At 40.0% G+C, this 60,948-nt stretch overlaps 2 protein-coding genes and 2 long non-coding RNA genes across 4 annotated transcripts in view; 1 reads left to right on the forward strand and 3 right to left on the reverse strand.

The window, feature by feature from the left end:
• The window catches only part of LOC109250811 (uncharacterized), a 19,129-nt gene extending 18,188 nt beyond the window's left edge, over nucleotides 1-941 (reverse strand). Inside the window, exon 1 of the long non-coding RNA XR_002073197.2 lies at nucleotides 837-941. This is a non-coding gene — a long non-coding RNA (uncharacterized LOC109250811). The remainder of the gene's footprint in view (nucleotides 1-836) is intronic.
• Nucleotides 942-32,402: 31,461 nt separating this feature from the next.
• Nucleotides 32,403-43,485, forward strand: LECT2 (leukocyte cell derived chemotaxin 2). The gene is made up of 4 exons (XM_019421936.2): nucleotides 32,403-32,660; nucleotides 34,185-34,281; nucleotides 36,182-36,327; nucleotides 43,182-43,485. The coding sequence occupies exons 1-4, from the start codon at nucleotides 32,615-32,617 to the stop codon at nucleotides 43,346-43,348; spliced, it is 456 nt and encodes a 151-aa protein (XP_019277481.1). The 5' UTR covers nucleotides 32,403-32,614; the 3' UTR covers nucleotides 43,349-43,485.
• Nucleotides 43,486-47,723: 4,238 nt separating this feature from the next.
• Nucleotides 47,724-55,912, reverse strand: FBXL21P (Putative F-box/LRR-repeat protein 21). Its single transcript, XM_019421937.2, has 5 exons — nucleotides 55,666-55,912; nucleotides 53,067-53,433; nucleotides 52,496-52,618; nucleotides 49,212-49,383; nucleotides 47,724-48,834 (listed from the first exon to the last, which is right to left on the reverse strand). Exons 1-5 carry the CDS (start codon nucleotides 55,746-55,748, stop codon nucleotides 48,191-48,193), a joined length of 1,389 nt encoding a protein of 462 aa, XP_019277482.2. The 5' UTR covers nucleotides 55,749-55,912; the 3' UTR covers nucleotides 47,724-48,190.
• Nucleotides 55,913-56,882: 970 nt separating this feature from the next.
• LOC128778319 (uncharacterized) lies at nucleotides 56,883-59,592 on the reverse strand. Its single transcript, XR_008423888.1, has 3 exons — nucleotides 59,513-59,592; nucleotides 59,115-59,169; nucleotides 56,883-57,112 (listed from the first exon to the last, which is right to left on the reverse strand). It is a non-coding gene; the product is annotated as an uncharacterized LOC128778319 (long non-coding RNA).
• Between the last annotated feature and the right edge of the window lie 1,356 nt (nucleotides 59,593-60,948).

Raw genomic sequence — 60,948 nt, forward strand, 5'->3', positions numbered from 1 at the left:
CTGACTTAAAAAGAAAAAATCTTTGTATATTCGTAATCAACTAAGACTTTGTTGGCAACGTCATAGGCCATACCGTTCTGAAATGGAGATGTGCACGTGATTTGTAAAGGGTGAGCCCGGGAAAATGCCTGGGGACTCATGTTGGAGGCAGCCAGCCCCTAGAACGCTGATAACGCCGTCTCTCCCAGACAGATGAGCTCCTAGGCTGAGACCAAAATGTGGCTTATAAGGTGAACTAACCGACTTAAAACAGTGTCCACTCAGCAACAAAAGCCCAGAAAAAGGAGAGAGAGGAAAACAGAGAGGGGCCAGGTGTTCTGAAAGAGAAGCCTGGATTTGGAGGTTCAAAGATGGTCTGGCCACCCCCAAGCTTACCCCATGCCATGCAGCAGGTAAGCCATGCAGAGGTCTCACCATGGCTCAGAGGGAAGAGCTTTCAGGACATACCATGTTGCTCTGAATCCACACGTCCCGGCCACCAGCCTGATTACAGTCTGAACAGGGGGCATGGGGTTTCCCACCAATGAAAGGCATCCTCACCAGGATCAAGGGTCAGAGGGCCATTGCCCAGGTCCTGCTGCCTGGTGCGGCCTGTGGCTAGCCAGCCACTACCCCACTTCCCACTGTCACTCAGGATACTGCCCACGAGATGAGGTTCAGCAAAGGCATTGGCTGGAAAGCAAGGAGACGGCAGCAGGATTCTAGACATGGAGAGAACCAGGTAAAAAGAAAACATCCCCATCTTTGGAAGCAAAGAGCTCACACCTGAGCAACTAGCACCCCTAACTGTAAAGAGGCAGAAACCAAGTCCTGGGGTTAAAACAGAGAGCGCTTACACATGGGCTGGTGGCTTGTGAGAAGTGGAGAGTCTCAGGAGGTCGTGGGCACTGGGAAGAGGAAGAAGGCCGTGAGCTGAGCAGTGGTTAGTGGCAGCAGCGGAGACTAAAAGAGGAAGAGTGGGTGATGATGAGGAAAGACAAGTGCAAAGCGGCTTTAGGGTCTAGTAGGATCACGGGGCCTGTTTATACAAATGGCTATCAGATGGCCCCTCTACCTGACCAAACTCCAAATGCTCCTCTTCTCCCCCTGAACACGATCAACAGCACCACCTTGTATCAGGGCCCCCAACCTCACACTCATCGGCGTGGCCCTGACCCACTTAACCCAGCAGTCTGGACTCTGCCCACCCCTCCCTGGGGAGACTGCTAGAATCACCTCCGGCCACCCCACTTGCTGAATTGTGCCAATAGGTGCTTAGTCACAGACAAGAGAACCAACACATATTAAGTATTTCTTATCCTAGACATTTTAATTACAATTCTCATAACAACCCTGGGAGGAAGGAAGTCCTAGGTCCACTTTGCTGACGAAGAACCTGGGGCCCAGAGGGTTTGACTAATTTGCCCAAACCTAAACAGCTGGTGAGGGCCCCCTGCCATGATTCAAACCTCTTCCCTCTCCTCTCTCCTGATCTAAGGCAGGCGCAAACACAATTCCATTCAATGCATTTCCCTGATTGAAATCCTTCAGTGACTCCCCAATGCCTACAGCTGGTGTTTCTAAAAGTATTTTCCATGGTTATAGACTATTTTCTCCAAAACCCATTGACACAGAACACTAACCTATCACACAGATGGGAGCAGGTGTGAGGGGGGTGAGGCCCGCATGCCCGGTCTGCTTTCCCAGTGACCTCTCCGCTCCAAGCCTCAATCTCCTGTCAGTCTGTTAAAGACAAAACTCTTTGATTGGACCCCTGGCCTCTTCCTGAACTTCCTATTTTAATGAATGGTCAGACCATCCATGCAGGAACCTGAGTGCCACTCTTCTTTCCGTCTTCTCATTCCCTCACCTTCCATACGTGATCAGAAAGCCCACTTGGTTGGCCTTCCACATCTCCCTTGAACTAGCCTCCTGCTCTTCATTCACAGCGCAAACACCCCATCACCCAAGCCCAAGCTATTACCGTCTCTCACCCAGAACAGTGGCACAGCCTCCCCACCCCTACCTGTGTACCCTGAGGGTGTAGTCTACTCCCCACACAGCAGCCAAAGTAAGTTAACACAAAATTCCCAGCCAAAGAAGAGGGCCACTCTGACACAGGAACTTGCAGACCTTTGAGTGGCATTGCCCTTCCCCTCAATCAAATGTGGCCATACATTTCTCCTTATTTTTATTTAAAATACTTATGAGGTGCCTGGCTGGCTCAGTCGGTTAAGCATCTGACTTGGGCTCAGGTCATGATCTCACAGTTCGTGAGTTTTGAGCCCCGCATTGGGTTCTGTGCTGACAGTTCAGAGCCTGGAGCCTGCTTCTGATTCTGTGTCTCCCTCTCTCTCTGCCCCTCCCCTACTCACGCTCTGTCTCTCAAAAATGAATAAACATTTTTAAAAAAATTTAAAAATATACTTTTACGACTTTGAGCAGAGACTATCAACCAAAAAAGTAAGCTGAGAGCCAAAAGGGTAGGGTGCTGGTTACTTGATTTGTGGTGTGACCACTGAGTTCCATCAGACATAGAACAGAGTTAATGGAATCTGTTCCTTCTCTCTTGCCTGCAGTTTTCATAGAAATAAATTATGTAAAATATTCAGAATTACAAGGAACATATATATCTACAGCACTCTTGTGATTCAATGATGTGAGATAATAAACGTGGTTGACAATATGAGGTTCTAAGATTTAAAACAAGTTTGATGATGTAATTAAGTACCTATCTTTCCCCTTTTACTCATGTTTAGAATGAGATCCCTCTCGGACTCTATCTGTGTTTATACATGGAGTTGGCCACAAATCATATAAATCATGTGAAGATTTGGAGATGTTACTGGGTAGCTGGAATTCTGTTAGGACTACATTTTAATGGAAAAATGACACGGAGCAGACTTCCTACATGCTTCAGAGATAGAGTAATATAGCTACTTGAATATTTATATTCCAGATAGGCTGATTTGTAATCAATGAACCTGATTGCTTACTGTCTGCTCTTGGATGAGTCAGACAGCCGAGGGGGTAGGCATTTCTGGGCAGGAGGGGAGTGAGCCACTGGAGAGAAAGTTTCCAGTATCTTCTCTGTCGGGGTGGTCTTGCGCCCTTTCTCCTTTTGCCGGCTGACAGAGTGCATCTCCCATGGGCTTTCAGCCTCAGAAACTTTTGCTTGCAAGGAGGTGGTAAATGTGAGCTAAACCTGAAACCCCACCAATGACAGAAAAGAGATCTGTGGCTGTGTACATTTCAAAGGTTTTTGAAATCATCTGTTTTGTTGGTGTTGACTTCTTAGAGCCTGTTTCATCTGAAGTCTTTGTTTTGGACAATTTTCTAGAAATGATTTTCTAGGGAGGCAGAATGTCCTTCTGAAGATGCCTATGCTTCTGAGACAAAGTAGGTGACGTTCTGCTTCATGTAGATTCTGGCTCCCGTGTTTTTATCTTTCCCTTTCAAGTTACCAAGTGGAGCAAGCATCACAGAACCATCGTCCAGATAGTCTCCTTCTTCTTCTCTGCCTTCCCCGCCTCCTCCTCCTCCTCTTCTCCACCTTCCCGTCTTCCTCCTCCTCCTTGTCTTCCTCCTTCTCCCCTTCCTCCTCCTCTCCTCCCCACCCCTCCTCCTCCTTCCCCCCCCTCCTCTTCTTCTCTTCCTTCTCCTTTTTCTTTCTCATAACTTAAAAAATGAAGAAGTAAAGCTACAACATTCAATGTGGGAGGTCTGGTGGATAAATGGATTGGAAAAGGACTTAACCCAAACGATGACTCAGTTAGATTTTCTGAGACAGAATAAGGTTGTTGATCTCACCTTAGGTTAGGTGTTCTGAATAACTTAACACACCATTTTCAGCTGGGTGGCTCTCTGTGACTTCAGGGGAGAGGTGGGGTGGGTAGGCAGAAGTGGAACTGTAACAAGTGCTCCCGGAGTACATGCTGGGGTTTGGGATGGGGAGACACTGACATGCTTCCCTCCCCCTGCCGAGCACCTGGGCACAGAGGCCTTGCTGTTAGCGTTCTTCCATGGAAAGACTCTGGGCTTGGAAAGGCAGCCACGGACCCAGCACGTGGCCTGTGTCATGTCAGAGTAGCCTGGGTTCAGTCTGGCAGAACGAATGACAGACAAGAATGACAAGAATGCCATAAATCCAAAAATCACTTTTCTGGCTGAGGTAATTACAAGGATCACCGAAAACAGAGTAGATGTTATCAATGTGTTTTATAGAGGGGCTTGGGCATGCCTATTAAGATTCGGTACCAAAGCTAGACTAAACTGCCCTTATCACTTTGCTGTTTCAAAAATTCATTGGATAATTACTGTGTACTAAGCCCTGTGAGAAGTTCAGTGGTCACGTGACAACCCAACGAAACAGATTTCCAGGTTGTTTGCATCAGCATAGGGTAGTTTGCATCACACAGAGATACACAGACCCTAAGAACATACAACAAAATATTATCTATGGCCCTTAGGATAATTGGATAATGGGCAATTTTTATGTTTATACAGCATTTAATAATATATACATACCACTACCTAGGTTATGTCTAACTTAGCCTACCAGGAAAATGTCCTCTCGACAGTGAATCATCAACACTTAGCAAGGACAGCACGTCATTTGCTGCTGTAACTAAACAAATTGTTACCGACTGGTCACATACTGCGTTTGCCATTGGAAGCTGGTTGATTTCAATGTCCACTTCTTAGAAGCCCCCAGACTTAGGTCCTTTTGGATTTTCGCAGAGCTTTGCATAGTTCCTTGTTGGACGAATTTGATTCAATTCCCAGAGGACCCACAGGCCAACGCCTAATTTGTTCTGACGTACTTTACGTGCAAGAAAATGGAACGTATGCCAATTTCAAAGCCATCCCCAAAACCAGACCTTCCATTTTCCTCCAGAAAACTGTGACACGCTGCTGCTTTTAATCTTTTTTCTTGGGCCAAGTTTAGACAAGACATAAACTCTAGGCAATTCAGAATGCACCAAGGCATGCAGGGACACCTGCTGCGTGAACAAGGAGGACTTGAATGAGTAGCAGTGAGGGCACACTCAGTGGTGAGTGATGGCCAATGACTCAACTCCTTATAAATGCTGATTGCACTGAGTAAGCATTTTTGGTATTTCATGTACATTTTTCTCTTTCCACATACTTACAGAATCTGTAAGAAAACAACAATAAAAATTATTTGGTGAAACAGGCATGACCAGAGGTCATCTCACTGCAGAGGGTGGGGGGAGAGGTGTGTGGAGTTGTCTTACATGAAATTTGATACTGTTGTGAGATCCGGATACACCCCAAAGTCACAGGACACTTTGATCATTATCCATAGTGACAGAAAGCCCACCTCACCACTGCTACAACGTTCAGGGCACACACTGTATGAAAATTATTTCTGCTTTGTAGCCAAGTAGTGGAAAATCCCAGTTTTGAATGTGGACCTGCCAAAGGGTACCTCTAAGTTATGCTTTGATTATCTCAGCACAAATTTTCTTAATATGTTTGCTAAACAGGGTAACATTGCCATGGATACTTTCCACTGCCCCACAACTTCCCTTACCCATTCTGGCACTTTCCTCTGCAAGCGACCACATATGATACCAATTGAACACATTAGCATGTCATTTGTTCTCCCCACGGATGGGAAATCCAGAGGAAAAAGCTGCATAGGAATATGACGAAGAGAGAGGAAACATAAAATGGAAGAAAAGGAGCGGGGGGGGGGGGGGGGGGGCGGGGGGAGAAGGGCAACTTGACTCAGAAAATGTACTTGGCTGACTTAACCCTTTCCTGGCTCATGCAGCCTCCATGTCTGGGTGAATCAGAAGTTCCCTCTTCCGTGTGAGGGAACACATGGAGCTAGCTGACAACAGGGGACACAGAGGAAGGGCAGCTGGAGCACACAGAGAAGACAGGAGGCAGCTTTTCCTCTACTCATCGGTGTGGGTGCTAAGAACCAGCAGCTCCTTGTTACCCCAGAGTGGGCCACGTGCAGAGGGCCTGGGTTCACCTGCCAGCTTCTTCACACACCTGAGCTGCATCGAATGGAAACGTCTTCCCTGCAGTCACTCTGGAAGGCCTGTCTGGGAACCGACCCCTCTGAATGACGTACTGGGCTAATCTGAAGGGCTGATGGCACTACTGGTAATCACCCAGGTACTTTGTGCTGGGCAGTGACAGACTGCAGTGAGCACAGCACAGCACATGAGTGTTCCTGTTATCGTGCTGCTTGTATTCCCTCCGAAATGTCTCCAAACTTTGTCCACTTCTCTCCACTTCCACTGCCAGCGAAGACCCAGCCACTGATACTGCGATGTCCTCCCTGCTACCCTTTCTCAGTCCCTCTTTGTCATTCTCAGTTTCCCTCCCTGCAGCCAGAGTCCTCTTCCCAAACACAAATTCGATCATGGCTCTTATTCTGCTTATAAACACCTTCAGTGGTTTCCCATTTTATTCTGAGATAGACACAGAAGTCTCTCATGTGGTCCATGAAGTTTGTGCGCTGGACTTCTGCACACCTGCCCCAAGCCCCACCTGTGGGCTCCTCTCACCCCACATTCCCTTCTCGTGCCCCTGCAGGACACACAGGTCATCTCTGTGCAGGGCACTGGCGCAAGCTATGCCTGCACCTGGGGTGCCCTCCTCTTCTCTCCCCCTTGGCATTGCCCCAGCACCAGCCCCCTCTGATCCCCTGCCCTTCTTGCAGATCTTGGCTCAGGCCATTACTTCCTCAAGGAATCCTTCCCTGACTCGCAGGCTAGGCCAGACTCCCTTGTTATTCACTATAAGAGAAGCACACACTTGTCCTCAATGGCACTTACTAAAGTTTGGAATGAGACATTAAGCAAGAGGGGGAAACGCACACATCCCAAAGGATCCTTCTCTGTGGCTGCCCCGGACTTTGCTGCCTGAGGGTCAGCAGAAGATCGTGCCTTCTCTGCTTCCCCAGCTGGGTCACAGCATTTTCCAGACTGTCCCGTATTCGTCTGTGTGGCTGTGTCTCCATCAGTCTGCACGCCATGTCCACTTCTCACCTCAGACGCAGCCTATGCAGAGCGCATGCTCAGTGCTCAGCAGCGACTGCTTACACCGAATAAATAGGTCAGCTCAAGACTTCGCTAAAGAGCAGAGAGAACAGCATTCCCCAGAAGGCACCCACACGGCCTGCGTGTGTTCGGTTTCTGTAGTTGATAAATATTTACTGAGCATCTACTCTATGCCAGGTATTCTTTTAGATACTGAGGATACAGCAGTGAACAGGACGAGGAAGATTCCTACCCGCAAGGAGTTCGAATTTAATGAGGGGACAGATAACAACCAACCAACAAATCAAATGGCAGCAGTTGTTAAAGGAATGAAAATGAATAGAGAGTGATAAGGATCAGGGAAGACCTGTGTCCTTTAAAGCGAGTTCTGAGGACAAAAGAAGGGAGACAGAGGGAAGAGCCTTCCAGATGGAGGAGACAGCTAGTGCAAAGGCCCCGAGGCAGAACTAAACGTGGCATGCTAGAGAAAGAGGAAGAAGTCATCCAGATGGCTAAAAGGGCGCAGAGTGGAAGTGGGGAGTGGGTGGCGTGGGAATAAAGAAGCGGGTGGGCCGAGGCCAGATCACCCTGATTAGTCTACCTGTGCCATGAAGCCACTGAGGTGCTCTGAGCTGGGTGGAGGAGCGTGGCACAAATCTGTCCACGAGGGCATTTTGAGAAGACCTCATGATCAAACCTGCATCAAAACCATCCAGAGTTTGTGGGAAACACTCTAGCCAAAAACCTCTGGGTAGGGGACCCAGACATAAGCATGTTCAATAACCATACCAAGGATTCTCATGTGTACTGACATTTGAGGACCACATAGCTGTACTTAATCTTCTGCCTTGAAGGGTCACATCTTTTCCAGTTTTATTCTTCAACTTGAATTTGTAAACTGTTAGGATAGGGAGAAAGAAGGATGTAGAATAAAGCCTACAGTTTTCTTGAATCTTCCCATTTGAAGTCACTGGTACTTGGGCTGAGTGAGGGACTTGTATGTTATGAAGGCTTAAGAGAGAAAGAGTGTATTGCTAACATTACAGGAATTATCTTGAATAAGAGAAGGGCATTCCTCTCAGTGGCCTCTGGCTGAACTGATCCAACCTACTACTTAGACTTACAGTCTAAACAGACTTTAGGCAGCCTAGGAGATCTGGCAGTGGAATCCAGGGCCTGTCAAGTAAAAGACTGAAGTCACCCGCTTTGCTTCAGGGCAAGACACTGAAAATCATCTGCACCCCCAGGGAGTAGGGGCGAAAGAGGGGGGTAGGTCTTGCAGGGACTGTAGCTCATCTGAATCTTAGAATGCTTTTGAGCTCACCCTGGCTTCCTGGGATGCTTTGGGATCTGGCAAAAGCAAACATAATTCCTTTCTAGAATTATAACTGCATCTTAGTCCTCTAATTATTTCTATAAAAAATTTGTAAATATGATGTTCAACATGGGATTCAAAATAACCAGAGGCACACAAAGACATGACAACATGAGAGACAATTAAGAAAAACAATAGAGAGAAGAAATAAACCCACATGGGCTTCAGATGTTTAAGTTACAACACAGACTTAAAAGCAACTATGCTATTTACCTTCAAAGAGATAGGAGATAAGTTTGAGAATATTGGTCAGAGAACTAATAGTTATAAAAAGAATCAAATGTAAGTTTTGGAAATTAAAAATACAATAAATGAAATTAAGAACTCAATAGATGTGTTTAGTAATAGAGATAACCCACGAGAAAATTGGTAAGATAGGCTAGAATATTATGCTTATACTATGGTTTGTGGACAAGCAGCACTGACATAAGCTGGGGGTATTTTTTTAAGTAGATTTTTAAATTTTTTAAATAATTTTAGATTTCAGAAAAGTTGCAAATATAGTACAGAAAGTTCTCATATAACTCACACCCAATTATTGCAATCAGTAATATCTTATATTGATATGGTATATTTGTTACAATTAATGAACTAATACTCAAGTCCAACTTTATTCATACCTCCTTAGTTGTTTTTTTGTTTTTTGTTTTGTTTTTTTTAATGTTCTCTTCATGCCTGGGAGCATTTTAGAAATGCAGCATCCTGGGCCCCACTACAGGCCAAGTGAATCAGAACCTATATTTTAATGAGATCCCTATGTGATTTTAAAGACATTAAAATTGGAGAAGCATTAGTCAGAAAAAGGAAAATTTTCAGAAAGGAAAAGGTACTAAACAACACAGAGGAGAAAGGAAGAGGCACAACAAAGATGGTGAGACTCTGGTCTTACAAAAGTGTAGTTGCAATCTCCAAACAAGATTACAGAGAGACTGGATCCCAAGCAAAAATTTAAGAGACAGTGGTTGAGGGCTCTCCAAAAATGATACAAGATATCAAGCCACAGAGCCTAGAAGCTCTAAGAACCTAACAGGACTAAAGGGAGAGCCACAATAGGACCATCACAGCAATTCTGTTCAAAATCACAAACAAAAATAAGCAAACAAAAACAACTGTAAAAACATCCCAGACAAACATTAAAAACAGATTACCCGGGAAGGAGTAATTATTGGATAGACAGGTGAGAGCACAGAGCCTGTAGGCTGCTTGGGATTCTGTGTCTCCCTCCCTCTCTGTCAAACACAGAATCCCAAGCAGCCCCTCCAGGCTCTGTGCTCTCAGCACAGAGCCTCCAAGGGAAGGACAGAGAGACAGGGAGACACAGAATCCCAAACAGCCCCTCCAGGCTCTGTGCTCTCAGCACAGAGCCTCCAGGGGAAGGACAGAGAGACAGGGAGACACAGAATCCCAAGTATCTCCTCCAGGCTCTTTGCCCTCAGCACAGAGCCTCCAGGGGAAGGACAGAGAGAGATGGAGACACAAAATCCCAAGCAGCCTCCAGGCTCTGTGCTCTCAGCACAGAGCATCCAGGGGAAGGACAGAGAAAGAGGAAGACACAGAATCCCAAGTAGCCCCTCCAGGCTCTGTGCTCTCAGCACAGAGTCTCCAGGGGAAGGTAGAGACAGAGGGAGACACACAATCCCAAGCAGCCTCCAGCACAGAGGCTCTCAGCACAGAGCCTCCAGCGGAGGGACAGAGAGAGACGGGGACACAAAATCCCAAGCAGCCTCCAGGCTCTGTGCTCTCAGCACAGAGTCTCCAGGGGAAGGACAGAGAGAGTGGGAGTCAAAATACCAAGCAGCCTCCAGGTTCTGTGCTCTCAGCACAGAGCCTCCAGGGGAAGGACAGACAGAGAGGGAGACACAGAATCCCAAGCAGCCCCTCCAGGCTCTGTGCCCTCAGCACAGAGCCTCCAGGGGAAGGACAGAGAGAGATGGAGACACAAAATCCCAAGCAGCCTTCAGGCTCTGTGTTGTAAGCACAGAGCATCCAGGGGAAGGACAGAGAGAATGGGAGACACAGAATCCCAAGCAGCCTCCAGGCTCTGTGCTCTCAGCTCTCACAGAATTCTATATCCACCAAAAAATTTCTTCAGAGATGGTGACATGAAAAAATTCAGACAAGTAAAAAATGAGAGATTTTTTTCATCAGCAGGCTTGTACTGAAGTAAATACTAAAAAGTATTTTTTGGGTAGAAGGAAAATGATCCTAGACAGAAATCTGAAGATGCAGAAAGAGACAAAGAAGAAAAGAAATGGACAACATGTGGATAAATCTAAATGACATTCAAGTGTGTAAAATAATAATGTCTTATGTGTTTAAAAGTCATAAAAATGAAAATACAACCAAAAGCAGAGAGTTAAAGTATTAAATAAAATCACAGCATTGTCCAGAAAGAAAAACACCAATTCACACTGGATTTTGGAAAGTCATAATATGTGCTAAAATCTCTAAAATAATTATTAAAAGAATGACTAATAATCTGCAGATTCAACGCAATCTCTATCAAAATACCAACAGTATTCTTCACAGAGCTAGAAGAAATGATCCTAAAATTTGTCTGGAACCATAAAAGACCCCAACTAGCCAAAGCGATCTTATGAAAGAAGACAAAACTGGAGGTATCACAATCCCAGGTTTCAAGATATACTACCAACTTGTAGGAATCCAAACAGTATGATCCTGGCACAAAATAGACACATAGATCATTAGAACAGAAGAGAGAGTCCAGAAATAAACCCACAATTATATCGTCAATTAATCTTCAACACAGGAGGCAAGAATATGCAGTGGCAAAAAGACAGTCTCTTCAACAAAAGGTGTTAGGAAAACTGGACAGTAACATGCAAAACAATGAAATTGGACCACTCTCTCACACCATGCACAAAAAAAACTCAAAATGAATAAAGACCTAAATGTGAGACATGACACCATAAAACGCCTAAAAGAAAACACAGGCAATAATCCCTTGAACATTGGCCTTAGGAACATTTTTCTGGATGTGTCTCCTGAGGCAAGGGGAACAAAAGCAAAAATAAACTATTGGGACCTCATCAAAAGAAAAAGCTTCTACACACCTAAGGAAACCATTAACCAAATGAAAAGTCAACATACTGAATGGGAGAAGATATTTGCAAATGATATATCCAATAAGGAGTTAATATCTGAAATATTCAAAGAACTCATACAACTCAACTGCAAAAAACTTGTAATAATCCAATTAAAAATGTGCAGAGGATCTGAATAGACATTTTTCCAAAGAAGACATAGAGATGGCCAACAGATACATGAAAAGATGCTCAAAACACTAACCATTAGGGAAATGCAAATCAAAACCACAATGAGATATCATCTCACACCTGTCAAAATAGCTAAAATCAAAAGCACAAGAAATAAGCATTTGTGATGATGTGGAGAAAAAGGAGACCTTGTGCACTGTTGGGTAGAAATACAAACTGGTACAACCACTGTGGAAAACAGTACAGAGATTCCTCAAAAAAATTAAAAATAGAAATACCATGTGGTCCAGTAATTTCACTACTGGGTATCTACCCAAAGAAAACAACACCAATTTGAAAAGATACATGAACCCCTATGTTTACTGCAGTATTATTTACAATAGGCAGGATATGGATGCAACCTAAGTGACCATCAATGGACGAATGAATAAACAAGATGTAGTGTGCATGTGCAATGGAATGCTACTCAGCCATTTTTTTTTTCTTTTTTTTTTTTCTTTTTTTTTTTTTTTCTTTTTTAATATATGAAATTTACTGTCAAATTGGTTTCCATACAACACCCAGTGCTCATCCCAAAAGGTGCCCTCCTCAATACCCATCACCCACCCTGCCCTCCCTCCCACCCCCCATCAACCCTCAGTTTGTTCTCAGTTTTTAACAGTCTCTAATGCTTTGGCTCTCTCCCACTCTAACCTCTTTTTTTTTTTTTTTTTTTCCTTCCCCTCCCCCATGGGTTTCTGTTATGTTTCTCAGGATCCACATAAGAGTGAAACCATATGGTATCTGTCTTTCTCTGTATGGCTTATTTCACTTAGCATCACACTCTCCAGTTCCATCCATGTTGCTACAAAAGGCCATATTTCATTTTTTCTCATTGCCACGTAGTATTCCATTGTGTATATAAACCACAATTTCTTTATCCATTCATCAGTTGATGGACATTTAGGCTCTTTCCATAATTTGGCTATTGTTGAGAGTGCCGCTATAAACATTGGGGTACAGGTGCCCCTATGCATCAGTACTCCTGTATCCCTTGGATAAATTCCTAGCAGTGCTATTGCTGGGTCATAGGGTAGGTCTATTTTTAATTTTCTGAGGAACCTCCACACTGCTTTCCAGAGCGGCTGCACCAATTTGCATTCCCACCAACAGTGCAAGAGGGTTCCTGTTTCTCCACATCCTCTCCAGCATCTATAGTCTCCTGATTTCTTCATTTTGGCCACTCTGACTGTACTCAGCCATTTTTAAAAAGGATGAAATCTCACAATGAGTGACGACAAGAATGGATCTAGAGGTATCATACTATGTGAAATAACTCAGGCAAAGAAGAATACCATATGATTTCACTTATATATGGAATCTAAAAAGCAAAACAAATGAACCAACAGAAGGAGACTCATGAATACAGAGAACAAAATGGTGGTTGCCAGAGGGGAGAGGGGTGGGGGAAAGAGCAAAATATGGGAAGGGGATTAAGAGGTACAAACGTCCAGTTATAAAACAAATAAGCCACAGAGATGAAAAGTATAGCATAGGGAATACAGTCAACAATATTATAACACCACTGTATGGTGGCAGATGGTGACCACATTTGTTATGGTAAGTCCTGCATAATGGAAAGAATTGTCAAATCACTATGTTGTACACCTGAAATTAATAAAGCGTTGGACGTCAACTATACTTCAATAAAAAAGAGGAAAAAAGAATGACTAAACATACAAAATGCTTCTGTTAACAGAGGGACTAATGCCAATATAAAAATCCTTAGTCAAAAGAAAGGAAAGAGTGGGGAGAAAAGCTAATATAGAATAGGCAAGAAAAATGGAAAGGGACTAACATGATGGATTTAAACAAAAGTATCAGTTTTTACATTAAATGAATGGGTCTACGTAACAAAGAGAGTCTGCCTCCATTTTTGGAAATTTCAGTGCTGACAGGTCTTAAGTCTCACCCTTCCCTCACCCTCCCCCACATCCAGGAAAACTGATAAGCTGGTGCTCTCTCCTTTGGCACCAGTAGGAGATGCAAACCACGTAAGCCCCCAACCCAATACTCTAACCACCGTCTCCCTTCCTTGCTCTCTCAAGCCATTTCAGACCTCTTCTGGGAGCCTGACGTGTTCTCCCAGACAGCTTCACTTATGTAAGTGATAAACCTTTTCATATCCTCTGGCATATATGTGTGGTGCCAGCAGCCTCAACGTCCAACACATTTTGCGTAGGGACCTATCATGCTTCTTCAGTGTGGCTAAGGCAGTTTACGTATTCTAATTAAAAAAAAAAAAAAGATTATGACACCTGATTTAACAATACAAACCCCAACTATATACCATTTATAAGAGATGTACCTAAAACATAGGGATCCAGAAAGGTTGAAAGTGAAGGAATGAAAAAAGATTAACACGGAAACCTCTAAATATATTTGACTTTGTTAGATTAACATTTAAAGATAAAGGAGACTTTAAGGTAAAGTGTATTACCAGAGATGAACACTTTTTTAAAAATAAGTAGTTCAACTCACTACTATACAATGGAATACTACTCAGCGATCAAAAAGAATGAGATCTTGCCGTTTGCAACAAGATGGATGGAACTAGAGTGTATTATGCTAAGTAAAGTACGTCAGGCAGAGAAACACAAATCTCATATGATTTTGTTCATATGTGGAATTTAAAAAACTCAACAGATTAACATAGGGGAAGGGAAGGAAAAATAAGATAAAAACAGAGAGGGAGGCAAACCACAAGAGACTTAAATACAGAGAACAAACAGGGCTGCTGGAGGGGTGTTGGGTGGGGGGATGGGCTAAACAGGTGACGGGCATTAAGGAGGGCACTTGTTGGGAGGAGCACTGGGTATTACATGTAAGTGAGGAACCACTGGGTTCTACACCTGAAACCAAAGCTCCACTGTAGGTTAACTAACTTGAATTTAAACAAATTAAAAAAATGTTTCTGAATAGTTCAATTCAGAGGATAATGCAATTATTCTAACACTGTATGCATCCAATAAAATCGCCTCAAAATATAAGTGTGTGAATAAAGTATCAGAGAGGATACAGGCAGGAGATTGTTGTGCACCTATTTCAATAATCAAAAGAGCAAGCAGCCAGCCAACTGAAATATAGTAAATGTAGACAACATGATTAGCAAACTAACACAATGGACACATCTTCTACAATCCCAAACACAAAAGATACATTTTTGTTCTCAAGCCTACATGGAATATTTACAAAAATGGACCAAGTGGTAGTTGCACGGGGCTTTCTTTTTTGATAAATCATTGTGCTGTATATTTGTATTTTATTTACATTACTGTTTTTATACTATTTCTCCACATTAATCTGGAAATTCTCTGCCTAGGATTATTAAGACCCTCCACTGTGTCAGAGACTGAGGCTCTTTCTATTTCCTGTTTTCACAACACATATATATCTTCCATTTTCAAGGCCACCCCTGGTCCAAAATGACTGCTGAAACTCCAGCTGTTGGAACCACTTTCCAAATATGGGAAGAACAAGATAAGAAAAGGGATTTCACAGCTCATTTAATTAATTAATTAATTAATTTAGAATGTGCAGGCGGGGAGAGGGGCAGAGGGAGAGGGAGAGACAATCTTAAACAGGCTCCATGCTCAGCACGGAGCCTCATGTGGGGCTCAATCTCATGACCGTGAGATCATGACCTAAGCCAAAATCAAGAGCTGGATGCTTAACTGACTGTGCCACCCATTTAAAAACAAAACAAAACATTTTTTTTTTTACAAGCTCATTTAAAAATTTTTTTTCAAGAATTTGCAAGTCCTATTTCTGCTTGTATCTCTTTGGCCAACACTTGTTACTTTCACATCTAGCTTCACAGAGGCTGGCAAGGGAACTTTTATTTTGGTTGGCCATGTAGCCAGCAAAAAAGAAAAAAGAAAGAAAGAAAGAAAAAGAAAAAGAGGGTTTCAATGCTACACAGGGAAAACTAAAATGATATCCAGACACTGAAATGGAAAGAGAGAAACAAAAGATTCCCATTTTGATCTTATCTTATTAAATAAACAATTTTTTTCCAGCCCCAGCCTATCACCACCACCACTATCAGAAAAAGACAAATGTAGCTCCCTAGGGTCCTCTTTGGCTGTATTCTTTTGGGGTAGTATAAGGTGGGAATGGATGCATCAGGGAGGAATGCATGAGCAAGCAGTTACTAGGTCAAATGAGTTTTGCATCCATACCCTAAACATAGTAGGTTTAACAAATAGCTATGGAAGTTGTGAGTTCCAAGTTAAAATGAGTGAACTGCATGGAAACTGAAGTCATTAATAAATACAGCCTCTATTTCATGTGGGATGTCCAAGGCTAAATCAAATGCAACTGTTGAAAGGCCAGATGTTATTCCCATTGCTACATTTCAGTGTTTTCCTGGAAGTGATCTCACCGTGATGGCAATGCTGTTGTCCAACTGTGCATACTATTTATATCTAGAACCCCAGCTTTCAGGTTTATAATGCAACAAACTGAAAACAGCTATTGCTTTGAATATTGAGCCTGTCAAGGGAATTCAAGCAGAATCCTCGGACTGTGGTGTATTAACTCTGATGGCTGTCCAGAAGGCAAGAACTTATGTAACTTGTAAACACGTGGGGGTTATTGTCATGGGGATCTGATGCACGGCTCAGACAATGCTACCACATTGACCCATGTGGGGAATCAAAGTCTCCACTGTCCTTCACTGTCCTCTTCTGTGAAGAAACAAGTTAACCACAATTATCACCTACACATTACAAAGTGTATGTGGAAAAGGACTTTGGGTCAGAGCCATAAACACAGTGCCAATCCTTAAAAGAAAAAAAACACAACAGAAAAGAAAAAAAGAAAAAACAAAACAAAGAGAGGGGTGCCTGGGTGGCTCAGTCATTTAAGTGTCCAACTCTTGCTTTTGACTCAGGTCATGATCTTGCAGCTTGTGGGATTGAGCCTTGCGTTGTGCTCCATGCCAACAGCATGGAGCCTGCTTCGAATCCTCTCCCTTCCTCCCTCTCTGCCTCTCCCTTGCTTGTGCTCTCTCTCTCTCTCTCTCTCAAAATAAATAAACTTAAAAAGAAAAAAGAAGAAAACAGACTATCAGGAAGAAATGTGGTGATGCCTTTGATCTGGAGTGTTTTCTTATTTTTGTTTTCATCTTTTTATATACTTTTTTTTTAACATTTATTCATTTTTGAAAGGCAGAGAGAGACAGAGCATGAATGGGGGAGGGGCAGAGAGAGACAGAAACACAGAAACAGAAGCAGGATCCAGGCTCCAAGCTGTCAGCACAGAGTCCGACGCGGGGCTCGAACCCACAAACCATGCGATCATGACCTGAGCTGAAGTCAGATGCTTAACTGACTGAGCCACCCAGGTGCCCCATGTTTCGACCTTTGTAAATGTGAGGGCGAAGAGATGCGTCAGGAGAAAACAAACTGTTTTTGAAGACTAGCATAGAATTTTTTAAGCAGAATTATAGCACTTTGGTTTTATTTGTTCATTTCACAATAACATTATTTATATGAAGGACAAATGATAGAGTTATTAACATATTGATAGCTAAATATACTTTTAATATTTCACTTACAGTATAAATGGGAACATAGATAGTTCTTGTGTTGTATATCAATATGAAGGAAACTAATGCCTTAGAATGATAGAAACAATAGCTAACATTTTTGGGGTGCTTCCCATGGGCCAGGTTATCTGCTAAGTGGCTTGTATGCTTTATTTCACTGAATAGAAGGAGGTTCTAGTATCATCCCCAGATTCAGCAGAGGAAAATGAGGCACGGGGAGGGTATATCACTTGCCCCAGCCCACAAGTCTCTTGAGAAGCAGAGCTGGTATTTGAGCGCAGGTTGCTGGCTCCAGAGACTGTCCTTATGAGGCTGGACTGCACAGCCTGGGATTAAATGAGACATAATGCATTTGGGGAGCTTAGCCTAGCACTTGGCATACAATGACCGGCCAATAAGGGCAAAGTGAAGGACATTTATTCAAAAACAGACAAATACAAGCTGCAACTCACATACCTTCCGCATCACTGAAAATGCCAGAGAGGGCAGTTAAGGTAATGAAAGCTACGAGGAACCTTGAGTTGAGGGTCACTTTTTGGGTCGACCTCTGCCTCACAAGTATCTCTCACAAGTATTCCAGCCCTGCCTCTCTGAGGGGCTGGGTGGCTTCCAATCACTTAATCCTCTCTGGATCTTTCTTCTGTAAAACAAGAGGATTTGACTAGAATGACTCCTCAGCTTTCACTCTGCTCTGAACTTTTACAACTTAAGTCATCTCTAAGATTTTGCCTGTGAAAATTAGTCCAGGAGCCCAGGGAGGATGAAGCCTGCCTTGAATATGTAGGAAGAGATTAATTGCCTATTAAGAGAGCAGAGCAATAGAAGGGTCAGCATTTTCCACAAAGGATGAACTGTTTTGATGGCAACAGGCTGTGGTGGCAAAACAGCAAGCTTCCAGTGTGGGCATGACTCAAAACCAGAGAGCCAAGGAAGACCTTCAGAATAGCTGATGGCGTCGAATTATGCCCAATGACTTTCCTAATCCTATGCCATTTCAGACCCAAATGCGTCAGTCAGGATGGGAAATGCTGCAGGCTACTCCGGAGAGCAGAGGCAGAGGCAGTCTCTGAAGTCTGCTCAATGGCACCCACTAGTGGAAAGCCATGATGTGACCATGCAGACTAGCTGGCGGCAGGGGTTCCAACAGCTCTGAATACTGCTTAAGCCAAAAGTCCACTCGTGCATCTCATGGGGGTGGGGGGGGGGGGCGGACAAGGAACTGAAGGAGAAACAGGGAACACCTTGTCCAAGGTCACCAGCTAATTAGAGGTAGAGTTGGCCTGTTGGCAGTCATTTTGGTCCATGCCGAAAAGTCACCTTCTGTACAATACACTAATCCTTCATCATTCATTTCATATTTATTTGTTGCTAGATACTAGTCACCATGTTACAATAGAGTGCAAAGTTGCTCTACGCTTAATCCAAGGAAATATAAAATATCTGGGAGAGTCTTAGTTCTTTTGATTCTATCATAATTTAATAAATGTGAAAATAAATGCTTGGGAACCCCTCTCCCATGAACATTTTATTGGAAACAAATGGTTCATAGAGATAAATAATATTGGAAACAAGAATTATTTGACACATATTCTGAACTCCTCATGAGTGACCAGGACAACATATTGCAAATACTCAAATATAAAAAATCTGACAAAACCCACCAGTCTCAAAATAAGTATGTGGTAGTAATGCCATTTACTGGATAATCAACCAATACTTTTTACTTTTATTTTATTTTATTTTATTTTATTTTATTTTATTTTATTTTATTTTTAATGTTTAGTTATTTTTTGAGAGAGAGACAGAGCACGAGTTGGGGAGGGGCAGAGAGAGACAGAGAGACGGAGACACGGAATGTGAAGCAGGGTCCAGGCTCTGAACTGGACCCCATGATCCACAAGATCATCATGTGAGCTGAAGTTAAACCTTAACCAACAGAGCCACCAAGGGTGCCCCTCAACAAATACATCATAAATTAAGCATAGTTGTGTTCAAATAGCATTTAACCATGTTAGAGAAAGAAAAGTAGCATATGACTCCATTCCTACATCAGGACAGGTTGCAAATCTTCACAAGGAAATAAGATATATATACATATAATAGATACAATATAGGACTATAATTTTGAGGTAATTTAAGTGGCTCAGAAAAAAAGTTCTGAGGGAGTTTTGAGAAAAGGTGCTGACAAATCTAGAAATAGGAGAACTTCGTGGAGCGGGTAGGACAACTTGACCGAACTTTAAGGACAAGAAGGGCATTCGAGTAGAATGGAAGGAAGAAAAAGTGTTCAGGGAAGCAAATTCACAAGGATTCATGGTGGTGGCTGAAGCAGGAATGAGCTCCGTGGATAGAAAGAGAGTATTCAGACTAATCCTGCCATCACTCATCTCATGACTTTAGCTTCTCGAACTTCTTCCAAGTTCCCATCTGGCCTCTTTCTTGTTTCTCTGCCTAGCCTAGAACTCATGGTCAGCACTTTCCCTCAAGCGTGTCAGTCCTGGGCTTTAGATACCTTTCAGCCTCCCTCTGCTCATCACATCCTCTGTTCCCACTCCTGGGCAGTCAGACACTGCTGGAGACTCGATGCCTGGCTTCCTGGGCCCCAGCTGCTTCGCAATCCTTTTCTTCATTTCTCATTTCTCAGCTGCAGTTCCAACCATGCTTCATCTCAAGCTCATGGTTGTTTGTTCACCACCTTCATCTTGTTTAGTTACCCAATCTTAGAAGATTGTGAAGCCATTCTACATGACTTCCCAACATACCCTGTCACCACTTTAAAATGTTTCTTTGTGGTCACTTACTCTCCATCCATCCTTCAGACCACCCTTCATCTTCCTATAGCACTGCCTTAGGTAACATGATATAATCAGGTTCCCTGACTCTTACATTTTCAGTCTCCCACAGAAGAGAGCACCATTATTACATTCGGGTATTCTGTGCCTTAGGTGAATGTGAGATACAAAAGGGAAAATCTCTTTCCGACTTATTCACACCTGGAGCTCCCATGGTTCCAAGAGACCAGGAATGAAGAGTCATCCCAGAGAGACCATCCTCAGAGGGCAATGGGTGCAGAAGAGAGCTTCCCAGGAATCAAGGCCAGACAGTCATCACTTAACTCATCTGAGCTGCAGTTTTGGCATAAACCAGGACCACAAACGAATGAGTCAGTAAAGGAAAACACACAAAAAAGCACTTTGTTCTTTTAAAAAGAAACACACCAAGAAATGAACTCCTCTGAATTGTTAAATAGAGGATTTTTGCATAACATTCTCCCACCCCTTTTTTTTCTTACACCAAGATTTAGGAAAGAAAGGGACAAACTGTAACTTCTGATAATGAAAAGATGTTTCAAAATATTTGATAATGATCAACAAATGCACTAAGTCACTGACTAGGTGATTTCTGTTTCAAAACCCATGGCCAGAAATCCCTCTTCCAACTGACATTGCTCTTACATGATGAGTTGGAACAGACTGTGCTATTTGCTATCGAAAATGTGGGGCCTCAGGCTAACCTGAATGCCTGCTCCCTTGTGGGATTCTCCGTTTGCTCTAGCACACCACCCACTCTCTGCCCTTCCCGGGCCGCCCTTCTGTTTCTGTACGGTTTGGCACTGGTAAAATACAAAGAGATGTGCAGAGTGCTCACAAAATGCAAAACATGCTAAAGAAACGTGGGAATTAGGGACGTTTCCCTGGCTCAATCATTTTCATTATGTCTTATTTCTCCTCTAACTCCTCATCAAAAGTTTTAAATTGGACAGACCATAAGGAAAGTTTTCAGCGACAATGTAATTAGGTACATAAAGCTTCCATAAATTAAACCAACATAATGAAATTTCCTGAAGTCCTGTGAAGGCTCCCACAGCTGCAAGTCCCCACAGCATGTCAAGTTTTGCCTCTGTTCTAGTTCAACTCTTGAAGTCAAAGCACATAGTTAAATTCTTATTTCCGAAGCAAAGGTGCTAGGCTCGTTAATTTTATGGATTAACTTGGCTAGGCCAAGATATTTGGCCAACACCAGTTTAAATATCTCTATGAAGGTAGTTTTTGGATTAACATTTAAATCAGTAGACTTTCAGTAAAGCACATTACTCTCTACAATGTTTGTGAGCCTCATTCAACCAGTTGAAGTCTTAAAAGAAAAAAAGATGGAGGTCCCTACAAGGAAGACAGAATTCTGCCTCCAGACTGCCTTTGGAATCCAAGCTCCAACATTAACTCTTCCCTGGGTCTTCATCCTGACTGTTTGCCCTGTAGACTTTGGACTTGCCAGCCTCTACGATTACATGAGCCGATTTCTTAAAATAACTCTTCCCTCACGTTTTTTTTTCTCTCTCTAGTATGTAGTCTATAGAGGGTTATTTTGGTATACATGGACTATATACATAAGTATATAACATAAATATAAAAAATAATAGAGCTATTTTGTATGCACATACATGCAAATACACATACACACACACACACACACACACCCTACTGGTTCTGTTTCTGGGAAGAACCTTAATTAATACAAATGGATATTCTTTTGTTAACCACAGAAAGAAAACATCTCCAGCAGAAATAAAATTAGAGTTGACCCTGGAACCACATAGGGGTTAGGAGCACTGATCCCCTGAGCAGTCATGTATAATTTTTGACTCCCCCAAAACTTAATTATGAATAGACTGTTTGATCAGAAGCCTGTTTATCAAAATAAAACAGTCAACTAACTGCAACAGAAAAGTTTTGTATCTTCTACATATGTTGTATTCTTTAATAAAGTAAGCTAAAGAAAATGTTATTAAAAAAGTCAAGGAAGAGAAAATACATTTACAGTATTGTATTGTATTGTATTGACAACCCCCCCCCCTAAATCTGCATATAAGTAGACCCACAGAGTTCAAATCCCTATTGTTCAAGGGTCAAAAACATCTGAATTTAGAATTACAAAAGATCCTTCCATCCTAGAACTATTCTATTGTCCCTGAAAACTTCTGTTTACCTTGCTGTCTGGATCAGGTTCAGTTTAGGTAGGGTAATGAACTCTGAATGTCACAATCTCTATCTTTGATGTCCAACAGGTCCAACTACATTTCTTTTCCTGATGGTTTCTATTTAGCAACCACAAAAAAATTGTTTTATATCTCTGATATTACTTCTCATAAAACACTTTAAAAGTAAACTTTGAAGACAGAAACACAAATGTACCTCACCCTTGCACAAATGTATTTACATATCCAACAATTACTTCCTTATCCTGTTTCATAGCATCCAACGCAAATCTTCCTGGAGCAGTTCCAGATCTCCCTCGAGTCAAATGAAATCCAAAAATCCCATCTTTACTCCTGGAAACAAGCAAACAGTAGGATTGGGCTGGATTTATAAGGCGCTCTGAAATCCTTCATGGGCTCAGGGAGCTACAGGACAATCAACACTCCCTTTGCCTGTGTCGTACATTCTGACCCATTGTCATCCTCATTCTCATGTCCAGGGTTGACCCCTCCCGAGTTCTCAGGCTTTCCTGGCTTATTTGCCTCCCGACTCCTCTTCCATTCTCACAGTGCTGCACCCAGCGCCTTGCACACACACTGCCCACCAAATGTGGGCTGGCTTGAATTGTGGAACGGTGAAGTAGCACTGTAACTTTTGAAGTCAGTTTCTTTTTCAGGAGGTATCAGTAGCTAGAGAGACATTTTAATCCCTGAACAGAAGAGCATCATTTCTTCCATTGTTGTAATGAATTTATCATACAGTTTAAGAAGTTCAGCTGGTCTGAGTCAATCAGAACAATGGTGCCAAGAATGTGTGTGTTGTAACCTCTGGCAGTGCTCTGACCATGTCTGTGTGTGGTGCAATTTGAGGGTTCAAAGCTCAGTGGGCCCATTACATCTGTTTACCATGGTTTGAGGTAATCTAAGTCTGTGTTTCCCTAGGTGGCCCTGGGCTGTTTGCTCTCTGTTGGTCAAAGTACTAGCAGATGGTGAAACTGGGTGAGGAAATATGCCCACTGTGGGTCTGGAAGTATTTGATAGAGTGAGGGTTGTCTATTGACTGGGGCTTAGTACATTCTAGAATCTTATAATCAAATGGTCAGTGGTGAGACAAAATCCTTAGGCAGGATTTTAAAACCGAGAGTCTCTCATTTGCGAAAAAAGTGGATTTAAATGAAGAGCAGGTATAGAGTCTTTGTTGGTTATATACTTGTGCCCAATGAGATAAAGAAAATTTTTATTGGGAAAAATTCATGTATAATTTAAATCTTGCAGGCTAGAGTGGTCTTGTTTTATTTTATGTCTTTTAGCTATAAGGTTTGCCAGAGATGGAGAGTCAATCAGTTCACAAGAGCTCTTGAGAGCAACCTCAGGTAAAATATTAGTGGCTGTAAGCTGTGAAGGCAGAAAGTGTAAGTTTGATGAGTTGCAAGGAGTAACCTCCTCACTTTTGATCCTTTGTCCTTAGCACACAGTACAAATAAAGAGAGAGGACATTTACATTTTATACAGGTACAAGCACTTCCCATGGGGGTCAAGGCTCTGACAATCAGAAAAAGCCACACAATTTTATATGAGGACTCAGCACAGAGAGCAGCCAATAGATGTTGTCATTAGGAAAAGCAGATGCTGCACAGGCTAGACAAAGATTATAAGTCAGTATTTTAAATATGTTCAAAGAACTAAAAGAAATCATTTATAAAGAACTGAAGGAAAGTATGAAAACAATGTTTCACCAAATAGAGAATTTCAATAAAGTGACAGAAATTTTATATACGTTTATAAAATGTATGCATATATAAAATGCATTCTACAGCTGGAAAACACAATAACTGAAATTTTAAAAAAATCTCTAGAGAGGCTCAACACCTGAAGGGAGAAGAAAGAATCAGCAAACTTGAAGATAGGTCTATTAAGATTACCTAGTCTCAGAAACAATAATAATAATAATAAAGACAAATGAACAGAGGCTCAGAGACCTGTGCAGCATCCTCAAGAATACCAATATATGCATAACAGAGTCCCAGAAGGACAGGAGAGAGAAAGAGAAAGGCAGAAAGAATATCTAAAGAAATAACGGCTGGAAACTTCTCAAATCTGATGAAAAACATTAATGTACACAACTAAGGAGCTCAACAAAATCTAGGTAAGGAAAACTCAAAAACTCAAAGACCAGACACATCATACTCAAACAATCAAAAGACAAAGGCAAAAACAGAATCTTGAAAGCAACCATCACATACAAGGAATTCTCAAGGAGGCTAACAGTTGATTTATCATCAGAAACTGTGGAGGCCAAAAGGCATTGGGAGGACATAGTACAGAAAACAAAACAAAAACAAAACAAAACTGAAAGTACCGAAAGAAAAACACCTGCTAAATAAGAATTCTACAACTGGCAAAACTATCCTTCAAAAATGAAGAAGTTAAGATATTTGCAGATAATCAAAACTGGAGAGAATTTGTTGCTAAAAGACCTGCTCTACAGGAAATGCTAAGAAAGTCCTTCAGGCAGAAATGACAGGACACTAAATAATAACTCGAACCCATACAAAAATAAATAAATAAAAAGTACCAGTGAAGTAACTACATAGGTGAATAAAGCAATAATTCTAAATCTGGGTGTTGATGAGCACACAATAGATACAGGTATAATTTGTATGACAAAGCAAAGAAGAGGAGTGACAGAATGGAGCTATATGGGGGAAACTTTTTGTATATTATTGCAATTCAGTTGGTATTAATCTGAATTAGACTGTTAAAGTTAAGTTTTAATTACCAGGGTAACCATTAAGAACTGAAAAATATATGGTAAAAGAAATGACATGGAAATAAAAGGTACACTAGAAAATATCTACTGCACACAAAAGAAGGTAGTAATGAGGAACAGGGGAATAGAAAGGCCTATTTGCAGATGATATAAGCTTGTATATCAAAAAAAATCTAAGGAATCCATCAAAAAAATGATAACTCTTAGAGCTAATAAATTAATTTGGCAAAATTGTACGACAGAAGATATATATACAAAAAGCAGTTGCATTTCCATGCACTAGGAAGGAACAATATGAGAATGCAATTAAGAAAACAATTCCATTTGGGGCACCTGGGTGGCTCAGGCAGTTGAGCATATGACTTTGGCTCAGGCCATAATCTCACAGTTGGTGAGTTCGAGCCCCACATAGGGCTCTGTGCTGACAGCTCAGAGTCTGGAGCCTGCTTCAGATTCGGTGTCTCTCCCTCTCTCTGTGCCTCCTCCACTCGCGCTCTGTCTCTCTCTGTCTCTCAAAAATGAATAAACATTTAAAACAAAGTTTAAAAAAATTCCATTTGTAAGAGCAGCAAAAACCATATAATACTTAGTAATACATTTAACAAATGAAGTGTAAGATGTATACCTTGAAAACTACAAAACTCACTGAAATAAATTAAAGAGGACCGAAATAAATGTTCAAAACCTGGGGAGAGGAGCCTGGGTGGCTCAGTCGGTTGAGTGTCTGACTTCGGCTCAGGTCATGATCTCATGGTCTGTGAGTTCAAGCCCCACATCAGGCTCTTCTCTGACAGCTCAGAGCCTGGAGGCTGCTTCAGATTCTTTGTCTCCCTCTTTCTACCCTTCCCCCACTCAGGCTCTGTCTCTCTCCCTCTCTTAAAAATAAATAAACATTGGGGCGCCTGGGTGGCTCAGTCGGTTAGGCGTCCGACTTCAGCTCAGGTCATGATCTTGCGGTCTGTGAGTTCAAGCCCCGCGTCAGGTTCTGTGCTGACTGCTCAGAGCCTGGAGCCTGTTTCAGATTCTGTGTCTCCCTCTCTCTGACCCTCCCCCGTTCATGCTCTGTCTCTCTCTGTCTCAAAAATAAACATTAAAAAAAATTTTAAAAATAAATAAATAAATAAATAAACATTTAAAAAATTTAAAAAAAACTTGGGGGGTTAATATCATTAAGATGACAATACTTCCCAGACAGATCTACAGATTCAACTCAATCTCTATCAAAATTTCAGCCACCTGTCAGTCTTTTTCCAGAAACTGACGAGCTGATTGTAAAATTCATATGAAAATACAAAGAATCCAGAATAACCAAAACAATTTTTGAAAATAAAAAGTTGGAAGACTCATACTTCCTGATTTCAAAATTTACTAGAAAGCATAGTCAAGTCTGTGCATTATTGGCATGGGGCAGACATATAGATCAATGAAACAGAATCAAGAGTACAGAATTCCAACAAGGGTACAGAAAATAAAATTACATGAGGGGTTCCTGGATGGCTCAGTCAGTTAAATGTCCCATTTCAGCACAGGTCATGATCTCACAGTTTGTGGATTCGAGTGTTGCACCAGGCTCTGTGCTGACAGTTCAGAGCCCCTGAGGCTTCCTTCAGATTCTGTGTCTCCCTCTTTCTCTGCCTCTCCCCCACTTGCGTTCTGTGTCTGTCTATCAAAAATGAATAAACGTTAAAAAACTTTTTTAATAAAACAAAATTAAATAAATAAAAATAAATAAAACAAAATTACAGGAGGGAAATGATATTTCTTTTTAACAAATGGTGCTAGAAAAACCAGATAGCTACATACAAAAAGATAAATTTGGAACCCCTACTTCACACCATATATAAAAATTAACTCAAGATGAATCAAAGACCTAAATGTAAAATTTAACACTCTTAGAATAAAATAAAGGCATAAATCTTCATGACCTTGGATCAGAAAATGATTTTTTAGATATGACACCTGCAACACCAACAGCCAGAGGAAAAAAAATACAGTAAACTTCATTAAAATTAAAAACTTCTGACCTTCAAAGAACACCATCAAGAAAGTGAAAAGACAACACATATGGTGAAACCAAATATTTGGAAATCATATATCTGACAAAGACTAGTACCTAGAAGATAAAAAATAACTCTTACAACTCAACAATAAAAGGTTAAATGACTCAATTGAAAACTTGGCAAAAGATTTAAATAAGACATTTCTCCAAGGAAGATATACAAATGGGCAATAAGCACATGTAAAGGTGTTCAACCTCACTGGTTATGAGAGAAATTCAAATCCAAACCACAATTAGATACCACTTTGTATCCCCTAGAATAGCTATAATTAAAAAGAGAGATAATAAGGGGCACCTGGGTGGCTCAGTCAGTTGAGCAACCAACTTCATGTCAGGTCATGACCTCATGGCCCCCTCGGGCTCTGTGCTGACAGCTCAGAGCCTGGAGCCTGCTTCAGATTCTGTGTCTCCCTCTCTCTCTGGCCCTCCCCCACTTGCACTCTGTCTCTCTCTCAAAAATAAACATTAAAAAAACAAAAAGAGATAATAACAAGCATTGGTAAAGACATGGAGAAGATGAAACTTTCATGCATTGTTGGTGCAAATGTAAACTGATGCACCTGTTTTGGATAACAGGTTAACAGTTCCTCAAAAAGTTAAACACACAGCAATTCCACTCCTAGGGACAGACCCAAGGGAACTGAAGACACATGGCCACACAAAAGCTTGTAGCTGATTGTTTATAACAGCATTATTCATAATAGCCAAAAGTGGAGACCTTCCAAATACCCATCAACTAAACAATGTAGTATGTTCATGCACTGGACTATTATCCAATCATAAAAAGGAATAAAGTTCTGATACATATTACAACATGGATGAACCCTGAACACATTATGTTAAGTGAAAGAAACCAGACAGTAAAGGCCACATATTGAAGGATTTCATTTATATGAAATGTCCAGAATAGGCAAATTCAAAAAGAGGAAAAGTAGATCAACAGGTGCCAGGAGCTGGGGATAGTAGGAATGGGGAGTGGTTACTAACGTGTATGGTTTTTCATTTGGGGGTGACAAAAGTTCTGGTAATATTTGTGTGATTTTGTAAACAGACTAAAAAAGGGTTTTATTTAATTTAAAATAAATTTCACAAAATTTAAAAGGGTAAATTTTATAATATATAAATTAAATATTAATTTAAAAAAGATTTAATATGTCGGCAGATATAAAAAAAACACATACTTACTATAGTAAATAAATAATGGTTATTCCTCTTCCTCTCGCCCCACTCCCAAATCCTAAAAAAATAGATATCAAGTGTCACTGCTTTTGTGTTACCTGGCCTACATCCAGGTACTCCCAGTTGAAAAACATGGGCTTAGGGTGCCAGAAAGGGAATCAAAGAGACAGAGGTTCATGGGTGCATTTGGTGTCACTCAAGAGGGACATGTTTTCTAGTCCATTTAATCAAGAGGAAAAAATTTAAAAGATTCCACATAGTTGGTTGGAAAAGCCCTTAAAATTCTTTATCTCTTATTGTTCTCATTCCAAATTGATCAAACCACTTCTCCGAGGGCTCCAACATCAAGAAGGGAGTACAACCCCTCAGTAGAGAGGAATCACCTCCAATGAAAGTAACACCTACTTATCTATCTACCTCTGTGTTCATTTATCTTCCAGTAACTTGATGAATTTGAGTCACTCACCCTGCCTGTGCCTGAGTCTGGGATACTGAAAAAAATACAAATACAATTAAAAAATAAATAAATAAATAAAGTAAAATAAAATAAAATAAAATAAAATAAAATAAATAAGAGCAGACTCTGGATTAAGATAAATTTACCTCAATCAAGAATGACAAGTAGATTTTATTTTATTTTTACTTGTAATTTTTTTAATGTTTATTTTTGAGAGAGAGCGCGCACATGAGCACGTGAGCGGGGGAGGGGTGGAGAGCGAGGGAGACACAGAATCTGAAGCAGGCTCCAGGCTCTGAGCTGTCACCACGGAGCCCAAGGAGGGCTTGAACTCACGAACTGTGAAATTATGACCTGTGCCAAAGTTGGACGCATAACCAACTGAGCCACCCAGGTGCTCTGAGAAGTAGATATTAATCAAGATGCTTTCCCAGTTGGGAAAGACTCTGTGAGGAGCAAGATCATGAGGACACATGTGAGTAGAGTTTGACAGATGACCGTGCTTGATGAGTAATGTCTGCCTTGGATGTAGGCAGGAAAGTAATGGTACCTGCACTTCACAGTTGCCACTCTGACACAGATAATGTTCCCTCAGAAGCCTCTAGTCAGCAAACCTCCTGGCCACATCCCTCTAACCTTGAAATACTGTGTTAGACATGACACAAAGTTGTGTTGTATGTCTACATTTCATAAAGAGAACTTTCCCTTTTCAGTAGTTTACAACTTAATTTAAAGCAAATAAAATCCAGGGCACCTGGGGGGCTCAGTCGGTTGAGCGTCCGACTTCCGCTCAGGTCATGATCTCGTGGTCTGTGAGTTCGAGCCCCGCATCGGGCTCTGTGCTGACAGCTCAGAGCCTGGAGCCTGGTTGCGATTCTGTGTCTCCCTCTCTCTCTGCCCCTCCCTCGCTTATGCTCTCTCTCTCTGTCAAGAATAAATAAAACATTAAAAAAAAAAAGCAAATAAAATCTAATGCCGGTTTTAGGAATCACTATCTGTCCCCTCCCCCCCCCCCCCATTATCCTATGAGTGAAAAAGTAAATGGCTTATTAGAAAATGCTTCAAGTTCCTGTTTTCTAGGATAAGTCAACTGCCCCATACATTGGAAAACTTAGGAATGATTCTCCATATTAAAATTATTTTGGGGGGGATCCTGGGTGTCTCAGTCGGTTAAGTGTCCAACTTTGGCTCAGGTCATGATCACATGGTTTGTGGGTCTGAGCCCCAAGTCGGGCTCTGTGCTAACACTTCAGAGCTTGGAGCCTGCTTCGGATTCTGTGTCTCCGTCTCTTTCTGCCCCTCTTCCACACTCGTATGTGCACTCTCTCTCTCTCAAAAATAAACATTAAAAGTAAATTTAAAAAGAAAAATAAAAAGAAATAAAATAAATACATAAATAAAAATAAAATGATTTTTGTAATCAAACCCCTCCCCTTTGCTAACTGCACTTCCCAAACCTGTGGTGACTAATGTGTCATACTTGCAATTGTTACCGTTGTCTGTCCACACAGAGGATTTGTGGGGGGTGGCAGGAGTGAGGGGAAGGGGGTGGGAGAAGGAAGAATGGATTTAAATGTTCATTCGGCATTCTAAAATCAGAGATGGAAAGTGACACACAAGGCCTCATCATGAGGCTAAGGCTCTACTGGCCACAACTTGTATTTAATGCCTTCTTCATTCTTATCATGACTAGGACAGACTTTAGCAGAGCAGTTCTGGACTAATTTCAGATTTCTGAAGGCATTTGTTTAATAAATCAGTAGATTAACACAGCATGCTATTTCTAGGTAGGTTCATTTTAGTGAAACACAGAAGGAAGGAGCCAGTGCGCTTGGTCAGGTCCCCAGGCCAACAACCCTTTGCAAAGCACGCTGGCCTCCTCTCTTTCACAAAGGCCTCCAAACTGCAGAGCAAATCAAAGATCAAAGCTACCAAAGAAATTATATCTTCACCCTCTAGCCCACTATTCCCACAGTTAAGGAAAACCAAAAAGGTTTCATGTAAATTGTTCCCAAATGGAAGCACTCAGACATACCCAAAACTTCAACTCTTCTGTGATTTAGTGTTCTGTAATATAGCTACTTCTTAAAAATCAATTAAGAAACTATTAACAAAAGGATACAATAGCCCTGAGAGAAGAAAATCAAGTGCTTTCTTTGGCTAATCAGAGAAAAGCATACGATTCAGTGGTTTTTATCATAAGCAATTTGTTCATTGGCTCCTGGAATACAGCCAACCCTCTCACTCTGGTATTGAACTACCCATCTCAGAGGAAGCAGGAGACAGGTACAGAGAAGCCGGGGCAAGAGGAAGAAACAATCTGAGTCTTGCAATTGCATGAGCTCTCATGTAATTTTACCTCAAACTCTTCTAACTAGACGGGAGAATGATGTGGTGAAAGAGGCAAGTAACTTTTAGTTAATCTCGATGCCGGAAGTAGACTTTAGCACCACTGCCCTCAAAGCTAAATTATAGCCAGTTTGAATTTCTCCTCTTCCTCCAGGTTCCCTCTGGCTTTGGTGAAAGTGCTAAGAAAAGTAAAACAGTCAAAGCATGGGGGAGAAATGAGAGGTCAATTTAATGCTGATAGTTGAGCTTGTCTTGCAAAAGTTAAATGCCCTTCAGTAACTGTAGCCCAACAAGTCACCTTACTTCCACACACATTTCCTTATGAGGAAGTAGAGCTCAGAGAAGATAAAGGTCTTATGCAAAACTGTGAATAGGTCAGAGTTTCTCATCGCAAGATCTCTAGCACGCGGCAACCACCTCAACACTCCTTACAGTCACGGACGATACACAAGAGAACAGTGACAGTGCCTCCTACCACTTCAAAAGGGGCATTAGCCAGCCTTTCAAACAACTGTTGGGTTAGTTAGCTTATATTTGCTTCAACTCCTGTAGTATTTCTTTGAACACCATGGCGTTTACTCTGTTCAATAATTGTGAGAGCTGATGATTTTCTACTATAAATTAAGGGGTGTGCTAGGCTGGCTTCAGTTAGTGTGGCTTGGCTACAGTGACTCTGTTCCACGGGACTTTTACTCTCTTCCTGGGGCCAGCAGGTTAGTCTGGGAGGGCTCTCTGCATGGCCAAGGCAGAACACAAGAAGGCGAAAGACACGACACCCCGTAGGGCTCAGGCTGTACTCACGAACTGTCACTTGTGTCTCCTTTGATCGGTCACAGCATGTCATACAGCTGAAACACATACCAAAAGTTTGAAAGGCCTTCTGCCTCCTTAGAGTCATGGGAAGGGTGTGGATTCAGGGAAGGGTAAAAAGAACTGGGGCCACAATCTCAGTCTCCCACAGCTACTGACAAATTATTTAAAGGGGGATGTTTCTGTAGAAAATCCCAAGGCCTCATATAGTATTAAGCATAACAAGAAAGAGAGGCTAATACACAGAAATAGTGTCTATTTGTTGAAAAATATAGAAAAGCACAGAGATTCATATAACAAATAGCCATGTATCTACCTCTAATAATTAACAAATACTTTCACATGTTTCCTTCTCACATTTTTACTAAGTATTTTAGAGTTTAAGCACTCTGTAGAGTCCTCCACAATTCTATTTCCCTCCTTCCTGAGAGGTACCTATTATCTTAAAATTAATCTGTGCATATTTTTGTATTTTTCCTATGTACGCAGCCATTCATGAAGTTGCAGCCCAGAAGACAGTCAGCTACCTTATCACTTTCTGTTAATGTTTAGTCAGCATTTCCAATAAAATTAACTCCTTCTTCAGATCAAACAATTTTACATAGGCCCTACATGTGAACCAAATAGCTACCCAGGGAATATTTGACTTTGACTTGCTTCATTCTTGTTTTTGTGTGTGTCTCACAGTAAACGAAAGACCTGAATGATGCAGAATTCCAAGGCTACATAATTCAACCTTGGCTATTCTTCAAAGAGTGTGGGGGCAATTCCAATTATCAGAGAAAGAAACATCACAAGGAAAGCAAAAGCCAAATGTTTTCCACAGAAGTCCTCCTTTTTGCTGTCTTCATTTCGACTGGTAAGTCCAAAAAACAATTTGAGAATCTCGGCTAATTTTAAAAAATGGATTTCAGTAATAGATTCAAAAGTCAGGAATATCACAACCACAAGAGAAATGTGTGTGTTTGACTACTGAAAATGGACTAGGAAGAAGAATACAGGGGAAAGGGGGACTTCTCCCGACTTCCACCTGAATGCTGTCCTTCTTGAACAAGGGAATCATAAAAGTGGAATAGAGGACTTTAAGAAAAGTCTATTAATCTTGGACTAGGATTTAAATGGAACATAATTAGAAAATAAGAAGTTTGTATAAGAATTTGATTTGGAGAATTCCTTACGCAGCGACTGGCGTGGATTATGGCAAAGGGAACTCTCGCTCCCTTAACCATCACAGCAGGAGAGGAAAAATGAATACGCTAATAAATCACCTAATATCTGCCTCAATTCCCCAGAATAAATACTAGTTGCCAAAGTGATGGTATTGTATCTCGATCAAGATGTTGACTTGAAGTTTGGCTCAAAGGTATAAGACATTTGAAGCCCATCTTCTAAAAAATACATTAAAGAATATACTTAAACAGCCATATAAACTTAAATGGCCATATTCTGTTGTTCCTCTCACAGCACATATATTAATGAATAGTAAAATATCTTTGACGAAAATCAACAATTAAATTAGCTGGTTCTTGCTTTTGCTTCTGTTTTGTTAGTTTATTCTGAAGTGAAAGGATGAGTTGGCTAACTGCATCTCTCTGTGAATGTTAACATTGGAAATCTGGGAAATTTAATTCAATTGAGCATTTATCTCAATTTAGCATATACTAAAGAGAAGATGCACCTAAAACAAGTGTGCACAAAATACACTGAGAGAGCCAGCCCTTCCTCCATGTTTTACTACTTCACAATTTTTCATATAATTATTTCTACTCCCTTCCCTTGTCTTCTCCCTCCACTCTAGGCTAAATTGGTCCGACATGTTCTTATTTCTAAGAATCTCCCTCTTCCATGTTTGCAGACAGAAAAGAGATCTATTTAGTTCAGAGTCTGCTTTGCTAGTTCAGAGTTTGCTTCTTCAGTTCATACATTTTCTTGGATTTGATTTTTAGGACTAACGATAAAGGAACATCTCAAAGTTACTTTAGAATTTCTTGAATTATTTCTTGGCACCATGCTGTTTGATTATTTTTGCTTAACCTAAACACAGCAGTCCCAAGTAATAAGCAAAGAAAGTTTGAGAATCATAACTTAGGGCATTTATTAGTTGATAATATGAAACAAACTGTAATGATGGAGATTAATGCTTATAAATAAACACATTTACAAATACGGTGTATGTCATAAGACAGAATTTTATGGTAAGGGAAAAAGCGAACTTTACACCCGAATCAGGAATTAAAGGAACACCTGCCCATAAAATATAGAAAGTTAGAGAAAAACTATAGTGAAAACAGAAGCGTTGAAGCTACCAGGAGACTGACAAGGTAAAAAGAGACTGGAAATATGTGAGGTCAGGAAATCTGCTTGTCGTGTTTCTCTTTTTTAGCTCTCGCTGGACCATGGGCTAGTATCTGTGCTGGCAAGTCTTCCAATGAGATCAGGACATGTGACAGGCATGGCTGTGGCCAGTATACTGCTCAAAGGTATGGGGTTTCACAAATAACCATAAATTCTTTTGGTTCTTAACCTCTTTGCTTAGTGTCCTTGCCTCAAACACTCACGGTCATCTCCCTTTAACAGCAGGACACAACGATGAAACCAGCTGGACTACTATCTTTAGAGCAACTTCCGAGACCTCTGTTTCAAGGATAGCCTCTGAATTGGGGATAAAGCATGTAATAAAGAGAAAGGGGAGCAAATGCAGTGTTTTCCTTCTCAGTGTTACCCACCTGGTTTTTCCAAGGTGAAAATCAACATTACTATCACATTTTATTCAAGAGGGACTTGAACTGAGGTATGAAGGGTTAAGGCACCCGTCCACCACAGTTGGAGGTGGGAAAAGCTGCATAACGATTCACGCTTTTGGTTCCTCTTGCCATCACACCATGATGTTACTGACCCAGGATGTGGGAGTTCAACATCAGAGGCTGGCCCTCGACAGGCCATTTCTTCTAAACAATAAGGGACACATTTGTGAATTTTCAATAATGCACAGCACCACCTTAGGGGTGCCACTCTCTGATGAAATAGCCATGTGTCCAATTGCATCATCGATCTCCATCCTAATTATAGTGGAGTTCTCACTTAAACAAATGCTACTTACAAAGCAACCTCAAATACCCGGAGCAGCAGGGTTGAGATGGGAAATATGGAAAAATGGCCGCTCAATTGCCAGAATTAAGACTTAATTTGTTCATACCCGAAAGTGTGTATGCACTTGACTTCTACAATAATTTACTGGTTTTTCACTTGGAATCCCGCTCAGTGTTGCTTTATACACAATTCTAACAATCCTCACAGATTGGATTTTTCAGGTGCTAGCCTATTAGAAGGGAGAGGGGGCTGGAAAGAGTGAATGCAAACAACAGTGAGGATTTTCAGAGACAACTTCAAGAAATCTCACAATCTGGGATCATTTTGTGTTTGTTCTTGACCCACTTTAATAAACTCAGGAGGTATCACTCACTGTATTAAAATACCATATACAAAAAATGTTGTTTATGACAACTTCTGGTCACTGAGACAAAAATAAGATGAAGGGAACATATGATTCTTTTATGATAGGTTTCCATAAAGAGATAACTCTTTTACAACTGGTCTTGATGGGGTGAAGAGTCATATATCTATAAAATTTACTTACATATGGGGGCACCTCGGTGGCTCAGTCGGTTAAGTGTCTGACTTCAGCTCAGGTCATGATCTCACGGTTTGTGAGTTTGAGCCCCAAGTCGGGCTCTGTGCTGACAGCTCAGAGCCTGGAGCCTGCTTCGAATTTGTGTCTTCCTCTCTCTTTGCCCCTCCCATGCTCATGCTCTGTCTCTCTCTGTTTCTCAATAATAAATAGATGTTAAAAAAATCTTTTAAACATTTACTTACATATGGACCCCTGGGTGGCTCAGTCAGGTAACTGTCTGACTCTTGATTTCAGCTCAGGTCATGATCTCACAGTTCAGGGGATCAAGTCCTGGATCAGGCTCTGTACTGACAGCATGGAGCCTGCTTGGGATTCTCTCTCCCTCTCTCTCTCTCTCAAAATAAATAAACTTCAAAAGAATAAATAGGTTTTAAAAATTTACTTACATAGATTGTCTCATTTCCCCAAAATGCCATGTAACAATAATAGCTAATGAATTCTTAAAGGCTCTCCATATACCAAATACTATCCTAAAGACTTTAATCTTTACAATATGGTTATTACTACCTGCAGGAAGGGAGGTTAAAATTGTGCTAAAGAGAGTGAGGAAACCTGGGACCTCCCAATATGGTGTGGCAGTTTCAGGGTTTGATATCCTAGTCTGGGAACAGTGGGCTAACACCACGTTTCTGGGCAATAAAGTCCCTAGGACAGTTTCCTCAGTCTGTTCATTCTTATTTACATTTTAGAAATCATAGGCCTCACCAGGGTGTGGACGTCTTGTGCTCTGATGGATCGACTGTGTATGCGCCTTTCACTGGAACGATTGTAGGCCAGGAGAAACCTTATAAGAACAAAAATGCCATTAATAATGGAGTTCGGATATCTGGAAGAGGTGAGACGTGCTGTCTATACCTGGGGCACATGCTGGAAATGTTTGATGCTTATTTATTTAATGCACATGCCATATGCCGAAGTGTCATACATCCTTCAAAATAGTAACACCTAGAATACAAAGGCCATAGGGTACCAAACTAAAACAGCTAGATGCATTTTCAAATACGTTCCACCTCTTCCTCTGAAATCATTTTCTTTATTCACACACTCTACCTAACCCCACAGCTGACTGAAGGGCTTTCTTCTTGTGGCCCATGTGGTTTTGCCTAATAGTCTACAAACAAGGTCACTTTCAACAGTATCTACTATAATAAATAAATACTTTCATTCATCAAAATCCTACAATTCAAAGATGTTGGCATTCCTGCAAAAATTGACTGGAAAATATTTTCAAAGGCTTCTATGTTCTAGGTTAAGCTGGGTCACCCAGTACTCCAGGTATTGGGCTTACTGTTTACTTGTGTGTGTCGTTCTAGTTCCTTCATTCTCGTTGATGTAGAGGGCTTGATTCTATGCATAGATCTGCATCATAATCATTCTTTTCTAAATGGACATCTGGGTAGTATCGAGTTTCAGGCAATTATGAAAATTCCATGAACTTTCCTGCATGTGTCTTTTAATGAACACAAATGTGCATTCCTGTCAGAAACGGGCCCTGAGGACACTCCCCTCACCACCATAAGAAACACTTTGTGAGGGAGCTCACATCCTCAAGGGCTCTATGGTGGTTATTCTCTATAGGACCCAAATGACAAGAGAAACTGCTGCCACTGGATGGAGTCCACTTAGTAAGCAAGGCCAAGGTTGGCATGGTTACCTAACAGGCTGCAGAGCTGAAGAGGCTATCAGATTCATCTGAAGGACAGAGATCTGTGGCATTGTCTAGTTAATCATGGTGACCCAAGAACTGAACAAACGGGCAGCCTACTAAAGCCTGATTTGATTTGTATAAATGGAAACACTCTAGGTCTGATGAACAAAATCGTGACTTCAATCATCACCATACTGGGTCACAAAACTGCCTCCCACCCCCAGACTTGCACCAGTTCACAAGCCCAGGGCCCCTTGAAAGAAACCAAGGCTCAGCCCCTTTGAGGAAGGGCTCCGTCACACAGCCTAAAATTTTTTATTTTTTTTTAATTTTACTTATTTATTTTTTTCAATATATGAAATTTATTGTCAAATTGGTTTCCATACAACACCCAGTGCTCATCCCAAAAGGTGCCCTCCTCAATACCCATCACCCACCCTCCCCTCCCTCCCACCCCCCATCAACCCTCAGTTTGTTCTCAGTTTTTAAGAGTCTCTTATGCTTTGGCTCTCTCCCACTCTCACCTCTTTTTTTTTTTTTTTTTCCTTCCCCTCCCCCATGGGTTTCTGTTAAGTTTCTCAGGATCCACATAAGAGTGAAAACATATGGTATCTGTCTTTCTCTGTATGGCTTATTTCACTTAGCATCACACTCTCCAGTTCCATCCATGTTGCTACAAAGGGCCATATTTCGTTCTTTCTCATTGCCACGTAGTACTCCATTGTGTATATAAATCACAATTTCTTTATCCATTCATCAGTTGATGGACATTTAGGCTCTTTCCAAAATTTGGCTATTGTTGAGAGTGCTGCTATCAACATTGGGGTACAAGTGCCCCTATGCATCAGTACTCCTGTATCCCTTGGGTAAATTCCTAGCAGTGCTATTGCTGGGTCATAGGGTAAGTCTATTTTTAATTTTCTGAGGAACCGCCACACTGCTTTCCAGAGTGGCTGCACCAATTTGCATTCCCACCAACAGTGCAAGAGGGTTCCCGTTTCTCCACATCCTCTCCAGCATCTATAGTCTCCTGATTTGTTCATTTTGGCCACTCTGATTGGCGTGAGGTGATATCTGAGCGTGGTTTTGATTTGTATTTCCCTGATAAGGAGCGACGTTGAGCATCTTTTCATGTGCCTGTTGGCCATCCGGATGTCTTCTTTAGAGAAGTGTCTATTCATGTTTTCTGCCCATTTCTTCACTGGGTTATTTGTTTTTCGGATGTGGAGTTTGGTGAGCTCTTTATAGATTTTGGATACTAGCCCTTTGTCCGATATGTCATTTGCGAATGTCTTTTCCCATTCCGTTGGTTGCCTTTTAGTTTTGTTGGTTGTTTCCTTTGCTGTGCAGAAGCTTTTTATCTTCATAAGGTCCCATTAATTCATTTTTGCTTTTAATTCCCTTGCTTTGGGGATGTGTCGAGTAAGAGATTGCTACGGCTGAGGTCAGAGAGGTCTTTTCCTGCTTTCTCCTCTAGGGTTTTGATGGTTTCCTGTCTCACATTCAGGTCCTTGATCCATTTTGAGTTTATTTTTGTGAATGGTGTGAGAAAGTGGTCTAGTTTCAACCTTCTGCATGTTGCTGTCCAGTTCTCCCAGCACCATTTGTTAAAGAGACTGTCTTTTTTCCATCGGATGTTCTTTCCTGCTTTGTCAAAGATTAGTTCACACAGCCTAAAATTTATACCATAAACCTTACTTCTAGCTGTCCTCAAAGAGAACTGCCACCATTAAGCAGGATGGCTGTACACTGGGGAAGAAGAAAGAATTGCGCTTCGCAGAGACTACTGGACACTTGCTCAACAACTGAGACTTAACCTTTGGACACCCAAAAGGCCAATGTGGCCAGTCAGTCAGAATAGAGGCTTCTAGGGTCAGGTGATCAACGTAGATTTTCATTAGGGTCCATCTGACAGTGGTCCCAGTGTGTCCACAAATCCACTCTCTGGTAATTTCCCCAGTTTCAGAATGCATAATTGGAATCAGCACACTCACTGATGGCAGAATGTTGTACAAGTGGAAGAGCTGGATCACTTGGTACATATGTACCTTCTGCTCTAACAGCTACTGTGTTTTCCAAAGCAGTGGTTCCAATTTACACTCCAATGAGGAGTGTGTAACAGTTCCAGTTGCTCCATACACAATACTTGGTGCTATCTTCCAACTTTCCACTTCAGCAATTCTTTTTTTTTTTAAGTTTATTTATTTTGAGAGAAAGAGAGAGAGTGCAAGCAGGGAAGGGGCAGAGAGAGGGAGAGAAAGAATCCCAAGCAGGCTCCACACTGTCAGTGCAGAGCCCAACACGAGACTCAAACTCATGAGTCATGAGATCATGACCTGAGTCAAGATCAAGAGTTGAACACTTAACTGACTGAGCCACCCAAGTGCCCCCCCCCATTTCAGCCATTGTGATGAGTATATAGTGGCATCTCATTGGCTTTATTTATTTTTATTTAGATCCAAGTTAATTAACATATAGTGTAGTATTGGTTTCAGGAGTAGAATTCAGTGACTCATCACTTACATAAAACACTCAGTGCTCATCACAAGTACCCTCTTTAATACCCATCACCTATTTAGCCCAACCCCCACCCACCTCCTTCCATCAACCCTGTTTTTCTTTATAGTTAAGAGCTTCTTATGGTTTGCCTCCCTTTTTATCTTTACTTTTCCTTCCCTTCCCCTATATTCACCTGTTTTAGTTCTTAAATTCCACATATAAGTGAAATCATATGGTATTTGTCTTTCTCTGATGGACTTATTTAGCTTAGCATAATACACTCTGGTTCCATCCATACTATTGCAAATGGCAAGATTTCATTGTTTCTGATGACTGAATATTCCATTATATATATACCACATCTTCTTTATCCATTCATCAGTCAATAGACATTTGTACTCTTTCAATAGTTTAACTGTTCTTAATAGCATTGTTATGAACATTGGGGTGCATGTGCCTCTTTGAATCTGCATTTTTGTATCCTTTGGATAAATAAATACCTAGTAGTGCAACTTCTGGGTCATAGAGTAGTCCTACTTTTAATTTTTTGAGGAACCTCCATTCTGTTTTCCAGAGTGGCTACTCCAGTTTGCATTCCCATCAACAGTGCAAAAGGGTTCCCCTTTCTCCACATCCTCTTCAACATGTTGTTTCCTGAGTTGTTAATTTTAGCTATTCTGACAGGTATGAGGAAGTATTTCATTGTGGTTTTGTTTTTTATTTCCTTGATGATGAGTGATGTTGACCATATTTTTCACAAGTCTGTTAGCCATCTAATTTCTTTGGAAAAGTGTCTATTCATGTCCTCCACCCATTTCTTCACTGGATTGTTTTTGGGTTTTGAATTTGAGAAGTTCTTTATAGATTTTGGATATTAACCCTTTATCTGACATGTCATTATTGGCTTTAACTTGCATTTTCCCGATGGCTAATGCAACGGAGCACCTTTTTGTATTTATTGATAGCATGGATATTATCTTTTGTGAGGTGCCTATTCAAGTATTTCTCCCTGTGTTTTCTGCATTTTTCTTATTGGCACGTAGGAGCTTTTTGTATATTGTAGATGAGTCGTCTGTCAGATCTATGTATTGTAAATATCTTCTCCCACTTCATGGGTTACCTTTACACTTTATTTTTGCTGTCTTTTAATAAACAAAAATTCTTATTTTTATTTTAGTCCAATTTGGTAGTATTTTCCTTTATTGATAACATGTTTTTACCTGTTTAAGACACATTTGCTCATCATAAAGTCATAAAAGTATTTTTTTCTTCTTAAGTTTTATTGCTTCATCTTTCATATTTAGATTTATAATCCACTTGGAATTGGGTTTTGTGTAAGGAATGAGATAGGGTTCAAGATCTTTTTTTCTCACATTAGTTTCTGACTCAGTACCATTAAGCTGAAAAGACTATTTTTTCCCCCTACTCTAATGCAGTATAGTCTTTTGTGGTAAGTCATGGTCTGAATAAACATGGGTTTGTTTCTGATTTTTCTATTGTATTTCATTGGTCAATGTGTCGATCTTACACAAATATCCAACTGTCTTAATTACTGTAGCTTTAAAATATCTTGGGAGCGCCTGGGTGGCTCAGTTGGTTAAGCGTCCAACTCTTGATTTTGGCTCAGGTCATGGTCTCATGGTTCATGAGATTGAACCCCACGTGGGGCTCTGCACTGACAGTGCGGAGCCTTCTTGGGATTTTCTTTCTCTCTCTCTCTCTGCCCCTACCCCACTTGCACTCCCTCTCTCTAAAAATAAATATTAAAAACCAAAAACACATCTTGATATAACATAAATCTTTCAAATTTATTCTTTCAGATTGCCTTGACAATTCTTCCTCATGTGTATTTCCAAATATATTACAAAATCAGTTTATCGGGGGCATCTAGTTGGCTCAGTCAGTTAAGCTTCTGACTCTTGATCTCAGCTCAATGATCTAGAGTGCCTCATGATCACATGGTTGATGAGTTTGAGCTCTTCATCAGGCTGACAGCGTGGAGCCTGCTTGGGATTCTCTCTCTCCCACTCTCTATGACCCTCCTCCACTTACACACACACACACACTCTCTCTCTCTCTCTCAAAATAAATAAACTTTAAAAAAACAATCAGTTTATCAATTTCCACCAAAAATTCTGCTGGGACTTTGGGTTTGCATTGACTACACAGATGAAATCGAGAACTGATATCTTAAAAGTAATGAGTCTTCTAATTAATTAACATGTTATATTCTCCATTTATTTAGTTCTTCCTGTACTGTTATATTAGTTGTCACATTGGCTTGCAGGGTTGAAATTGTGCACATATTGTTTAACATGCATATAAGACACATTATATTGATTTTGTTTAGATCTTCTAAATCATCAATGTTCAGCAGAAATACAAGTCACCATAGATAATTTAAAATTTTCTAGTTACATTAAGAAAGTTAAAAATAGGTAAAATTAATTTTAATAATATATTTTATTTAATTCAGTGTCTATAATATTATTTTAAAATGCAACATAAAAATTACTAATATTTTACTTTTGTTGTACTGTCTTCAAAATCCAGCATGCATCTTATACTCAAAGTGCATTTAATTCAGATGAGCTACATTTCAAGTGCAGACTGGCCACTTGTGGCTAGTGGCTACCATGTCAGACAGCACAATTCTGTCTACTTGACTGTTTTCACTGATATGTGTATTAAAATCTTCTAGTGTGTTTCTATTTCTCCCTGTTTCTCCAGTAGTCTCTGCCTTATATAGATGGTTTGTGTTTAGTGTGCAGGGGGTTATAAATGCTGTATCTTCATTGGATTTAGCATTACAAATTGTCCTCCTTTGTTACATTTCAATGCTTTTTGTCCCGAATCCGAATCTCTGATAACAGAATCATAACCCTTGCTTTCCTTATTGTTTCCATTTGCTTGACAAATCTTTTTCCAGCCCCTTATTTTTTGCCTTTTTCAACTGTTGTGTTTTACTGTATATAGGATATAATTGGGTTTTGCTTTTTAAGCTAGTAGGAACATTTTTTTCACAGATGAGTTAACATTTATAGATATAACTCATATATGTGGTCTCAACATTGTCATATTACATTATGATGATAGTATTACAATAACTCCACCTATCTATTTGGTGGGTCTTTGTCTTTAAAATTATTTTCTTTGGGTATTTAGTAAGAGTTTCAATCTTGTGCCAATTATGTCCATTTTTATTTGTCTTTAAAGTCTCATCATTTTATAAGAATATGTCTTAGAGTTGAAATTGTTCTGGGTGAGAACAAGAAAATATGTTAATAGTCTCAATTTTCTCAGCTAGCGTTTTTCTGTTATTCCTCCATGTCTTTATTAAATTTTCATATCAATCTGTTTTCCCTTCGGCATCTTGTAATTTTAGTCATTTCTGGTATGATTTTGTCATCTTCCTCAATTTCCTCATTGAGTTCAATCAACTCATTTTTTTGGTCTTTTCTTCCATTTCTGTTATTTTTTGAATTCCTGATTCAAGGCTACTAAAACCCAGATAAAAACTAATTTAATTTCTTTTCTTTTAGGTTTTTGTATAAAAATGTTCCATATTAAGCCAATTAAATATAAAGGTTCCATCAAGAAGGGAGAAAAACTGGGAACTGTATTGCCCTTGCAGAAAGTTCATCCTGGCATACAATCCCATATACATATTGAAAACTGTGACTTGAGTGATCCTACTGCATATCTCTAAGTAGAAGACAGATGACCTGATCTTCTAAATAGAAAACCATCTTCTTAAAAACGTGGATGCATATCCTACTTTTCAAGAAATTTGTGTCCAAATAAAAACATGATGAGTGCAAAATAGAAAATAGTGTTTTATTTCAACTCATTGCCACTCTGATTTTTGATTGTCAACTAATTTCTGAGGGTTCTCTGATTTTTCTGTTACATATGGGATCTGAGGGGTTTTGCTTGTTTGTTTAAATTTCCTTAGTCTTCAATACATAGGATTAACAAACATGACTTCCAGCTATCCAGGCTGCGTTTTTGGTACTTCTAAAACTAGCTACCTTTCTGCTTGAAAATAAGAAAAAGCCTGAAGTTATTTTCTTGGTACAAGAAGAGAATGTTGCACAATGGTAGACACACATGCACAAATATTGAGTGAACAAATGAGAGTTAAACTTTAGTTAAGGTATTAAAAAGTTTCAGCAAAGCAATATCCTCAGGTATGTCAAACTGGTCACAGGGTGAGGAGCTTGCATGGATTAAGACAGAGTTTGCTGGTCTGCACAACCACACTTCCCCACACTATATCAACAAGATTTTCTAAATCATAAATGATGGCATTCCAAGAAAATACATTACTAGTCTCAATTTCAGTAAGAGCACATTATAGGAAGCACTGGAATGAGAAAGAGGTCTATCTTAACCTGAAGTATCTCCTGGAACCAAGTCAGTCAGCCTCATCTAGCCATATGCATATCGTAGCCACTTATTTCTACACATTATTTTTTTTTTAAGTAGGCTTCATGCCCAGCACGGTGTCTAACGTGGGGCTTGAACTCACAACCCTGAGATCACAACCTGAGCCGAGATCAAGAGTCAGATGCTTAACCCACTGAGCCACCCTGGTGCCCCTCTACACATCACTTTACATCTAGATCATTCTTCCTTAGTTATGTTGACAACAAGTAGGAAGGGGAAAAAAGACCATACAACTATTCAAAGGACCAGAAATAACTGGCTCCCTGGATTTTAGTTAGTGAGAAATGAGTAGGTTGATTTATCATTCTGGAAACTTTTCACGAATTTTTGCTTAAATCCTTTTGGAATTCCAGTGAGAAGATTCCATTCTTACAACAGATGTACTAATGGAAAATGTAATTAACTGAACTTTACTAATGGAGAAGTAGCTGCATCTGTATGCTAGGACATACACATACAAATGTTCATAATATAACTATTTGTCATGGCAAAACCTGAACAACTCACATCCCCATGGACAGCTGATACGAAAAATGAACTGTGTGATTTAGCACAGAATGGAATAGTGTCTAGAAGTCATAATCAATGAGCCTTGGCTAGACATGACAAAATGGATGAATCACAACAATATAATTTTGAGTAAAAACAAGTACTTAAGGTTACATATAATATGAAAGTCAAAATAATTAAAACCAAAACATAATTTTTAGGAACACATACAAGTGTGGTAAGAATATACAAAAAGGAAATCAAGCAAATAATGAAGACTAATTATCTCAGAAGTGAAAAAGGGAAACCACACAGAAAAATTTAAGTTCTTGTTATGTCATTGTTGTCATTTTAGAGCTGGGGGGTGATTTCATGAGTATTTATTCTGATATGTTATACTGGTAACAAGACGTGAAGGTGGGTGGTCAAGAAGAACGAGTTAATGAAGACTCAGTTCAGAGTCTCTACTACACAACTGGTTTATCCTCACATCCAGGTAGATATTATTCTCTACCGTATCATGACACTTCATACAAGGCTAACAAGAGTTTGATTCTTAGTTAAAACAAAACCTATAACCAACACTCTCTGGTTTGATCATCTACCTTATTGATCCCTTATTGCCAAATAACTTTAGGTTGTTTCCGGAAATTAAATTTGCTTTCAAAGGACAAACGCTGTGTTCCCACTGAGAACACAAAATAGGCAATAGCATGGAGACTTCAAAGACAGTTTTTAAAGGAGCCCTAAAATGTTTGAACAATAAATAATCAACCTTCTTAAGCAATTGTTTAAAAGACCAAACTCATTGCCCGGAACTGAGAGCTTCCCCAAGAACACTGCCTTCTGCCTAGAACTGGATAAGCACTCTCATATCTGTTGAATGGAAATGCAAACTTTAGACCCAAGGATTACTCTTATGAAGAACCAGAATACAGCGCCCTCTGGTGCATCAGAGGGTTTTGTTTTTTAATTTCCTTTTCCTTTTAGATCTGGGTGTCAACATCTTCAAAGTATTGTTAAGGTTCAAATGACAGGAAAGTGATAGTACTAAATAACTTATTTTTCCTTTGTGAAATGATAGCAAAATATACTTCAAAAATGGTGTCAGGTTTGATGACTAAATTAGTAACGGAAACAAAATTACTTTTTACTTACAAAATGTTCTGAGTTTTCTGCAGGAAGGTAATTTAATGGAAGGACAAGATAAGTGGCCATTTTAATCTAGAATCCTCTAATCTTAAGTAAACAGTACTTTTCATAAGCTTCCAAAGTAAATGGAGACATCTTCATTAGATAAAGCATCAAAAATACTCTGTATTTTCTTGTCTTGATTTTGGCTATCCTAAAAATGTTTGCTATTCAATTTATAAAGCCAATAAAAGTCAGACCAACCAGGGTCATGTAATTGAGCTGATCAATTTTACTGAGTTGTCTTTGTAAGGGTTATTTTATTGTCTAGTTCACTACGTCTGACTATTGGGTCCCTAAAAACCACCAATTAGAGCAGCAACTGTAAAAGAGGCCACTGGTACTCATTATCGCTCTGCGTTAGTAGGTAACAGGGAGAAACTCCATCTTGATCTCCCTTCTTTAGTCCCTCTCTTTGCTCTCTGGTGAAACCACCACTGGCATCCCACCACCTTCCCATTCAGGTATATATACTCCTCCCTGACTCCTCCACCATGTCATGTTAGAGTAATACCCGGTGAGACCGAAAGTTTACCTCTTCACTATTTCCACCATCACTCTGATCTTCAACCAGCCCGACCCTCCATCTTGGTTATCCTATTTCCTTTATGTTTGTCCCGTTATCCTAACCAGACTTTGAGTGCCTTCTTATATGCCGCTTCTGTAGTCTCCTGGAATCTTAAGGTATAAAGGACATGCTCTGCAATAGTAACAACTGTCTTTAAGAAACTGGTTTTATTTTTTAACCAGTATATGAGCTCCACTCCCACTTACTGAGGGTATACTAATGTACCACACACCAGTCTGAGAGTCTCAAACACAACAGTAAATGAGGTAAGATGCCCGCTCTTACACAGCTTGCCCTGAGAAAGAACACGGGGGCAGGGCTGAGAATGCTTGCACAAATACACGCTCTAAAAAAGGCAGATCTAAAATATGCTCTTTTAAAAAAAACTACCACGTACAAACCACAATGTATTCTATTCTAATTTCTTTAACAGGTGAGAATATTTAAAATTTTTTCCTAATTAAAAAATGTTCAGAACTGTAAAGTAATAAACATTTCTTTTTTCTTTTTACTTTAAGTTTAGATGAAGCAACTTTTTAAGTTGCTTTCTGAGAAAGAAACAAGATATTAAGGGAAGGCATAAGGGAACAAGTCTGGAAATGCAAGTACCTAAGTAAAATTTACTGAGAGTCTACTATTTGCTAAGTATTATGCTACATGCTAGCATGCAACAGTGAGCAAAACCCAACAGTGATCTTGCACTGATAAAGCTTACAGTGCAGTAGAATTAACAGATAATAATCATAGAAGCAAATGGCAAATTTCAATAATGCTGAGTGCCACAAACAGAAGTCACAGAGTGTGGAAAGTCAGAAGCTTCCCTGAAGGAATGACATCTAAAGAAAAGATCTGAGGGAGCAAAGACAGTAATCTAAGCAGAAAGAAGAACACATCCTCACGCCCTCTGACTAGAGAGTGCATGGCAGTCTTAAGGAAGTGAAAGACAATGGAGAAGGGCCAAGGGGAAGTTTGGTACAATTAGGGAAATGCCACACTATGTAGGGTCTTGTAGGTCATTTTAAGCATATATCTTCACCCTCAAGTCAATACATAACTACTAAAGAGTTTTAGTTGTGTCACTAATGAAATTAGAAGATCACTTCTGCAAAGGACCTCTGGGACAATTTTAGATACAGAGGATTAGGTCAGTAAATGCTGATTCCCTCCCAAAGACACTCTGCAAAATTTACTTTTTAAAATTTTCAGAAGCATATTTAATCAATGAACAATTAGAATATTTTTATTAACAATTAGTATTAATTTTAATCTAATGCGCATTTTCTCTCAAGCTAATGTAATAAAGAATTCAAAGTGTATTAGAAATTAGAAATGGTTTACTGAATTATAATATGATCTTATATAGTGCTAAAAATTAAGTACAATTAAGTCAGCCTCTGTAACTATACTTTTATTTTACTCTTAGTTTTTAATACTACATATCTTGTAAAACACACTAATACCAAGATAAAAGAGAAGTAATTAAAGCAATATAAAGTTATAAACATCATAATTTAGGGATCCGAAGCTCAATATTATAAATTTATTTAGCAAGCTAAATTATCCCTTCGAGGAAGGCTGAGGAACTCATCTACAAACCACTGATAGCGTTTAGCATATCAGCTACCTAATCCACAATACAGGATCTAAGCCCTGTTTATGGATATTTCTCGCTCTTAAAATTTCTCCTACTTTTTTTTCCAAATGTTTTTGCTGCAATCCATTAAGACAGTTTGCAAATGTTAATATACCTTACCTAAAATATTTCAACAATGCATCTTAAAATTTACATTTGCATAGACAGAAAGAAGCTTATCTTACCAATAAAAAAAAAAATTAAGAATCTTTGGTAGCTAATTACCAGATAGGCAGGACATCAGGGAACCATATTCTTCCCAAGTATTTGGAGACTTCAGTGTGAATTTCATCTAGGTTATAATTACCATCAGGGATCAAAACATCTTCCATTATGGAGAGGTGGGTCAGCCTTTTCCCACACCGTCTTACAAAATCAACGAATGCACTGCAACTCACTTCACATTCACTGAGGCCCAAGGCTGTTAAGTTTTTACAGCATTCAGCAATGCAAATAAGTTCATCGTCAAGAGTCTGAAGACCATTAGCACATACCACTAACTCAATTAGTCGTGGACAGTTAAGACCTATCCGGCCTAGAGCTGCTTTGCTTACCGAACGACCAAAATAAAGGTTAGTAACAGGGGTTTCTTCTCTGAAGAATGCCTCAAATTCTTCTTCATATAAAAAGAAATACATAACAACATTAACTCCAGGGGAGTGTTTAATAAGTGCATCCCAACTTTGTTTTTTAATAGTGTGAAATTCAACCTGTCCAGGATTTTCACTCACAACATCAATTCGAAGATGTTCAAGGCGAACATGAGTTTCACTTGAAAGGGCTAGGAGAAGTTCATCACTTAGAATGTAATAATTCAATGCCAATTCTCTAAGGCCTTGACAATGGTCAGCTATACAAAGGATTCCTGCAGGAAACAGGGAAAAACTTTTAAGAACCAAGAATTACTGATACTAATACAACATTTCATAAATCTAAATTTGACATTAGTTATTCATTATTTGCCAAAATAGATATGAAATGATTTCTGAGATGGATGCCAAGATACAGGCATATAATTATATGTAGTAATAAAAAATATATGTATAATAAAATATACCTACGACTAAAATACTTTTAGATGCAATTTAAACTATGCCTAGTTTACAGATTAAGACTTCTTTTGAAAAAATATTACTTTTTCAATTGTTTCATAAGCATGTACTTTTCAGTATGAAATTACATTGTGACTATTAGTATAATAAAAAAAAAAACATCAAAAAAGCTTAAAAAGATATAGTGTACCATCAGATGAAACATGAGGACAGCTACTCATTTTTAGGAGTCTTAGAGTGTCACTATTATTGGCCACGAGAATCTTCAGTGAAGGATCATCCACTGGTGTATCTTCAATTTTGACCGATGATAATGATTTTGAGTTGACAAAAACAACTGTAAGTGCTGACACAAAATGAGACTTCCGCGGCAATAAGGAAAGAATTGTGGAAACATTATTCAAACATCTAAAGCTTCAATCAAATAGGCCATTAAAACTACTTATATCAACACTTACTAACAAAAACACAGTAAAAGCAATCAACATGTTAGTGTTTTTCATGACACCATTAGTCAGTAGAAGACAAAGTATACTTTCATACTTTTACAATTGATAAATGGAATGGTAAGAAAGGAAGAAGGTTTCCAAAATTTCATACACACATCTTCCAATTATTTCCATCTTAAGAATGTGATTGCCAATATTAAAAGGATATAATTATATTTATTTCCTAGAAGAGGGGCTAGCAACTTATGATCTGCTGGCCAAATCCAACCTAGTATGTTACTGTATGTCTCTTGAGTTCAGAATGGTTTTTATATTTTTAAGCGGCTGAAAAAAGTTTTGTAAAGAATAATATTTTGTGACATGTGGAAATTATATGAAACTTCCAGTGCTCACAATTAAAGTGTGGCTGGCACACAGCTGTGCTCCTTCACTTACATGCTGTCCGTGTCTGCTTTCACACTACCATGCTGGAGATGAGGAGCTGCAGAACTACAGCCTGTGGAGCCTAAACTACTGACTGTCTGAATCTTTTCAACCCTTGCCATAGAATAAACAAATTTTTCATCTGTTTTATTCACTCCTGTATTTCTAGTACCTAAAATAATATCTGGCACATAGTAGGAGATCAATAAATATTTGTTGATGAATGAGTAAATAAATAAATAAATAAATAATCTTATTCTTTAGTGATATGCCTTTTGTAGAAAATTAAATAAAGACTCCAAAGTGCATACAATTTCAAAATTTTTGACAGATAGCCTGAAAACCAAATCCATGCATGATCATTTTCCCTTTTTCAAAGTCCATCCAGATTCTGCCAAAGGTTCTATTACTCCTATTAGAACGACCAAATTGGAGGGGCCCCTAGGTGGCTCAGTTGGTTAAGCAACAGGCTTTGGACTTTGGCTCAGGTAATGATCTCATAGCTGGTGAGTTTGAGCACCATGTCAGGCATGTCAGGCTCTCTGCTGAGAACTCAGAGCCTCGAGCCTGCTTCAGATTCTTTGTCTCTCTCTCTCTGTCCCTCCCCCGCTTGTGCTCTGTCTCTCTCAAAAATAAATAAACATTACAAAAATTTTTAAAAAAAGAATGACCAAACTGGTTATGTCTCAGTTCATTTATAATCAAGCACACTGGTTTATACTAATTGTAAATTGATGTATATAAATTTTTAAACGGTGGATAGCTAGATCTCTTTACCAAATTTTATTGTGCCAAAAATTATTAGAGAAATACATCACGTTTTCCTTAAGAAATTTAAGGTTTACTTTCCCTTTCATCAACTCTCAATGGACCCTTATGGTCCTGAAGGATGTTTTTAAGCATTGGAGTACACACTTCATTATCGTATCCATATATTCCTTCAGCAAGCACTCTCTACGCCTATGCCTAACAAAATACTGTCCTTGTATTTTATATTTCCTCAGTTTACAAGTGAAAAAAATTGACACTCAAGAGAGATACACAACTTTACCGGAAGCCACTCAACTCATTTAACTGTAAAGGCAGAGCTTGAAAGGAAGTCTGCTAATCACTGTTGCCTCACCCTCGTGACTGCATCAGCTTACCCAGAAAAGATGCTGATGGGCTGCATTTGAGACAGCTTAGAATCTAACAATTTCAGGCTAATCTGATTCCATCATTCATATACAAGGAAATAACTGTTTAGAAGTAGTAAGTTTCCATCGGATGGCTTATATTACTCTAATCCCCAAATGACCCATTTTCCCTGTCTCTTAAAAAGATAAACAAGCTAGTGGAAATGCTTGAGAGCCATGACCCAGTTTATGAGAGAGAAGATGCTACTATTCCTCGGTCCTCTTCAACAGGAAGGTTTCCATTAGCCGGTTTTACTGGCACCCGTAATTTAGTGTTTATTACATACCAGGCACTACTTAACTCTAGGTTTACAGTGGTAAATAAACAAAATAGAACGCTTGCCCTCAAAAAACTTACATTTTGTTCTAGGAGAAGAGAATGAACATGCTAAATAAATAAGGTAATTTCAGGCACTGATGAATGTTATAAAGAAAATATTGACATATAGTGGAGTGTAACTGGGGGAGGGGGCACTGTTTTAGCAAAATTGGTCAAGGAATGCTTGTCTGAAGAGATGGCATCCAAGCTGAAGCCTGAATGAAGACAGTTACTAGTTTATGCAGCAGAGACTGCTGACTGCTTCCTAACAACCATTCATCCCTTCTTTTTTGGTAATCCAGTCTCAAGTTTTAGCTGGGCACATTACCAGCGAGCTAAGAAATATTCCTCGTCAAACAGAAACCTGATGTGGCCCCACAGCTAAGTGCTGGCCCCTGACATACCAACAGAAGCATTATGTGGTGCTCATGGCTAGCGTCCTTGAAAAGCAGGGGGCGTACCCTTCTTTCCCCACTTCTTCCACCTGGCTGCCTAGAACAGGATGTGATGGCTGGAGCTCAGAAAGCCATCCTGGACGGTGAAAATGAAGAAAATGCCTTAAAGAAAATGGAATGCATGGAAGGGGCTCGAGATCCCAACAGCTTCACCCAGCTATGCTCATGCATAGATTTCTTTAATGTAAGAGAAATAAACTTCAGCCATGTTGTGTAAGCTACTATCGTTTTAGAGTTTCTATTTTATAGAAACCAATATCATCCTAATTGGTATAGTTCATTTAGAATTATGCTGTTCTACCTCCAATGCAGAAGCTATAGAATTACAAGAAAAACATCCACTATTGGCCATACACACTCTATATTCAAAGAAACTAAGAAAGGCACTTGAAAATCCTAAGCACAAAATCTGAATTTTACATTAACGATAGCTACTGTAGAAACAATTATTAAAATTACAAAATATATGTAAAGAATGAAACCATGCATAAGCTATTTCGGCAAAAATACGTGCTAGTCAAGAGAAAACTGCCTCAAGTAACTCTCTGAATATAAGGAAGACACCATCTACTTCTAGTAAAAGAATCCTTTTTGCCTAGATTGAAATATTTGAGAACTTTTGTTTATCTCACAAAAAAGCCTGGCATCTTTACCTTTGACACATTCATAAAACTTGGTTTGGCTGTCGAAATCAAGCCCAAGGTCTGGAGAGAGCAGTTTACCAGCTGAGAAAGTATATCACAGGCAGCTTCTGCTGATTCAGTACTACTGTCAACCTACAAAGACAATTTTAAATCTTAATCTCCTGAAGGTAAGTTATCAGAAAATTATTGGCAATATAACTATTTAACAGAATTCAATTGCAAAACTGTATTTATCCCGTCAAGCTATAAAACAAATTAGTATTTTTTCTTTATACAAAAGGTCTCAGACAAAAAGTGAGAAATAGAGCTAGTGACACAGTAACTTTTTAGGTGCTCCATGCTTTCAAATCCTCTACAATGACCTGAATTTTAGTAGTACAATCCAGAGGAAGCAAAATGAAGTTTAAGTTATAGCTCAAGTTCTTTACCTCAATCTATGCAAATAACTACAGAAAAACAGGAAATTGTTCAGAATAAAAATCCTGCAAACTTCATTGACCGCTTCAATATTGGGATCTAGATCTACAAAAAAAATGACATTAACAAAATGCAAGTCGTTTCTATTTAACACTTTTCTTACCTTCAAGCTGACATACTGGAGATGGGTAGCATGCTTTTTAATGATCTGCTGAATGAGATCAGGATGTGTAGACTTAAAATATGAAGTTGCTGATTGGTTCAGTTCAAATTCAAACTTTCTCCAAAGGTCAGGAATATGAAAAACTTCATTCCATTTCCTACATACTGAAGATGCCCGGGCCCGATCTATTAAAGGAAGATACTGAAAAATGCGTAATACTACGTGGTGAGGCAAACTCCCCCAGTCTAGAAGAACAGTGTGCATGTGGGTGTGGCTGAGAGAAGAGTAGAACCCAACTTTTGGTTGTTTCACTGCTGGTGAAGACTGGACAATTTTATTCACAACAGATACACTGTTCCTCTTCATTCTGTAAACATCAAAAGATGTTAAGTGATAATACTTTCCTCATTTCCTAGACATGTGTCTTCTAATTGTATGGATTAACATTAGAAAATGAAAAACAGTTTAACAAATTTTAATAGCAATCTACTTTCCTGCATTGATAGGTACTGCGACATGCTAGGGATATAGAGGTAAGAGAGAACTTGCTCTCAAAGAGCTATGGTCAAATCGTGAAATAGCATGAGAAATGCCATCCCTGAAATTGGGACAAGTCGCACTGGAAGAATAAAGCAATGGTATGTGATTGAGTTTGTGAATGGGAGGGAGTGGTTGGGGAGGCTTCTAAAAGGAAACGTCTATGTAAGCAGTGTGTGTCCCAGGCTCATTCCTGGTCAATTACTGTACTCTTACTAACTTCTACAGAGAAGAAAGCATCACAGTGCAATTGTGCTAACAAGTCCTGGGGGTTCTGAAAGACAGTAAAACATAATCAAAAGCATAGGCCTGGAAAAGTCCCAGCCGGGCCATTTACTAACCATGCAATCTTGTCTGAGCAAATTTAAGCCTCAGTTTCCTCATCTGAAGAGCAGGGAAAATAGCAGTACCTCATCTCATAAGGCTGTTGTGAGGATTAGAGTACCCTAAGTACTGGAACATAGTAAAGGCTTAATCATTGTTGCAGTCATTGTTGTTATATTAAATTGTCCAGTGCCTTCTTCTGAACTAATTTCATTTCTTAAATTGAAGCACAATTTTCAGGTGACACCCAGGACAAAGGAGCTCTACTGAAGCTGGACACACCAGGGACAGAGCCTTGTAAGCAATGCACCTGATGCTCAATAGCAAAGGAATGAGTAGTCTTCTCCAACAAAAAGACATGATGAATCTCTGGGTATTAGCCAGCTTGAGACACAACTAAGTTCCAGCAAATTTCAGGTCCAGATATACCCAAGTATATAAGGTTATCTTGTGTGTACGTACATTCTACTTAAGAATCCAAAGTGTTTAAGCACACAATTATTTCAGAGGCAAAATAATGCTAAGAGTGGTTCTGAACTTTATTTAACTTTGGTAGACTATTTAACCCTCTTTTCATCCCTGAACATTAGAAATATATATATCTCTGTATGATGTGAAACATTTCTTAATTACAGGAGAAAGTTGGATCCCAAAAGCAGTACAGACCTATTAAGTTGCTACAAAAATGAAATGTCATCTTTAGGGTTTGGAAAACTAAAATGAAAAGCAAAAATAGTTGCAAAGGTATATCTCAAGAGCTACCACACACATTTTAGTATGAATCAACCAGTTATGCGCATGACTGAGAAACGGTCCAGTGACATAACATAAAATATATCAAACTGCTGACATCAATAATTCAAAGCTTATTCAAAATATGCTTATTTTTGTTTTCTTTTTCCAAAATACACTTATTTTGAAAGGGCTGACCTACTCTTTAATTTTAATGCCCTAAAATGAAATCCAATGGCCCAAGTAAGGTAAAAGAATGTACAGTGGATCCTAAATTGAGAGCACATTTATAAACATTTTGCCTGTACGTGTTTTATTCGGTAAGCTTACAGAATGTATTGTTAAAATCTTACAAATTATCACCAAAAAAGTTGTCGCTAATATAATCCCTCACTGGAAAAGCAGTGAAACCGAAAGCCAAATGAAAATTTCATCTAAGTATCAGGTTAGAAAACTGCCTTGCAGTTGTAAACAAAGGGATTGTGCTACACATTAAATCTGATTCTACATAACATGGATTGTTTTGTTTATTCAGTAAAATATTAAATTGCCAATTCACTGATAAAATCACCAGAAATAACAGATATTAGATGAATACCAGTAATTCTGTTAAAAATAACATTTCATTTCCCTTTTCCTTGTGTACATTTATTTTCAGAGTATAAACCCCATCCACAAAGTTGGGGTTTTTTTTGTTTTTTTTTTTTTTTAAGTAGGCTTCATACCCAGCATGGAGCCCAACACAGGGCCTGAACTCATGACCCTGAGATCAAGACCTAAGCTGAGATCAAGAGTTGGACGTTTAAGTGAATGAGCCATCCAGTGCCCCCACAAATCATAAATTTTATACAATCTAGTTCCAGGAAGCACCATTAAAATATATGTTAGAAGGCAAGACAAATTAATCTTTATTAGCTTGAAAACCATGACATAAAAATTCTAACCTAAACATACATGATCATTGAAAAGAATTGGTGATTTCTCTTTCAAACTCCAACTTTCTTACCTAAAGGAGGCTTCCAAGTTATAGTTCACTCCGAACGAACCACATGAAGTAACAGCTGCCATGGGGTACTCACCAACATCCATGTGATTTCACTTCCTAGCTTGGCAAAATACCACAAAAATACATTCATCAGAATATATAAGGAAAAATCCAATAATTCTTATGCTTAGGATATTTAGATACGATCGCATTACGTTGAAGGATTTTGTTTAGCAATTATTGATTCCCAAACAATTATTTTCTACTTGGGAGGAAACCAGTCCATAAAAACAACTCGGCTGGTTAGTGGGAACGTCACCACTCAAAATTAGACTGGAGGTTCTACTCAGAAGACTGCGATCAATCAGAGAGTTCTGAAAATTCATATTTTAATGAGCATGTATGGAGAGATATTACAGAAAGTTTAAGTAGTCCAAGATTTTATGTAGTTGCTTATGGGCTGTGTTAAATCTCTCAGTTCCAGTTTTTAGGAGCACATAATGCCACTAGAGTAATGATAATTAAATAAGAAGACATAAATTTTTATCAAATATCATTTGACTAGTCTCCTATTAACACATGCTTTTGTGGTTTTTTAAGTTTTTCACTGATGTTGATAGATATAACTGATTCATTCATAATCGATTCATTCCTAAAATCTTTGAGGTCTGACCAATTTTAGGCACAGTGACCTACCAGAGTTGGAGGCATTCTATGCACATAGAAGAAAACAGTAACAGGTCTACATCGGGATAAAATTCACTGCCTTGGCATCATGAATAAATGTCGTAAAGTAAAAAATAAATAAATAAATAAATAAATAAATGCATTCTTACTACTTTCATAAGCCAAATTCAACTATACAGAGGAGGTGGTGGGGGGCAATCTATTAATCCACTAAAAATTTCTAATAGTTGCTATCTACTACCTGCCAGCTCTCAATTTCTCTCTGAATCCAACTCCTAACACAGAGCTTTGGAGCACAGATAGGGAAAACGTATTTGAGTTTAACATCCACAATTTCATTTCCCCACCACTACCCGTTGTTCTACTACTATCTGAACTACTATTTACAAGCTAATGGCAAGGCTGGTTCTCCCACTTTGTATTCCACTCCGGAAGTAGGCAGAAAGGAGCTACTGGCACATTTTCAAAGGAATATCACAAAAATAAGGAAAAGGTAAATGACCTGTAGTCCCCTCATCAGATGTCACACAATTTTATTTACTGCAGAAAATTTTCTGCTGAGGTATCAAGTTGACTAATTCTGTGTTTGCAGGCCGTTGTGTATGCTGGAGAATACAGCAGTAATCTAGCAAGGGTACCACAACAGTGAATTACTATTTAAAACCCCTAAGAAGATGGTAAGTAAGTACCTATCACCGATCAATTCACTGGAGTCTTCAGAATCAGATGAACTACTTCCCTGGGTACTGAGGACACTTGTTTGCTGTTTCAGAGTGACTATCTGGAATTGTGAGCCACAGAAGAACATAAAATCAGACTATGGGACCCCATCAAGTGATAAACCAAACTTCCAAAAAAGGATAGCTTGACACTGATCTTTAGTGCAAGTCTAGAGTTTGAAAAGATTTATTAGCATTCAGCAAAGAATGTAACAATGACTCAAAATCCACTTAGTGGCCTAATCACCCTAACAATTCCTTTTTTGTTATCTTTACTAATTTGGCGGAACAGGTGAACATGTGAATTGGATTCTCTAAGAGTATTTAAGAAATCTCCAACAGTATTCTTGAGAAGAACATTCTCAAAGACATTAAATGAACATCTTGAAGCCAATCTGGTGGCAGCAATGGAAACAACTATCTTTTGCATCATCACTTCTTCCAGAATTGGTTAAATGAATACACAGGAAGTATTTTAGAAAGTTTCAAGTTTTCAGTCATCACAATGCTAGAAATACTGTGTGAATATTACAGATAACAGAAGATTCAAAACTACCTAAAACCCTAGACAAAGTTGTTGGAAGCAGCAACATGAAAATGAACAGAAATTATTATCAAATGTCCTTTATTTAAGCTGCTTTCTAAAACAGCAAACTAGAAATCTCATTGCTGCTACAACAGATTAAAAGGCATCTGCTAAGGGGTCTGAAATCCTAATCATGGGTACAATGACAAGAAAGGTGGGGCCTGGACAGATGGGCTGAAGATCAGCTTTAAAACACATAGCTTTCTTTTTTTGTTTATTTTTTTATTGTTTTAATGTTTATTTGTTTTTTTTTGGGGGGGGGGGGGGGGGAGGAGAGGGAGACACAGAATGGGAAGCAGGCTCCAGACTCTGTCTGAGCTCTCAGCACACAGAACCTGATGGTGGGGCTCAAACCCACATCGTGAGATCATGACCTGAGATGAAGTCAGATGCTTAACTGACTGAGCCACCCAGACACCCCAAAAAACACATGGCTTTCTAATGGAAGAGTCAATTATGCTAAGGGCCAACATTTCTTCCCCAGAGTTTATCATCCAGGTAGAAAACAAAACATAATTTTTTTAGAAATATTGTAAAAAATATTTACAGTCTTTGCAATCCACATGACCTCAGCTGCCTTCTAAATCTAAAAACTGCAATTTCAAAAAAATATGAAAATCAATTACAGTATCATCGAGGGTTCAATAAGACAAAAAGAAGTATTATGTCAAATAAAATCTTTCCTAAAGCAGTGATTCCAGCATTTTGGTGTTCTCACCACTGATTTAGCAATTTTTTATACTCTCTCAAAAGTCTCTCTGTGCCCTTAAGATATGCTTATTGAAAAAAAACCTTTAAATTTTAAAATAGGCATGTTTCCTTTTAATGACTCATAGGAAAACTGAAATTTTCCAAATATGTGTAGATTGAAAACACCTTTTGAGATGCAAGGAGAGGGTTATATAGAACCTGAACTGGGCAATCTGTTAGAATCCCTGGATGGAGGAGGGCTGTGTAAGCTTTTTACTCTCCTTCCCCATCCCCAACCTCTGCAGCCAGACTCTGAAAGAGAAAAGGCAGGCCAGGTCCCAGACCAGGAGAAGCCTTCGGAACTGGGGAGGGTCCAAGACCTAACAGTTAAAACAAAGGATTCAAGAAAGCATTTTGCAACATTTTTTTTTTTTTTTTTTTTTTTTTTTTTCCTGAGAAAATCCTCCTAATCCATTCAACTTCACATTTTGGGAAAAGTTTCCGGGCACACGGGCCAAGACAAAACGAGTCCCCTTTGAGTGCAGAATGTCCCAAGTCGCGGGAAAGGTCTAAGTCTACCTCTGTCTCGGACATCTCTTTATGGCAAACATAAACTCCGCCGCTACCCTCCCGGAACCTCCCCCCGACCCCCCACCCCGGCAGTCGCGCAAAAGCGACCACGCGGACCCGTGACCACTGTGCATTTTCCGCAACTACCGTAAAAACAATATCCCCGAGTGCGCGCCCGACGGCCGCGGGAGGCTGCGGACGGCCCTCTCAAAGCTTACCCTCCACAGAGGAAGAAAATTACTGAATTCGCGCACGCGGGTCCTGCGCAGGTCCCTGTGGAAAGACACACACGTGAGGAGCGAACCACCCGAGGCTGTAAAACCCGCCAGACGACCCCACCTCGGGGCAAATCAAATGCCGGGTTTGCGAGGCGCCTGGGGGCCGGGATCCGGGGTGCGGCCGCTCCTCGGGGCTCCCGCCACCCCCCAGCCTCGGGCGACCCCCGCGGGGGTGCCAGGTCACGCCTCCTCATGCCCGGAATAAAGCGCGGGGACCGCCGGCGCCTCCGGGTCTCCACCCGCCGGAAGCAGGACCCGGCCTCCGGCCCGCGTCTCCTTCTAAGCAGGAGGAGGCGCACTCCTCGAAGACCACCGCGACCCCCACAAGGAAATGCTACCTTCACGCACGTAACCTCGGGGCTTGCAGCGCGCGCGACTCGGCGGCGTCCCCGGGCCGTGCTGCTCGACAGGACCCGCCCACCCCGACGGCGCTGCGGTGTCCCTCCCCCACCCAGAGCTGGCGGCGCCGCGTAGCGGACCGAGACCCCTGAAGCAGCCGGTGTCCTCCACCCTAGCCCCGCCCAGGCCCCGCGTCCGCCCCTCCTCGCATGCGCCCAGCCCCGCCTTTCTCGAGAGGGGGACGCGCCCGAGTGCTCACCTGCTCCGTGATCCCCCGGGCGCCTCCCTAGGCGATGAGTGGGAGGTCATCTGCCTGCTGCTCTTTAGCTACACCTCTGTGACCACAAACGCCGTAAAACTGACGCCCAACCAAATAGTTCCAGTTTCTAGAAAAAAACCTCCCAGAAAAGAGCACACCTTTATTAATATACAAATACCTGAAACTTAAAATATCAAAAGTGGTAACCGCTGGGTGTTAAATATGTGTATATTACCTCCCTGTCCTATGCCACATCTCATTCCCTGGGGCTAACCACTGCAATCCATTGTGTAAACTACCTGAGCTTCAATACATACACCAAAAAAGGACACAGAGGTGAGGATTTTATTACTTTTTCTTAATCATTAGTTGTGTTTTTTTTTAAGTCTGAGGTCAGACTATACATAATATTCTGGAACTTCCATTGTTGCTTATCATGGACATAGTTCCAAATTGACACAAATTGTTTCCCCAGATTTTTTTTTTTCCAACAGCTTTATTGAGGTGTAATGGACAAACCACATATACTTAAAGCATGGAATCTGGTAAGTTTTGACATCCTTGAAACAATCACTACAATCAAGATAATGAATACATGCATATCTTCCAAAAGTTTCTTTATGCCTCTCTGTAATCCCCCCTTCATCTCCTCCCCCATCAGCTTTCTGACACTATACATTAGTTTGCATTTTCTCAAATTTCTCAAAAATCATTTCTCAAAAAATCATTTCTCAAATGATTTCTCAAATCGAGTCATAGAGTATGTACTTATTTTTACCTGGCTGTTTTCACTCAGCATAATTGTATTGAGACTTATCCATGTTACTGGATGTATCATAGGTAATTTTTCTTTTTGTTGCTGAGTAGTATTCCATTGTGTAGGTATACCACAATTTGGGTATCCATTCACCTGAAGATGGATATTTGGATTATTTCTAGTTTGTGACTGTTACAAAACAAAGCTGCTGTGAGCATTATTGTACGTATTTTTGTATATGGTTATGCTTTCATTTCTCTTCGGTAGATACCCAGGAGGGGAATAGCTGCGCTGTATATAAGGCATATGTTAATCTTCTAAAGACTGGCAGTATGTTTTCCAAGGAGGCTATTTTACATTCCTGCCTACAGTTTATTGGAGATCTATTTCTATCACATCCAAACCCACACTGAAAAAAA

This window comes from Panthera pardus, unplaced genomic scaffold (genome assembly GCF_024362965.1).
Source record: "Panthera pardus isolate Hobbes unplaced genomic scaffold, ASM2436296v1 HiC_scaffold_2, whole genome shotgun sequence".
Taxonomy (NCBI): Eukaryota; Metazoa; Chordata; class Mammalia; order Carnivora; family Felidae; genus Panthera; species Panthera pardus.

Excerpts from the sequence above, each read along its gene's own strand:
- FBXL21P (XM_019421937.2), bottom strand. The coding sequence starts at position 55,748 with ATGGATGTTGGTGAGTACCCCATGGCAGCTGTTACTTCATGTGGTTCG. Across the intron at positions 49,384-52,495 it reads GTTTTATGAATGTGTCAAAG|TCTCATTTTGTGTCAGCACT; the intron begins GTAAAGATGCCA and ends TTGCCGCGGAAG. Across the intron at positions 48,835-49,211 it reads TCCTCATGTTTCATCTGATG|GAATCCTTTGTATAGCTGAC; the intron begins GTACACTATATC and ends TGTTTCCTGCAG.
- LECT2 (XM_019421936.2), top strand. The coding sequence starts at position 32,615 with ATGTTTTCCACAGAAGTCCTCCTTTTTGCTGTCTTCATTTCGACTG. Across the intron at positions 32,661-34,184 it reads TGCTGTCTTCATTTCGACTG|CTCTCGCTGGACCATGGGCT; the intron begins GTAAGTCCAAAA and ends TCTCTTTTTTAG. Across the intron at positions 34,282-36,181 it reads GGCCAGTATACTGCTCAAAG|AAATCATAGGCCTCACCAGG; the intron begins GTATGGGGTTTC and ends TTTACATTTTAG.